At 36.5% G+C, this 71,524-nt stretch overlaps 5 protein-coding genes and 2 long non-coding RNA genes across 10 annotated transcripts in view; 5 read left to right on the top strand and 2 right to left on the bottom strand.

The window, feature by feature from the left end:
* Positions 1–5,023, top strand: part of LOC132645052 (ABC transporter C family member 14-like) — a 7,233-nt gene extending 2,210 nt beyond the window's left edge. For both annotated transcript variants that reach the window (XM_060361804.1, XM_060361803.1), the window contains exons 2-11: positions 1–144; positions 362–682; positions 887–973; positions 1,205–1,840; positions 1,929–2,093; positions 2,551–2,845; positions 3,097–3,311; positions 3,636–3,941; positions 4,103–4,406; positions 4,638–5,023. The exon at positions 1–144 is cut by the window's left edge and continues 1,954 nt beyond it. In XM_060361804.1, coding sequence (XP_060217787.1) covers positions 1–144; positions 362–682; positions 887–973; positions 1,205–1,840; positions 1,929–2,093; positions 2,551–2,845; positions 3,097–3,311; positions 3,636–3,941; positions 4,103–4,406; positions 4,638–4,738 — 2,574 coding nt within the window. In that variant the 3' untranslated portion in view covers positions 4,739–5,023. The remainder of the gene's footprint in view (positions 145–361; positions 683–886; positions 974–1,204; positions 1,841–1,928; positions 2,094–2,550; positions 2,846–3,096; positions 3,312–3,635; positions 3,942–4,102; positions 4,407–4,637) is intronic.
* Positions 5,024–20,459: 15,436 nt separating this feature from the next.
* On the top strand, positions 20,460–27,443 carry LOC132645051 (ABC transporter C family member 14-like). 2 transcript variants are annotated; one of them, XM_060361801.1, is made up of 11 exons: positions 20,460–20,568; positions 20,696–22,796; positions 23,015–23,335; positions 23,542–23,628; positions 23,859–24,494; positions 24,583–24,747; positions 25,227–25,521; positions 25,774–25,988; positions 26,197–26,502; positions 26,672–26,975; positions 27,209–27,443. In XM_060361801.1, the coding sequence occupies exons 2-11, from the start codon at positions 20,712–20,714 to the stop codon at positions 27,307–27,309; spliced, it is 4,515 nt and encodes a 1,504-aa protein (XP_060217784.1). In that variant the 5' UTR covers positions 20,460–20,568; positions 20,696–20,711; the 3' UTR covers positions 27,310–27,443. The 2 variants fall into 2 exon arrangements, with proteins under 2 accessions (XP_060217784.1, XP_060217783.1); XM_060361800.1 differs by lacking the exon at positions 20,460–20,568 and having other exon boundaries at positions 20,575–22,796.
* Positions 27,444–30,693: 3,250 nt separating this feature from the next.
* LOC132599870 (uncharacterized) lies at positions 30,694–33,389 on the bottom strand. Its single transcript, XR_009567052.1, has 3 exons — positions 33,097–33,389; positions 32,543–32,659; positions 30,694–32,471 (listed from the first exon to the last, which is right to left on the bottom strand). It is a non-coding gene; the product is annotated as an uncharacterized LOC132599870 (long non-coding RNA).
* A 1,787-nt stretch (positions 33,390–35,176) lies between these two features.
* On the top strand, positions 35,177–38,523 carry LOC132599869 (serine/threonine-protein phosphatase 7 long form homolog). 2 transcript variants are annotated; one of them, XM_060313042.1, is made up of 3 exons: positions 35,177–35,447; positions 36,835–37,019; positions 37,102–38,523. In XM_060313042.1, exons 2-3 carry the CDS (start codon positions 36,843–36,845, stop codon positions 37,618–37,620), a joined length of 696 nt encoding a protein of 231 aa, XP_060169025.1. In that variant the 5' UTR covers positions 35,177–35,447; positions 36,835–36,842; the 3' UTR covers positions 37,621–38,523. The 2 variants fall into 2 exon arrangements, with proteins under 2 accessions (XP_060169025.1, XP_060169026.1); XM_060313043.1 differs by lacking the exon at positions 35,177–35,447 and having other exon boundaries at positions 36,830–37,019.
* A 3,878-nt stretch (positions 38,524–42,401) lies between these two features.
* LOC132599868 (uncharacterized) lies at positions 42,402–43,642 on the top strand. Its single transcript, XR_009567051.1, has 2 exons — positions 42,402–43,272; positions 43,363–43,642. It is a non-coding gene; the product is annotated as an uncharacterized LOC132599868 (long non-coding RNA).
* A 3,633-nt stretch (positions 43,643–47,275) lies between these two features.
* On the top strand, positions 47,276–54,606 carry LOC132645050 (ABC transporter C family member 14-like). Its single transcript, XM_060361799.1, has 11 exons — positions 47,276–47,583; positions 47,702–49,818; positions 49,971–50,291; positions 50,546–50,632; positions 51,121–51,747; positions 51,827–51,991; positions 52,437–52,731; positions 52,995–53,209; positions 53,415–53,720; positions 53,821–54,124; positions 54,272–54,606. The coding sequence occupies exons 1-11, from the start codon at positions 47,574–47,576 to the stop codon at positions 54,370–54,372; spliced, it is 4,548 nt and encodes a 1,515-aa protein (XP_060217782.1). The 5' UTR covers positions 47,276–47,573; the 3' UTR covers positions 54,373–54,606.
* A 4,977-nt stretch (positions 54,607–59,583) lies between these two features.
* LOC132645049 (serine/arginine-rich SC35-like splicing factor SCL28) lies at positions 59,584–65,262 on the bottom strand. The gene is made up of 7 exons (XM_060361798.1): positions 65,033–65,262; positions 63,716–63,793; positions 62,895–63,059; positions 62,708–62,775; positions 62,451–62,493; positions 60,357–60,650; positions 59,584–59,915 (listed from the first exon to the last, which is right to left on the bottom strand). The coding sequence occupies exons 1-7, from the start codon at positions 65,155–65,157 to the stop codon at positions 59,906–59,908; spliced, it is 783 nt and encodes a 260-aa protein (XP_060217781.1). The 5' UTR covers positions 65,158–65,262; the 3' UTR covers positions 59,584–59,905.
* Between the last annotated feature and the right edge of the window lie 6,262 nt (positions 65,263–71,524).

Below are 71,524 nucleotides of genomic sequence, written 5' to 3'. Positions count from 1 at the left end.
GATGATGGTGATCAAATTGTTCTAAAAGACATAAATGTTGAAATTCAAAAGGGAGAACTAGCTGCAATTGTGGGAATGGTTGGATCAGGAAAGTCTTCTTTGTTGGCATCAATTCTTGGTGAACTTCATAAGTTATCGGGAGAGGTAAAATCACCTATTTGCTACTTAACATGTTGAATATTGGTGATCTGTGAGAATTTGGTTGTGCTTTTGTAATTCTTTCAAGCAACTCCCATTTTGTTTATTTCTCTCTTTTGCACTGGTAACTTCACAGTGATTCTGCAGCAAGCAAACAAATTGAGCTTGGGCATATTAAGACTGGATAGTCTATTGTAGTTTCTTACACTGTCCTTCCATACAGGTCAGAGTCTGTGGAAGCACTGCTTATGTTGCCCAAACCTCATGGATACAGAACGCTACAATTCAAGAAAACATCTTGTTTGGTTCACCAATGCACAACAAAAGATACAAAGATGTACTACGGGTTTGTTCCTTGGATAAAGACTTGGAAATTCTGGAACATGGAGACCAAACTGAGATAGGAGAGCGAGGAATCAACCTTAGTGGAGGTCAGAAGCAGAGGATACAACTTGCAAGAGCAGTATATCAGGACTGCGACATCTATCTTCTTGATGATATATTTAGCGCTGTTGATGCTCAAACTGGATCAGAAATATTTAAGGTCACTCTAATTGATATATCATTTATTCTAACGCTTTTTTTCTGGATAAGTTGCTACAAGAAATCTGCCTGTGCTACAGCTTTTGAGGGTTAGTCATGTATCTGAGAAAAAAGAATAGGAAAATTATTTCTATTGCATAGTTACTAAAATAAAATCTATGAATGAGGAAAAACTATGCTATGTAACTGATATCGGTCTGTGCAGGAATGTGTAAGGGGAGCTTTGAAGGATAAGACTATTGTTCTTGTCACTCACCAAGTTGACTTCCTGCACAATGCAGATCATATTCTGGTAAGCACCACATTTACTTACTTTGCATAGCAATTCGATCAAGTACTCCCTTAATAAAGTAAGAAAATGAAGGCAAATTAGTGATTGATTGAAGAATTTCTCAATTATATGTAATAATCTTGAGGACAAATTATTACTACTAAAATTTGAAGATTTCTATTTTACAAAGGATGATAAGTAGTGATTTCTACTTTTCTAACGATGAAGTTGCATTATTTTCTGTATCAACAGGTCATGAGAGATGGTAAGATCGTGCAGTCTGGGAAATATGATGGGCTTGTCGAATTGGGTCTGGATTTTGGTGATCTTGTCGCTGCACATGAGAACTCAATGGATCTTGTGGAAAATAGCCCAAGTGCTTCTGGTGAGAATCTCCCACAAACGCCAAGATCACCTCATCAACTAACGCCGAAGTCACCCCAGAAATCTCAAGAGGAAGCCAATGGTGAAAGCAGTTCTTTAGACCAAAAACCAAAGGGTAGTTCCAAGCTAATTGAAGATGAGGAAAGAGAGACCGGTCATGTCAGTTTTGATGTCTACAAGCAGTACTTCACCGAGGCATTTGGATGGTGGGGAGTAGCAGCGGTAGTAATCATTTCTGTATTTTGGCAAGGGTCCTCTATGTTGAGTGACTATTGGCTAGCATATGAGACTTCAAAGGACCATATATTCAATCCTTCTCTCTTTATAGAGGTTTACTCGTTTATAGCTGGCATTTGTTGCATTTGTGTGGTCGTCAGATCATTTCTTGTCGCGTTTGTGGGTCTCAAAACAGCTCAACGTTTCTTTGATCAAATTCTTGATAGCATACTGCATGCTCCAATGTCATTCTTTGACACTACTCCATCAGGAAGAATATTAAGTCGAGTATAGTATCTTCCTTCACCAGATTCTGATTCATTACAAGTATAGAATCTTCCTTCACTGATCTAATGGATGGTATTTTTTTTTTCAGGCATCAACTGATCAGGCATATGTTGATTTTCTGATTCCACTGTTTCTAAGTATAGTGCTTCTGATGTACTTTGCATTAATTGGCATGCTGTTCATAACATGCCAGAGTGCTTGGCCAACTATCTTCCTCATAATCCCCCTAGTTTGGCTTAACATCTGGTACCGGGTAAGAGAGCTTCTGATTGGGTAGTCATTCTCTCTATTGCAACTAGATCAATCCATCATGCTCAGTCTCTCCCATGAGAGTTAATCTGATCTCTATTTCTGCGATTCTTCACGGTTCAATCTATACTTAAATTTGTACTAGCAGAATTTTGCACATAGTTTGCATTGAATGTCTTAGCTAGTTTCTTTTAACTGCCACCAGGATATGCTGCATCAGCTATAGCATTATATGTTTATGCTAGATGTAGTTGAAATGCACATGATATAGTCTACAGCTAAAAGATTACACTAGTACGTCAAGCTACAATAATCACTGGAAGGCCAATCCTACATGAAATTAAACTGTTTCGTCATTTAAAGAATAATGAGGTCATTAGACCTAATTGTAGTTGGGGGAGTCATTTCCTACTATTACATACAGTATTAATTTCCATTTTCATTTTTCATCTGACACACAGAGATACTACATTGCATCCTCACGCGAATTAACCAGACTTGGTTCAATCACCAAAGCTCCAATCCTTCATCACTTCTCTGAAACCATATCAGGCATCATGACTGTACGCTGCTTCAGGAAGGAAGATAAGTTCTTTCAAGGAAATATTGAGAGAGTCAATGCTAATCTCAGGATGGATTTCCACAGCAATGCATCAAATGAATGGCTAGGTCTTCGCCTAGAGTTTATTGGTAGTATTTTGATCTGCATTGCCACCATTTTCATGGTCTTGCTGCCAAGCTTTGTTATCCCACCAGGTGAAATTCTTAGAGCAGCATGACTTGTTGGTTTTGTTCCCGTATAGTATGGCTTGACTTCATTGAAAAATAAATAATATGGACACCCTTTTTGATAATTAAGCTCTCCATGTGCTGGTACTGATATACATGAGTTTCGGAAGTAGGGAATAAGTTCAGGGAATAGATTTGATAAACTGCTGAGAATTTCTAGTGCATTGATCCTAGAAGTTTCTGTTGCTAATTGATTGATTCATTTTATCTGTCACTAGAATACGTTGGCTTGGCACTATCCTATGGACTGCCTCTAAATGGTGTGCTCTTTTGGACGGTATCCATGAGCTGTATGGTTGAGAACAGAATGGTTTCAGTTGAAAGGATAAAGCAGTTCATAAGAATACCATCAGAAGCTTCGTGGCGGATAGCAAATTGCCTTCCATCTTCAGATTGGCCACATCGTGGTGATATTGAGATCAATAACTTGAAGGTGGTACTAGTATGACTACCTAATTCTATCAGATCATGAATCATTTTTCGAGCTCCTTTATCTTGTCACAAAGTTAGCAGATTGAAACTTTTATGATTGCTTCTAACATTTGTTAGATGATATACATCATCATAGGCCCCTATTCACCCTTTAGTCTCTCCTGTCTGAATGCTTTATCTTGTCACAAAGTTAGCAGATTGAAACTTTTATGATTGCTTCTAACATTTGTTAGATGATATACATCATTATAGGCCCCTATTCACCCTTCAGTCTCTCCTGCCTCTGAATGCTTTGAAAAGAAAACTATATGTATCTTCTTTGCAGGTTCGATACAGGTCTAATACACCGCTCGTTCTGAAAGGTATCTCTCTTAGAATCAATGGAGGAGAAAAAATTGGTATTGTTGGCCGAACTGGAAGTGGGAAGTCCACTCTGATACAAGTTTTCTTTAGGCTGGTGGAACCTTCAGCTGGAACTATCATAATTGATGGTGTTGACATTTGCAAGCTAGGACTTCATGATCTTAGATCACGTTTCGGTATCATTCCTCAGGAACCAGTTTTATTTCAAGGGACAGTTAGAAGCAATATTGATCCGCTAGAACAGTATTCAGATGACGAAATATGGAAGGTACTTGAATAACTTTCATCTAATGATATCATATTTTTAGCATTTCTGTCTGATCATATCAGTCTCTTTTCTTGCAAGGCTAGTAATTTGCAAGATTACTTAAGCCTTGATAATATGCAATCTCATAGAGGCTTTTCTTTAACTTCTTTTTGTATCCGTAGAGTCTTGAACGGTGCCAACTAAAAGACGTGGTAGCAGCAAAGCCTGAGAAACTTGATGCCACAGTGGTAGAAAGTGGAGACAACTGGAGTGTTGGACAAAGGCAGCTCCTTTGCTTAGGGAGAGTGATGCTCAAGAATAGTAAGATTCTGTTCATGGATGAGGCAACAGCTTCTGTTGATTCTCAAACCGATGCAGTCATTCAGGGGATCATCCGCGAGGACTTTGCAGCCTGCACTATTATCACCATTGCTCACCGAATACCAACCGTGATAGACTGTGACCGCGTTCTCGTCATAGATGATGGTAAGTTTTTCAAAGGACTGAACAGACCGGAATTTATACAGAGGATTCATTTAGCTGACGTCAACTTATTTGGAAGTGATGCATACTTATTTGTTGATCGACTCTTTGTTACACTTGACACTTCTAGAACAACTTATCAGTTTTCAGTAAATAAATTGTAGAACAATCTTTTAGAGTCACAAGCAGACTGATCTTCCCATTTTCAAGATTTTGATGTTGTGGTTTTGACAGGATGGGCAAAGGAGTTTGAGAGACCAGCTAACTTGCTTGAAAGGCCATCATTGTTTGCATCATTAGTTCAAGAGTATTCCAACAGATCAACAGGTGTATGAATACAAGTACTGAACCTTGGATGTTTGAGTCAATTAGCGAAAAGTGACATGATATTTTCTTGTATCTGTGTCAAAATTCCCTTTTTAGAATTACAGTTCTCATATCCAAATTTTATAAAATAGCTTTTAGATGAGTGATGATGTAACATGATATTTTTCTCAACTAATGTGTTATTTGGTACTCTCTCTGTCTGGTCAGCCAAACGCACACGCACGTATACGTGGTCGCCAAGTAGTAAGTGACCATGTAACATGACATTTTCTCAACTATTGTGTTATTTGGTACACTCTCTCTCTCTCTCACGAGGACTTGTGATTAACTATTCACTAGATCAAACTAGTACGACTTATCTATTCAAGCAATTATCCAAGAAGTGATTATAATCAACTAAACTACTATGACACTCCAAAAGACTCAAGTAAAGAAAACAAGGAGTTAAGGAGATACGAGGTCCTAAGGTTATGGTAGTTAATAATCATATTGAGCTATCCATGAGAGTTAACTAATTACTTTATCTAGTTTATGGTTGCAGGGCCAGTTTCGTCAATAAGAATCTTCCGAGTTCTTAATTGCCTATTCAAGTTAATCTAATGCTATATTCCTATAGATATACTAATTAACAAGAACGCATTTGTATTTCCTGGAAAATAATCAAGCAAGGTGATTAGGTCTATTTCTATCCTAAACGCGAATCCATTCCCTGAGGCTCAAGTTCAAAAACCTACTTTATTTAATCCTATATGCAATATATTTTTTTTTCTCAACTTCAACTCTAGATTCGTAGATCACAACAACAATTGCTAGTCAAGGATAAAAGAACGAAGGAAGCAAAACAAGTAAATGAATGCAACTGGTAAATCCCAAGTAGGCAATTAACTTGGAACGACCCAAATTAAAATTCTATTACAAGATATAATCCAGGGATGAAAGATATGAATTCATACCAAAATAACTTTATCCAAAGAAATCCAAGAGAGCTCATTTTGTGCTGTCGCACGTGTTTATTGTATGTATTGGTAAATAATCATTTTTAAATTTTTGTAAGGGTTATAGACCTAATACGAGTAATATTGGGCGATCATCTCAATTTAGTGGAGCAACTCATTATTATCAGAACTCTCAGTTTGGTGGAGCTGATTATTATAATAATTCTCAGTTCAGTGGAGTTGATTATTATAATAATTCTCAATTCGGTGCAGCTGATTATTATCAAAACTCGCCAGTGGTACCAACTGTGGATGAAAGACAGTCCTCTCAGTTTGGTGGAGTTGATCATTCTCCACACCATGCTCATTATCAATATATAGAGGTTCATCACCTTAATGTTAAATAATATATATATATATATATATATATATATATATTTGAATTTGGAATTTAACATTTGCTTTTTATCGTGTAGGAGTAGGCCTTTCTTAGATGACGCTAATTGTCCAAGTTATGTGGATACATCAGAGAGTGATGGCGATGAACCAACTAATAATGCAGAGGTAACCGATGATGAAGATAGTGAAGGGGATGAAGAAGATACGCATTTTAGTCCCCAGAGGCAACCAGAACCAACTCACCACCACGCACCACCTCCGATGGCGGAAAACCCAATTCCTGACAGCCCAATGCAGTGGCATTCTGACTATATTCCATATCTTGACAGTCTCCAAGGTCGTGAGGATGCATTTGTCTTCACAAGAGATGATGATCAAAGTCGCCAAAAAACGTGGATTGAACTAAAAAATCCCATGACTGATGAATGCGTCCTTGCAAAGGGAATGCAGTTCACATAAAAAAGGATGTTGCAATGGGCTGTCAGAATGTATTGTATAAAGGATATGAGGGAGTTTAAGATTAATGACTCAAACATATCGGTATGGAGGCTGGTTTGTAAGCGACATACTAAAAGCTGTCGGTGGTTGCTTCGGGGAATTGCTAAGCCTGATGGTCTATGGGAAATCACAAAATTCCACCCTAAGCACACTTGTGATATGGGACAAAGTCGAGCAGATCATTTTAATCTAGATATAAACATGATTGCTCATGTGTTACTTAAACACATTGAGGAAACTTTAAGGTAACTTATCTGACCGTTTACATTATATATCTTATAGCAATTAAAATATCATTGCTAAATGTTGTTTGTTTAAACTTATGCAGGATGCCTATCAAAACTTGTATTAGCATGGTCCACTCAAAATATGGTAAAATCATAAGCAAGAGAAAAGGATTTCTCGGGCGTAGACGTGCTTTTGAGACCAGCTTTGGAACTTGGGAATCCTCTTTTCAGGCGTTGCCGGGTATATGGCGGCTCTAAAACATGCTAATCCTGGAACTATTGTACAGTGGCGGCTTTTAGAGGGCAGAATTTTCGACTTCGTCTTTTGGGCATTCAAACCAAGTATTGATGGTTTTGCTCACTGCCGGAATGTGATATCGATAGATGGGACGCATGTATATGGCCGATATGACATTAAGCTCCTAATTGTAGTAGGTATGGATGCCAATGGATCAATATTCCCTCTTGCTTTCGCAATTGCCGCCAACAAGAGCAACGAGACATGGGGGATGTTCTTGACTCATCTACAGACTCATGTTATTAAGGGTCTGTAACATCCTGTAAATTCGAGTTAGGTGTGAATGTCTAAAAATTTAGTGTTAAGATGATATTATACCTATATGAATCCATTCTTGACGAATTCGGGTGGAAGATGGTCGTTTTGAAGCGAAACCAACAATTGAAGTTCTTAAGGGCTCTTAAATTCGCCTAAGTTTTGGTACGAATGTCTTCTGGGCGATTTTCATGAAAATACGTTGCGAATTTGGAAAAACTTCCTTGATGAAAGTTGTATCTATTTGAAATAGATTTCCAATGGTAGGTTGCCCAGCCCTAGCAAAGTTATGTACAAAAATTTATGATCGTTTTACTGAGGGAAGGTCAATTGTCGGGAAAAAAAAATGTGTTGGGCCCGCGTCACGGACCCAGCGTGGAAAAATCAGTTGCAGACCAAAATAAAAACGTGATCAGGTGCTGAACCCGCGACGCGGACTCAGCACGGATCGGGAGTTATTTTCTTATTTCGAATTTCCTTTAAGTCCTAATTCATTGTGTTATTTCCCACTTCGTTTCAAATCAATAATTCTGAGGAAAAGAACCCTAGAAAAGTCTCTCTAACCCTAAGGTGAGTTCTCACTTAATATTGATCATTCCCACACCATACCCATCCCCTCTTGATAGCAAATCATCTCTCTAAAACCCTAAGTTCTTGTATTTTCAAGAAGAAGAAGATAGGGGCGTGTGGAATTCGTTTGTGATTGTTAAACCTTTGAAATTCAATTTAGTAGCTTTTTAGCGGGATTAAGGTATGTCTCTTTAAAAATAAAATCCTTTTTGAATATAAAGGTAATTCATATGTCTCTTTTACAAACTCTCTTGAAAGATTGATTCTTTATAAGAGCATGTTTTGAATGATATGATGAATTGGTTTTACATTCTTGAAATCCATTACATGCTTTGATTAATGGTTAATGTGCGTGAGGGGACGAGCCCACATTAAACCTAGATTGTAACAAACCCTATATATGTATAAGGTATTATGAATGTTTTCCTCTATGAGAGATACTTAGTGATGATGGGTAATTGTTGGTGTTGATGGTTTTACAAAGGAACTATGACAAAGTAATCTTGTTCAAAGAAGTGGAAACGTTTTCATGATTATCTATGAAATTATGGATTTTCGTAATGGCATAATGAGCTTTAATGCTATTTGATGGTGTGACTACTTTGAGACAAATTGTGAATCGGCTTCTATGCTATGAACTTTGTTGTTGTATTTGTCCTAGCTACTCGGGAGGAAGGGTAGCCACTATGGATCCTAGTGTGTCATTGCCTAGCCATTCGAGAGGAAGAGTGGCCACCGTTGGGTTCGCTACCCGGGGTGTGATTTATGCCTAGCTATTCGGGAGGAAAGATATCCACCGCGTACTCATAGTCCGGTGTGATTTATGCCTAGCTATTCGGGAGGAAGGATAGCCACCGAGAATTATATGTTCCAGTATGGTGCGCTATGCGCGATATGCTTGATTCTTGGGCCTGTATTGGCATGTGTGACATTCTTATTCTCTTATGGAATTGTTGATGACTATCTTAATTGATTTAAAAGGCATGTTTAAAGTTGTAACTTGACAAGAGGCTTTATAAATAGGTTTTGATACTTATCATTGAGATACATAAACTGAATAATTGTTCTTACATCGCTCTCACATGACTGGCAAGACTAATTTCTTTATGTATTATGTACTCTATTTTCTTATTACTTATTGTCCCTGAGGCACTCACTGAGTACGAAGTACTTAGGCATACCATTTGCTATTTTTGATGGTATGTTAGGTAACGGAGAAGAGCAGGTTCTTGATACTCCAGGCGTTTAGGAAGGACTTGTTATTGCTGCTGATTTGGTGAGCCCAGACATTCATTCGTGGGACACTCTATTTATTTAATTCCATTTATTTATTTTAGTTTCCGGGCTGCGTCCCGATGGGTTAGACATTTACTCCTTATTCTTAGAAGCTCCTTGGTAGACATTCGAATGTGGGTAGAAGAAGAGTTGTCGTTTAACTCTTTCGGGCACACTATCATGTTTTGGGTGAATTATTTAAATTATAAAGACTTCCGCTGATTTAATTCATATATTCATGATTTGTCACATTTATTTTATAATCTGTTGGAGGCGAATGTTGAACCTGGCGGGTTCAAGTATTAATATTATGTTGTTTAGGTACTTCCGATGTTGTTCATGACGTCGGATGCCGGTCACGTCTAGGGTGGGTTTTGGGGCGTGACAAGCTTGGTATCAGAGCCTAGGTTTAAATACGTCCTAGGATTGTGGTCAGTATCTGTGGAGCTGTGTCTAGTGGAGTTTTCCTTGTGCAGCCTCATCACCTCCATGACCGAGAAACTCCCAAGACATTTATAGGTGTTTCCCATTCTTCTTGATTCTAGATTGTGTTGTAGAGCTTAAAGTCCTTTTTAGGATCGTTCTAATTCGCTCGTTAATTCGTGTCTTGTAGAAATGACTCTGATGGGATCCAAAAATGGTAAACGAGGACGTCCCGCGAAAGTTAACCGAAATCTTAGGGGCGCGAATACTGGTAATGGAAATGATGCTGGAAATCCAGCACCACCTGCTCTTGCTGTTCCTGTTGCGGGTGTACCTGAGATTGGCACTATGCAAACGGCTATTCAAATGTTGACTGCATTGGTTGCTGCTCAGCAGCAGCGTGTAGGTGTGGGACGTCATGGTAGAGGCAGACTTAAGCAATTCCTCGACTTGAAGTCACCAGAGTTCTTTGGGTCACGAGAGATGGATGACCCCCAACACTTTTTAGATTAGACCTTCAAGGCATTGAGGGCAATGGATGCCCGGGATTCCGAAGCTGTAAGGCTTGCTTCTTATCAGTTGAAGGATATTGCTCACGTATGGTTTGAGATGTGGGAATCTGAGTGGGGTGACGCTGCTTTAGCTCCGACATGGGCTGAATTGGAAGAGGCGTTCATGGAAAGGTTCTTGTCTGATGAGGAAAGAATTGCTATGGCTACAAAGTTTGAAAAGCTAGAGCAGGGTAACAAGTCAGTTCATGAGTATAGTTTGGAATTCACCCATCTGTCAAAGTATGCTTTATACATGATTCCGACTGAAAAACATAAGTTGACTCGCTTTGTGAAAGGCTTGGTACCACGTATCAAGTCTGCATGTGCTGCTGTTGCTATGTCTCCTACTTGTACTTTCTCATCCTTGGTTGGGTTTGTTGAGCAACAAGAGAGTTGGAAAAATGAGGAGAGGGTGGATCGAGATCAGAACAAGAAGGCCCGTTCGGCAGGTGGTTTCAGTGGTAATAATTATAAGGGAGGGCAAAGTAAAGGGTATTCTGCACCTGCTCATTCTGGCGCTTATTCCCATGCTAGTGTGCCTTTTGGTAGGCAAGGCCAGAAAAATAATAATAATAATAATAATAATAATAATAATAATAATAATAATAATAATAATAATAATAGTAAGTTTTCGCAGGGAAATAGTCGTCCGCCAGTGTGGGAAGAGCGTATCTGCCATCATTGTGGGATTAGAGGCCACATCAAGAGAGAATGCAGAAAGTGGCTACGTGAGATGGCCGCTATGAATAACCAAAAGAATGATTCGCCTGCTTCTGCATCTACTAAAAATCAACCTGCTGGTAATGCTAACAATTATAATCAGAATGCTCGTAACAACGGCAAGGGAAAGGAAGTTGCTAATACTTTTGGCGGAGGGACAACTCGACTTTATGGGCTGACTCGTAGAGAGGCAGCTGAGGCTTCTGATGCTGTGGTTACAGGTATCCTTACCATCTGTTCTCATGATGCTTATTCATTGATTGATCCGGGTTCAAATTTATCCTATGTGATCCCTTATTTTGCTCTTGATTTGGGCATGTAACCCGAACCTTTGTGTCAACCTTTTGCTGTTGATACGCCTTCTGGTGTTCCTGTTATTGCTTCTAGAGTGTATAGAAATTGGGTTGTTATGATCAAGGGACGCGAGACCATGGCCGATTTGTATGAACTTGAGATGGTGGATTTTGATGTAATTATGGGGATGGACTGATTCTCCGTATGTTATGCTAATGTGGATTGTCGCCATAAGTTAGTTCGTTTCGCCTTTCCCGAGGAGCCTGTTATCGTGTGGGAGGGTGAAATTGCTAAGCCAAGGGGTAGATTTATTTCCTATCTTAAGGCTCATAAGATGATTACGAAGGGGTGCATTTACCATTTGGTTGTTGTTAATGATACAAAAGCCGTAGCACCTGAATTTGCATCTATTCCCATAGTTAGTGATTATCCCAAAGTGTTTCCCGAAGGTCTCCCTGGTATTCCTCCGGATAGGGTTATTTATTTTGGGATTGATGTTATTCCTGACACCCAACCTATTTCTATCCCACCTTATCGTATGGCTCCAGCGGAGCTAAGGGAGTTAAAGGATCAGTTGAAGGACTTGTTGGATAAAGGTTTTATCCGACCAAGTTCCTCACCTTGGGGTGCTCCAGTCTTGTTTGTTAGGAAGAAAGATGGTTTCCTTAGGATGTGCGTTGATTACCGTCAACTTAATAAAGTGACCATTAAGAATAAATATCCTTTGCCTAGGATAGATAATCTATTTGACCAACTTCAGGATGCTAATTATTTTTCAAAGATTGACTTGAGGTTTGGGTATCACCAATTGAATATTAAGGAAAAGGATATCCCGAAAACTGCTTTTCGTACTCGTTATGTGCACTTTGAGTTTCTAGTCATGTCATTTGGGTTGACTAATGCACCTGCTGCATTTATGGATTTGATGAATCGTGTGTTTAAGCCTTATCTAGACCGTTTCATTATTGTGTTTATTGATGATATTTTGGTGTATTCTAAAAGTCGTGAGGATCATGCAAATCATTTGAGGATAACTTTGACAACACTTGAGGAGAACGAGCTTTATGCAAAATTCTCTAAGTGTGAATTTTGGCTTGAGTCTGTGGCTTTCTTGGGTCATGTGGTGACTGGTGACGGCATTAAAGTAGACCCTCAGAAAATTTTGGCGGTGAAGGATTGGCCTAGACCCACTAGTGTGACTGAAATTCGTAGTTTCTTGGGTTTGGCAAATTATTACAGAAAGTTTGTGGAAGGTTTTTCGTCCATAGCCTCGCCATTGACTAAATTGATACAGAAGACTGCTAAGTTTCAGTGGTCCGAAGCTTGTGAAAAGAGTTTCCAAGAGCTTAAGACAAGGTTAACTTCGGCTCCTATTTTGACTTTACCTTCTAGGTCTGGTGGATATGTGGTGTATTGTGATGCTTCTAGAATTGGCTTGGGTTGTGTATTGATGCAGAACGGTAAGGTGATTGCTTATGCTTCGCGTCAGTTGAAGAAGCATGAGAAGAATTATCCAACTCATGACTTGGAGTTGGCTGCCGTTGTATTTGCCTTAAAAATTTGGCGTTATTATTTGTATGGTAAGCACTGTGATGTTTTTACCGACCATAAAAGCTTGCAATACATTTTCAAACAGCGAGAGTTGAATCTCAGACAGAGGAGGTGGTTGGAGTTGTTAAAAGATTACGACTTGAATATCTTGTATCATCCTGGTAAGGCTAATATGGTTGTTGATGCTTTGAGTAGAAAATCTATAGGCACATTGGCTTATTTGCGTGCTCATGACATACCCATGGGGAAAGAGATTCGAAGGCTTGCTAGTCTTGGGGTTAGACTTGATGAAATTGAAAATGGAAAGTTAGTGGGAATCACTCCATCACGGTCTGACATTGTAGAAAGGATTAAATCCAAGCAATATGATGATGAACTTTTGGCAAAGCTGAGAGATAGAGTGGAAAGAGGTGAGTACACTTCCTTTACTGTGGGTACTGGTGATAGTGTTCCGCGGTTGCAAGGACGATTGTGTGTTCCTGATATTGAGGGTCTTCGACAAGAATTAATGATGGAAACTCATAGTTCCAAGTATTCGGTTCATCCGGGATCCACCAAAATGTATAAGGATTTGAAACAACACTACTGGTGGAAAAGCATGAAGGTTGATATTGCTAACTTTGTGGCTAAGTGTTTGAACTGTCAACAGGTGAAGGCTGAACATCAAAGGCTTGGAGGCCTGGCTCAGAATATTGAGATTCTGCAGTGGAAGTGGGAGGAGATCAACATGGATTTCGTTGTGGGGTTACCTCGCACAAAGGCCAAGTTTGACTCGATTTGGGTTGTCATGGATAGACGCACAAAGTCTGCCCATTTTCTCCCTGTGAAGATGTCATATACAGCGGCGGACTATGCCAAGTTATATCTAAAAGAGATAGTTAGGTTGCATGGTGTTCCTACATCGATTATATCTGACAGAGGTACGCAATTTACTGCTTATTTTTGGACATCCTTTCAAGAAGGGTTGGGAACTAGAGTGAAATTGAGCACTGCCTTTCATCCCTAAACTGACGGGCAGGCGGAGAGAACTATTCAGACTTTAGAAGATATGCTACGAGCCTGTGCAATCGATTTTGGAGGTAGTTGGGATGAACATCTACCTTTGGTGGAATTCGCTTACAAAAATAGCTATCAATGGAGTATTCAGATGGCGCTTTATGAGGCTCTTTATGGGAGGCGTTGTCGGTCTCCAATTGGTTGGTTTAAACCAACAGAAGTAGAGTTGTTGGGCCCTGATTCAGTTCATGAGGCGATCGAGAAAGTAAATCTTATTGTGCAGTGACTGAAGGCTGCACAGAGTAGACAAAAGTCTTATACGGACATGAGACGTAGGGAATTGGAATTTGCTGTGGGTGACAAGGTTTTCTTGAAAGTGTCACCTATGATGGGGGTAATGCGTTTTGGCAGAAAGGACAAGCTTAGTCCTCGCTATATTGGTCCTTACGAGATTACAAAAAGGGTTGGGAAGGTAGCTTACGAGTTGAGATTACCGGCTGAGATGTCCATGGTTCATCCGATGTTTCACATTTCGATGTTGAGATTGTACAAACCCGATCCTTCCCATGTGTTGAATCATGAACAAAGTGAAATTAATGAGGCATTGTCTTATGAAGAAGAGTCAGTTCAGATTTTAGATCATCAAGTTAGAAGGTTAAGAACAAAGGATGTAGCGTCGGTTAAAGTGTCATGGCGAAACCATAACACTGAGGAAGCTATTTGGGAAGCAGAGGAGGACATGAAGAAAAGATATCCTCACTTGTTCCCTACTACAGGTATGTGTTGAACCTTTTGGATGTATTTTCTTGTGAAAGTTTAGAGTGAAGTATAAATCTCGCAATTGTGTTTAGGCTTGAATGACACGTTCATTATATGTTTAGTCGTATGTTATCTCTGAGGATGTTTTCCCTTGCTAGAGGAACTCTTGAAATTCTGAAATTTGAGGTTTAGTAAAGAATCCTAGGCCATGACTTTCATTCGGGGACGAATGATCTTAAGGGGGGGATAATGTAACATCCCGTAAATTCGAGTTAGGTGTAAATGTCTAAAAATTTAGTGTTAAGATGACATTATACCTATATGAATCCATTCTTGATGAATTCGGGTGGAAGATGGTCGTTTTGAAGCGAAACCAACAATTGAAGTTCTTAAGGGCTTTTAAATTCGCCTAAGTTTTGGTAGGTCTGTCTTCTGGGCTATTTTCATGAAAATACATTGTGAATTTGGAAAAACTTCCTTGATGAAAGTTGTATCTCTTTGAAATAGCTTTCCAATGGTAGGTCGCCCAGCTCTAGCAGAGTTATGTACAAAAAGTTATGATCGTTTTACTGAGGGAAGGTCAATTGTCAAAAAAGAAAAAAGAATGTGCTGGGCCCGCGTCGCGGACCCAGCGCGGAAAAATTAGCTACAGACCAAAATAAAAATGTGATCAGGTGCTGAACCCGCGACGCGGACTCAGCACGGATCGGGAGTTATTTTCTGATTTCAAATTTCCTTTAATTCCTAATTCATTGTGTTATTTCCCACTTCGTTTCAAATCAATATTTCTGAGAAAAAGAACCCTCGAAAAGTCTCTCTAACCCTAAGGTGAGTTCTCACTCAATATTGATCATTCCCACACCATACCCATCCCCTCTTGATAGCAAATCATCTCTCTAAAACCCTAAGTTCTTGTATTTTCAAGAAGAAGAAGATAGGGGCGTGTGGAATTCGTTTGTGATTGTTGAACCTTGAAAATTCAATTTAGTAGCTTTTTAGCGGGATTAAGGTATGTCTCTTTAAAAATAAAATCCTTTTTGAATATAAAGGTAATTCATATGCCTCTTTTACAAACTCTTTTGAAAGATTGATTCTTTATAAAAGCATGTTTTGAATGATATGATGAATTGATTTTACATTCTTGAAATCTATTACATGCTTTGATTAATGGTTAATGTGCGTGAGGGGACGAGCCCACATTAAACCTAGATTGTAACAAACCCTATATATGTATAAGGTATTATGAATGTTTTCCTCTATGACAGATGCTTAGTGATGATGGTTAATTGTTGGTATTGATGATTTTACAAAGGAACTATGACAAAGTAATCTTGTTTAAAGAAGTGGAAACGTTTTCATGATTATCTATGAAATTATGGATTTTCGTAATGGCATAATGAGCTTTAATGTTATTTGATGGTGTGACTACTTTGAGATAAATTGTGAATCAGCTTCTATGCTATGAACTTTGTTGTTGTGTTTGGCCTAACTACTCGGGAGGAAGGGTAGCCACTATGGATTCTAGTGTGTCATTGTCTAGCCATTCGAGAGGAAGAGTGGCCACCGCTGGGTTCGCTACTCGGGAAGGATAACCACTGAGAATTATATGTTCCGGTGTGGTGCGCTTGATTCTTGGGCCTGTATTGGCATGTGTGACATTCTTATTCTCTTATGGAATTGTTGATGACTATCTTAATTGATTTAAAAGGCATATTTGAAGTTGTAACTTGACAAGAGGCTTTATAAATGGGTTTTGATACTTATCATTGAGATACAAAAACTGAATAACTGTTCTTACATTGCTCTCACATGACTGGAAAGACTAATTTCTCTATGTATTATGTACTCTATTTTCTTATTACTTATTGTCCCCGAGGCACTCACTGAGTACGAAGTACTCAGGCATACCATTGTTGTTTTTTATGGTATGTTAGGTAACGGAGAAGAGCAGGTTCTTGATACTCCAGGCGTTTAGGAAGGACTTGCTGTTGTTGCTGATTTGGTGAGCCCACACATTCAATCGTGGGACACTCTATTTATTTAATTCCATTTATTTATTTTAGTTTCCGGGCTGCGTCCCGATGGGTTAGACATTTGCTCCTTATTCTTAGAAGCTCTTTAGTATACATTCGAATGTGGATAGAAGAAGAGTTGTCGTTTAACTCTTTCGGGCACACTATCATGTTTTGGGTGAATTATTTAAATTATAAAGACTTCCGCTGATTTAATTCATATATTCATGATTTGTCACATTTATTTTATAATCTGTTGGAGGCGAATGTTGAACCTGGCGGGTTCAAGTATTATTATTGTGTTGTTTAGGTACTTCCGATGTTGTTCATGACGTCGGATGTCGGTCACGTCTAGGGTGGGTTTTGGGGCGTGACAGGGTCGTCAGGGCATATGTGTCCTATCGGATCGTCATAAAGGCACATTGCACAATATGCGTACTCTGGAAGGGTGCAGCCTTCACATGCTTACCATCAATACTGTTTAAGGCACTTAAAGGCTAATTTGCAAATAAAGTTTGGAAATGGCACTGTAAACAAATTGATGTGGGGGGCTGCGATGCAGCATCAACAAAGAAAATGGGTTGCAAAAATGGAGTTGCTAAGGGCAGTAAGTGAAGAGGCATATGTTTGGTTGATGAAATTAGAAGTTGAAAAATGGACGCTTTATGCTGATGGAGGAAGGAGATGGGGCATGCTCACACCGAACAGCTCGGAGTCTTTCAATGGACTCCTCAAATCTACTCGAGGATTACCTGTCACCACAATGGTAAGACTAACTTTCAGACAGGTCGTGGAGCGATTTGCGGATAGGACAAGGCAAGCCAGAGCTATATTAGCTGAGGACGGAACATGGATGCCAAACCCTACAAAAAGATGGCGCACCATAGAAGAAAGGTAGAGGGTCACCAAATGACCGAGTATGATGTCGCTCAACGAGTGTATGAAGTTAGAACGGGTTATTGCGACGACTAAGGAGGAAACAAACATATCGTTACTGAGCGTACAAAATCATGCACTTGTGGTAAGTGGCAAACGTACCACATGCCATGTTCTCATGTAGTCAAGTGCTTTGAGAGAATGACCAAAAATGTAACTGATTATAAATATTTTATATAAAACTTAATATTTTGAGTTTGATTTTCAAAGAATAAAGGTTGGGGTGGGGGTTTAGGGACGGGTTTCTCTGTGCGTGAAAGGGCCAAAATGTAAATGTACACTTTGGCCTTTTCCTGTGCGTGAAGCCTAGTTTTATTCTTTTTTTTTTTAATTGGGTTAGTTTGGTTCCAAAATATTTTTTTTGGGTTACAAAAGTGCCGGATCCGACATACTACAATATGTTACCAACGGACCAGAGGTAGTACTATTGTTAGTAGCATATTTCTATCTCCGTTCTATGGAATTAAATCATGTGAGACTTTGATTTTAGCGACTCAACCCAAATCCATGAGGGATTATTTTAAGAAGTCTATTTAAATTACTGGAATGTTTCTACTGGTATCTTTTAGTCTTAAAAGACTGCTGCTTTTGGATTCAGTCTCTTTACTCATCAGTCAAACTTAAATTTTCAGCAGACCATAATAGTATCAAAATTATTGCGTTTTAATCCAGAATACTTGGGAAGTGTGACAAGGTCCATGGATTTAATATTCCTACAATTTATAATAGGAAAACACATAACACTTAAAAATGCTTATCGACACTTAATATTTATCAACTACTTTAAATCAGCTAATTCAAATATGCTCATAATTTAAATGGTTCAATAAGCATAGTAGTACCGTAGCATTAGTATAATTTTAATTTTGATCCGACATCTTGTACATTTTCTTACCAAACCATTTTTTATATTACAATGAATGAAAATAATGAAAGCAAGTAATATTATTCTTCTATAGTTGGTTAAAATAGTGGAGAAGGTATTGCTTGGTACAGTTCTATGGCATGTTTGTATTGAACAACATTTTTATTGTCCCTTCCTGTCAACCTCCCACATTAACCTTTTCTTCTGTCGATCCCCTTATTAAAATAACGGTACTCTTAAAATAATATTGCAAACAATCTAAAAATATCCATTTTATTATATAATCATATACAATAATCGCTTTCCAATGCACTTAAAATAGTATTTACATCATTGGTATTAGGGGTGTACAAAGTAAACCGAAAAACAACATCAAATCAATAAATTGAGTCAAAACCGAGAAAAAAATCCAATAGCGGCTTGGTTTGGTGTTAAAAAAAAAACAGCCCGACCATAATTGGTTTGGTTTGATTTTAGCTAAAAAAAGTCAAACCGAACCGAACCAAACCAACCCGACATTACATGTATTCAATTTTTAAAATATTTTATACATAAAAATATTTATTTATAATGTAATTTATAAATATTTCTTAATATTTTTCCGTAGTTTTTTTTTATCTATTATCATATTATTCAAGCTTGAACTTAGAATTTTGAATGTGAATAAGTTTTATATGCTATGATGTTAGTAACTCAAATAAAGTCCAAACCAAAACCAACTCAACACTAATGCTAACAAAAGAAATCCAATTTACCACTAAGAATGACAATAATGTTGGATATCTATTCTTTAGTTTTGCATAATTGGTTTAGAGAGTGAAAATAAATAACATAAGTTTTTTTTCTTTGTCATGTAACTAATACTTATTAGCCGTACTTATTTTAGCATGACTTAGTATTTTTAGATTATGGTCATTTTCTTTATGACTTATTAATTAATAATATTTATTTTAACCGAGTTTATTATCTTTTGTTAAATATTTTAATACAATGTCATCACTCTACTCACATTTTGTGTTATTTTCTTAAGAAATACCTTAATTATATAGTTGTATCTTCTTAGGACTAAAGAAATATTTGAAATAAAAGTGTATATATTTTGTATCAAGACTATTCCGGAAAAAAAAACTCTAAAAAATTCGAGAAAATCGAATAACCCGAGAAAACCCAAAGTTGAAAAACCCGAATTTTATTAGTTTGATTTGGTGTATAAATTTTAAAACCTGACGCAATTAATTTGATTTGATATGTAAAAAATTCGAATCAACCCGATGCATATACACCCCTAATTGGTACCACTGCAGACTAATTAATGCTCCCTGAATTTATGGTGACTTTTAGTAAAGTAGTATAACAAACGTCTTCTTCGTTTCTGTAGTCTACCTTGGTTTGTCTGTTTCTACAATTATTTCTTTGCTTTTAGCAGTAGGCCCTGACAGAATCTCCGACACCAAAAAGATGCTATTTCTCAACCAGTTTCTAAAGCCAAAACTTTGTGATTCCATGAGATGTACTTTTATTTTTGGGTTTTTCATATCCGGTGTTTGATCTCGGTATTGGGATCTGACTAAGTTCTGCTTCGTGTCGGGAAGTTCGACAGTGGGAGTGAAACGCTCTCTATTAGAGGCTACTCCATAGCCGCAGGGCTAAAACCCAAAATCTCTTATCAGAGCTTACCATTCCACTACAGTTCTTGTTACTCATAACAAATACCTTACTTACTAAAGTATAAAGTATGATTACAAAGGTGAATTTGAAATTTAAAATTAAAGATTCAGATATGTGATATTATACATTTACATTTTAATATTTTATATAAGTCAGTCGAGCCAAAAGTAATCCGCTTTTACTATATTAACTACTCCCTCTGTCCCAATTTAAATGGCTATTCTTTTTCGGTCGATTCCAAAAAGAGTGTCTCTTTCTATATTTAGTAAGTTGACAATTTGTAAGTTAACAATTTAAACCTCCTAAATGACAAGTTTAAAACCATAAGACTCAAAGGATTTTTTGCTACTTTATACGTATTTAATTTAAAATCATAAAATTTAATAGTCTTCCTTTCTTTTTTAAAGTTTGTGTCAAATCAAACTAAGACACTTAAAACGGGACGAAGAAAATACTTATTTTAATAAAAAAGAAGTCATATAACTAAAATAACATTTGTGAGAGACTACAAAATCCGATCTCGCTGTTAATGAACACAAATAATGATATAATATAAATATGAAGAAGCCAAACCGAATTGTTTTAGTATAACTTTCATGAAAAAGGGTAACTTGTCTCTCTTTATGCCAAGTTCATGTGTGAATGAGAAATTAGCTATATCTTGTTCTGTTACATAGTTTGTAAGTATAAGTTTTCTTGGTTTTCTTGACATTCTTGCCTCTTCCTTTTGCAGGAAATTAGTTGTAGTCATGGAAGCTGATTCATGGCTCACATCTCTTGATTGTTCAGTTTCTTCCATCCAATCCTCAGATAATCCTTCTTTTGTCTTAGTTGCAATCAGATGGCTTAAATTCATTTTCCTTTCACCATGTCCTCAGAGGATTGTGTTATCATCAGTTGACCTGCTTTTCTTGTTGATCCTACTAATACTAGCAGTTAAAAAGCTAAGTTCAAGATTTCTAAAGAATGGAAGTTCCACCTCTTCCCTTAATCAACCTCTCCTAGGAGATGAAAGGCCTCAATTTAGGATCACCTTTTGGTTCTATGGTTCTTTAGTTGTGACAGCTCTTTTAGCCATAACTTATAGTGTTCTTTGCATATTAGCCTTCTTCAGTCAGGGTGTTCAATCAAGATGGGAAATGGCAGAGGCTTTTTCCAGACTAATTCATGCTGTAACTTATCTTGCCATTTTTGTTCTAATTGTACACCAGAAGAAATTTGCTGCTGTTTCGCATCCCATAACACTTCGAATCTACTGGGCGATGAGCTATGTTATCGTGCTACTCTTTGCGATTACTGCAATTATTCGTCTATTCTTTACTGGATACAACGTGGATGTGAGTATGAGAATGGATGATATAGTTGTCTTGGTTAGCTTTCCTTTGTATTTGTATCTTCTTATTGTTGCCATAAGAGGATCATCTGGAATTTTTCCTACTAGCCAACATGAAGCAGCTGAGTCGACTTTGATAGATTCTAATGTGAGTGGATATGGCACAGCTTCGCTATTCTCTAGAGCAGTGTGGAACTGGATGAATCCATTGCTTAGTAAAGGATATCAATCCCCTTTAAAGTTAGATGACGTACCTTCGCTCCCACCTGATTTTCGAGCTGAAAGAATGGCAGAGTTTTTCGGAAAGAATTGGCCTAACCCAGATGAAAATGTGAAGTATCCTGTACTAATGACATTAATCCGATGTTTCTGGAGAGACATTGTTATAATAAGTTTCCTTGCAATAGTACAGTTGGCTGTTATGTATGTTGGTCCAGTTCTAATCCAAAGTTTCATTAGTTTTACTTCTGGGGATAGAACAAACCCTTCTGAGGGCTATTATCTAGTCTTGATTCTATTGGTTTCCAAAGTAATTGAAGTTCTTACTTCACATCACTTCAGTTTCCAATCTGAGATTCTTGGGATGAAGATTCGGTCATCCCTTATCACTACTTTATACAAGAAAGGACTCAGATTAACTTGTTCCTCCAGACAGGCTCATGGTGTAGGACAGATAGTGAATTACATGGCTGTTGATTCCCAACAGCTTTCTGACATGATGCTACAGCTTCATTCTCTCTGGATGATGCCATTGCAAGTTGGAGCTTCATTACTTCTCTTGTACTATTACATGGGTGTTTCTATGTTCGCTGCATTTGTTTTAATCGTTGGAACTATGATCAGTACACTGTTGATGACGCGCAAAAACAATGAGTTCCAATTCCAATTGATGATGATGCGCGATTCAAGGATGAAGGCTATAAATGAACTGTTAGGCAACATGCGTGTCATCAAGTTTCAGGCATGGGAAGAACACTTCAAAGAAAAAATTCAATCTTTACGTAATGAGGAATTCAATTGGCTTAGTAAGTTCATGTACTTACTTTCTTGCAACTTGTCAGTGCTGTGGAGTATGTCACAGGTCATAGCAGCTTGTACATTTGGAGTTGCAATCCTTTGCAAAATACCTTTAGATGCTGCCACAGTATTCACAGCAACAACAGTTTTCAGAATTTTAGAGGATCCTATCAGAACCTTTCCCGAGTCCCTTATGTCAGTTTCACAAGCCATGGTATCTCTAGGTAGGTTAGATGGATATATGACAAGCCGTGAATTGGATCATAAAGTTGTCGAAAGAGAAGTAGGCTGTAGTGGTAGGATTGCAGTGGAGGTGAAAGATGGGACTTTTTCATGGGACGATGATGGTGATCAAATTGTTCTAAAAGACATAAATGTTGAAATTCGAAAGGGAGAACTTGCTGCAATTGTGGGAATGGTTGGATCAGGAAAGTCTTCTTTGTTGGCATCAATTCTTGGTGAACTTCATAAATTATCGGGAGAGGTAATATCACCTCTTTGCTACTTAACATGTTGAATATTGGTGATCTGTTAGAATTTGGTTGTGCTTTTGTAATTCTTTCAAGCAACTCCCATTTTGTTTATTTCTCTCTTTTGCACTGGTAACTTCACAGTGATTCTGCAGCAAGCAAACCAAGTGAGTTTGGGCATGTTAAAACTGGGTAGTCTATTGTAGTTTCTTACACTTGTCCTTCCATACAGGTCAGAGTCTGTGGAAGCACTGCTTATGTTGCCCAAACCTCATGGATACAGAACGCTACAATCCAAGAAAACATCTTGTTTGGTTCACCAATGAACGACAAAAGATACAAAGATGTACTACGGGTTTGTTCCTTGGAGAAAGACTTGGAAATTCTAGAACATAGAGACCAAACTGAGATAGGAGAACGAGGAATCAACCTTAGTGGAGGTCAGAAGCAGAGGATACAACTTGCAAGAGCAGTATATCAGGACTGCGACATCTATCTTCTTGATGATATATTTAGCGCTGTTGATGCTCAAACTGGATCAGAAATATTTAAGGTCACTCCAATTGATATAATCATTTATTCTAACGCTTTTTTTCCTCATAAGTTGCTACAAGAAATCTGCCTGTGCTACAGCTTTTGAGGGTAAAGTCATGTATCTGAGAAAAAAGAATAGGAAAATGATTTCTCTTGCATAGTTACTAAAATGAAATCTATGAATGAGGAAGAACTATGCTATGTAACTGATATCAGTCTGTGCAGGAATGTGTAAGGGGAGCTTTGAAGGATAAGACTATTGTTCTTGTCACTCACCAAGTTGACTTCCTGCACAATGCAGATCATATATTGGTAAGCACCACATTTACTTACTTTGCATAGCAATTCGATCAAGTACTCCCTTAATAAAGTAAGAAAATGAAAGACAAATTAGTGATTGTTTGAAGAACTTCTCAATTATATGAAATAATCTTAAGGACAAATTATTACTACTAAAATTTGAAGATTTCTATTACAAAAGATGATAAGTAGTAATTTCTATTTTTCTAACGAAGAAGTTGTATTATTTTCTGTATCAATAGGTCATGAGAGATGGTAAGATCGTGCAGTCTGGGAAATATGATGAGCTTCTCGAATTGGGTCTGGATTTTGGCGATCTTGTCGCTGCACATGAGAACTCAATGGATCTCGTGGAAAATAGCCCTAGTGCTTCTGGTGAGAATCTCCCACAAACGCCAAGATCACCTCATCAACTAATGCCGAAGTCACCCCAGAAATCTCAAGAGGAAGCCAATGGTGAAAGCAGTTCTTTAGACCAAAAACCAAAGGGTAGTTCCAAGCTTATTGAAGATGAGGAAAGAGAGACCGGTCATGTCAGTTTTGATGTCTACAAGCAGTACTTCACTGAGGCATTTGGATGGTGGGGAGTAGCAGCTGTAGTAATCATTTCTATATTTTGGCAAGGGTCCTCTATGTTGAGTGACTATTGGCTAGCATATGAGACTTCAAAGGACCATATATTCAATCCTTCTCTCTTCATAGAGGTTTACTCGTTTATAGCTGGCATTTGTTGCATTTGTGTGGTTGTCAGATCATTTCTTGTCGCGTTTGTGGGTCTCAAAACAGCTCAACGTTTCTTCGATCAAATTCTTGATAGCATACTGCATGCTCCAATGTCATTCTTTGACACTACTCCATCAGGAAGGATATTAAGTCGAGTATAGTATCTTCCTTCACCAGATTCTGATTCATTACAAGTATAGAATTCTTCCTTCACTTATCTAATGGATGGTATTTGTTTTTCAGGCATCCACTGATCAGGCATATGTTGATTTTCTGATTCCACTGTTTCTAAGTATAGTGCTTCTGATGTACTTTGAAGTAATTGGCATGCTGTTCATAACATGCCAGAGTGCTTGGCCAACTATCTTCCTCATAATCCCCCTAGTTTGGCTTAACATCTGGTACCGGGTAAGAGAGCTTCTGATTGGGGAGTCATTGTCACTATTGCAATCAGATCAATCCATCATCCTCAGTCTCTCCCATGAGAGTTAATATAGTCTCTATTTCTGCGATTCTTCATGGTTCAATCTATACTTTAAATTTGTACTAGCAGAATTTTGCACATAGTTTGCATTGAATGTCTTAGCTAGTTTCTTTTAACTGCCACCAGGATATGCTGCATCACCTATAGCATTATATCTTTATGCTAGATGTAGTTGAAATGCACATGATATAGTCCACAGCTAAAAGATTACACCAGTACGTCAAGCTACAATAATCACTGGAAGGCCAATCCTACTATAACACATGAAACATACTGATGAAATTAAACTGTTTCATCATTTAAAGAATATCTAGGTCATTAGACCTAATTGCCGTTAGGGGAGTCATTTCCTACTATTACATGGAGTATTAATTTCCTTTTCCATTTTTCATCTGACATACAGAGATACTACATTGCATCCTCACGCGAATTAACCAGACTTGGTTCAATCACCGAAGCTCCAATCCTTCATCACTTCTCTGAAACCATATCAGGCATCATGACTGTACGCTGTTTCAGGAAGGAAGACAAGTTCTTTCAAGGAAATGTTGAGAGAGTCGATGCTAATTTGAGGATGGATTTCCACAGCAATGCATCAAATGAATGGCTAGGTCTTCGCCTAGAGTTTATTGGTAGTATGTTGATCTGCATTGCCACCATTTTCATGGTCTTGCTGCCAAGCTTTGTTATCCCACCAGGTGAAATTTTTAGAGCAGCATGACTTCTTGGTTTCGTTCCCGTATAGTATGGTTTACTTCATTGACAAAGAAATAATATGGACACCCTTTTTGATAATTAAGCTCTTCATATTCTGGTACTGATGTAAATGAGTTTCAGAAGTTGGGAAAATAAGTTCAGTAAATAGATTAAGATAAGCTGCTGAGAATTTCTAGTGCATTGATCCTAATTTTGCTGTTGCTAATTAATTGATTCATTTTATCTGTCACTAGAATACGTTGGCTTGGCACTATCCTATGGACTGCCTCTAAATGGTGTGCTCTTTTGGATGGTATCCATGAGCTGTATGGTTGAGAACAGAATGGTTTCAGTTGAAAGGATAAAGCAGTTCATAAGAATACCATCAGAAGCTTCGTGGAGGATAGCAAATTGCCTTCCATCTTTAGATTGGCCATATCGTGGTGATATTGAGATCAATAACTTGAAGGTGGTACTAGTATGACTACCTAATTTTATCAGATCATGAATCATTTTTCGAGCTCCTTATCTTGTCACAAAGTTAGCAGATTGAAACTTTTATGATTGCTTCTAACATTAGTTAGATGATATACGTCATCATAGGCCCCTATTTACCCTTTAGGTCTCTCCTGCCTCTGAATGCTTTGAAAAGAAAACTATATGTATCTTCTTTGCAGGTTCGATACAGGTCTAATACACCGCTCGTTCTGAAAGGTATCTCTCTTAGAATCAATGGAGGAGAAAAAATTGGTATTGTTGGCCGAACTGGAAGTGGGAAGTCCACTCTGATACAAGTTTTCTTTAGGCTGGTGGAACCTTCAGCTGGAACTATCATAATTGATGGTGTTGACATTTGCAAGCTAGGACTTCATGATCTTAGATCACGCTTCGGTATCATTCCTCAAGAACCAGTTTTATTTCAAGGGACAGTTAGAAGCAATATTGATCCCCTAGAACAGTATTCAGATGACGAAATATGGAAGGTACTTAAAGAACTTTCATCTAATTATATCATATCATTAGCATTTCTGTCTGATCATATCAGTCTCTTTTCTTGCAAGGCTAGTAATTTGTAAGATTATTTAAGCCTGGATAATATGCAATCTCATAGAGGCTTTTCTTTAACTTTTTTTTTTTTTTTTGTATCCGTAGAGTCTTGAACGTTGCCAATTAAAAGATGTGGTAGCAGCAAAGCCTGAGAAACTTGATGCCACAGTGGTAGAAAGTGGAGACAACTGGAGTGTTGGACAAAGGCAGCTCCTTTGCTTAGGGAGAGTGATGCTCAAGAATAGTAAGATTCTGTTCATGGATGAGGCAACAGCTTCTGTTGATTCTCAAACCGATGCAGTCATTCAGGGGATCATCCGTGAGGACTTTGCAGCCTGCACTATTATCACCATTGCTCACCGAATACCAACTGTGATAGACTGTGACCGCGTTCTCGTCATAGATGATGGTAAGTTTTTCGAAGGACTGAACAGACCGGAATTTATACAGAGGATTCATTTAGTTGACGTCAACTTATTTGGGAGTGATGCATACTTATTTGTTGATTGACTCTTTGTTACACTTGACACTTCTAGAACAACTTATCAGTTTTCAGTAAATAAATTGTAGAACAATCTTTAGAGTAACAAGCAGACTGATCTTCCCATTTTCAAGATTTTGATGATGTTGTGGTTTTGACAGGATGGGCAAAGGAGTTTGAGAGACCAGCTAACTTGCTTGAAAGGCCGTCATTGTTTGCATCATTAGTTCAAGAGTATTCCAACAGATCAACAGGTGTATGAATACAAGTACTGAACCTTGGATGTTTGAGTCAATTAGCGAAAAGTGACATGATATTTTCTTGTATCTGTGTCAAAATTCCCTTTTTAGAATTACAGTTCTCATATCCAAATTTTATAAAATAGTTTTTAGATGAGTGATGATGCAACATGATATTATTCTCAACTAATGTGTTATTTGGTACTCTCTTTGTCTGGTCGGCCAAACGCACACGCACGTATACGTGGTCGCCAAGTAATAAGTGACCATGTAACATGACATTTTTCTCAACTATTGTGTTATTTGGTACTCTCTCTGGTCGACCAAACGAATACGCAAGTATACGTGGCCGACACATAATAAAATGATAAGTAAAGTATAATTCCCACGAGGACTTGTGATTAACTATTCACTAGATCAAACTATTGCAGACTTATTTATTCAAGCGATTATCCAAGAAGTGATTATAATCAACTAAACTACTATGACACTACAAACGACTCAAGTAAAGAAAACAAGGAGTTAAGGAGATGCGAGGTCCTAAGGTTATGGTAGTTAATAGTCATATTGAGCTATCCACGAGAATTAACTAATTACTTTATCTAGTCTATGGTTGTTGGACTAGTTTCATCAATAAGAATCTTCCGAGTTCTTACTTGCCTATTCAAGTTAATCTAATGCTATATTCCTATAGAATTATAATAATTAACAAGAACACATTTGTATTTCCTGGAAAATAATCAAGCAAGGTGATTAAGTCTATCCCTATCCTAAACGCGAATTCATTTCCTGAGGCCCAAGTTCAAAAACTTACTTTATTTAATCCTATAGGCAATCTAGAATTTTCTTTCTCAAGTTCAACTCTAGATTCGTAGATCACAACAACAATTACTAGTCAGGGATAAAAGAACGAATGAGGCAAAACAAGCACATGAATGCAACTAGTAAACCCCAAGTAAGCAATTAACTTGAAACAAACCAAATTAAAATTCAATTACAAGATATGAATTCATACCACACTTACTTTATCCAAGGAAATCCAAGACAGGTCATTGTAAGAGAACTAGGAAATTCCTAAGCTCACAAATTAAATGCATTCATCAACTCATCATTTAAAGACTAACTAATGAAATAAATCCTAAATGTTACTATTTATGGTAACTATTAACTAATTATAAAAATAATTAAAATTGCCCTGGACTAACTTGCATCTTTAATTGGACTATTAAGCTTGACCTTTATGACTTTAAAGCACTCTATTGACTTGGTATCAACTTGTAACTTTCCCAATATAAGCAAAATAATAGCCTTAAATACCATTATCGGGGAGATTTTCATTTAATTATCTAACGTAGCAATATTTGCTAATGGCATACAAAGTAAGACATTAGGCTCCATTCTCCCTAATAATGGTAATTAGGATTATAATTTTGCATAATATAAGTAAAAATTCCTCTTCCTAATTGACTTTCATTAAAATACAAAACAACCCTGGTTAGTTAACATCCAAGACAACTGAAAGCATCTGAAGTCTCCGTATTACGTAAAGGTAAATTCTTAAACTTATTGTAGCAACCCGGAATAGTTTTTTAAAAAGGTCATTAAAAAGTTTAACGTGTGCTAAGTAGCTACATTAATTGCGTGTGAACAAGGGCAAATGATATGAAAGATATCACATGGACTTAATTATAAGTGTACAATCTATTATTGAAGGCGATTTAAGGTTAAAGGAATGCTCTAGGGCCAAACGAAATTGAAAAGTACACTACGTACTAAATTAGAGTTTCGAATAAGTGCACAATAGGCATAACTTTAAACGAACATAAATCTATGTGTTAAGATTTTTATTCAGCACTCAACATATATAGGCTCATGACTTAGCTTAGTGAATACTAGTCAGCTTTTCAACTACAGATTTAGCACCTAGTTATGTTCTAGTATTGTTAATTACATATGATGGTATTTCTATTTAATTCAAATAGTCTATCGATTAGTTAGACACATGGTTCGATCAACTGACAGTTAAAGGGGGGTGCCAGTCATGTCCCCTCCCTTTGAGGTGGGACATTCACTCATCTTCACAAAGGAGTCCTATGAAATCAAAGTTTTATGTTCGATGTTAAGGATGTTAAAATAATGAATTGACATCAATTATAAATAATCCCTAATCTTCGATTTGTGTTCATAATGTGGATCCAATTCCCGCTATTTATTCTTAACATTGAAATTTATTCACCAAATCAGATTTAATTTATTAATTAGTGTTAGTACATAATTGAATATATACAATTTCAAGAATTCTTTCATAGTCGATTCTTTCAGTTCTTTTCTTGAAACAACTAGAAAGTACGGAAGTTCAAATATATGATGACTAATGTTTGTGACTGAAAATAATACTCTCTCTGTTCAATTTACGTGAACCTATTTACTTATTAGTCTGTGTCAAAAAGAATGACCTCTTTTTATAATTGAAAACAATTTACCTTTATGAAATGATTTATAGCTACACAAACCATATGTGACTCATTTAACACCACAAGTTTAAAAAATTTCTCCTATTTTTTTAAACTTCGTGCCCAGTCAAATGGGTTCACATAAATTGAAACGGAGGGAGTATTAGACAAGAAATTATTAGATCATTTGTAACAAAATTCTATGTTTCTTTTCTTTTCCCTTTTATTTAACAAGGCCTCATTTTAAAAAGTAATAAAAAAAAAAAGGAACAGCAAGATCCAAAATAAACATCATGATGACTTTTAAAAAGGGAATGGCATTTCTGAAGGGGAAAATTAATGATTCGTTTTCTCATGCAAAAGTTTATCCATAACCCATCACCGTCATCTATTGATTTGTTTTGAAGAAAACTGATATGGACTATAAATTTACACACTTGCATCCAAACTCTTAGAATGGCCAGACTAACTTTATTGTTCGGATAAGTTGACATTGAGAATACAAAAACGTCTAGAATTCACTGACATGAACATAATGATCCTCGTATATAAAATCTAAATAACAGCCAGTAAAAACAGTTACTTCCAACTTCCAAGTCCCAAGATATGAACAATGATACTGAACCAAAGTTGGGTGTTCTTTGTATGTTCTTCAATGGAGATCTACTCCGATACTTACCGAAGATAGGCACCGTCAGAAAAATAGGAAGATATAATTGAAAAAAGAAATGGTTTTGAGGCGTGGATAAATCGATTTTCCTTAAATTAAAGAGAGTATTGCCCATATACAGATTGGGAAAATACAAGCAATTCCCTTCGAGATACAAGAAAGTTCGTATTAAATCTGCAGATTTTTTATATGTCACTTCAAGAGTATCCTTATATTTATAGAATTTGGGAGACGACTTTTTAAAATAGTCATTATTTATAGAATTTGAGAGACGACGTTTTACAATAGTCATGCCCTTTCACGAACACATCTGTTTGTCCAACTTAAGACTTCTATATATTACAAACTATCTAACCGACCCGTTGGGTCCGTGATTCGCACGACACTACCCCCATTTAATACATCAAATATATGCACATGCACGTTGCAATATATTTGTTAGGATACAACAACAACAACAACCCAGTGAAATCCCACCACGTGGGGTCTGGGGAGGATAGAGTGTACGCAGACCTTACTCCTACCAAGGTAGGACGGTTGTTTCCGAAAGACCCTCGGCTCAATAAAAAACATAAAAAGAGGTCAGATAAGGCTAAGAGATTCAAAGCGATATGGAAATGAAGTAACGCAAGCGACACAGATAACATAGAATAATCAAAGCACAGGAAATAACAGATAATAGCATAAATCAGAGCACAAGAAATTATACTACGATAATGCGACTACTAATAGGACAGGATAATGAGACTATCTACTAGCCTTCTACCCTAATGTGGGTCTTCCAAACCCTCCTATCTAAGGTCATGTCCTCGGTAAGCTGTAACTGCGCCATGTCGTGTCTAATTACCTCTCCCCAATACTTCTTTGGCCTATCCCTACCTCTTCTGAAACCATTCATGGCCAACCTCTCACACCTCCGCACTGGGGCATCCGTGTCTCTCCTCTTCACATACCCAAACCATCTCAATCTCGCTTCTCGCATCTTGTCTTCCACCGAGGTCACTCCCACCTTGTCCCGAATATCCTCATTCCTAATCCTGTCACTCTTGGTGTGACCACACATCCATCTCAACATTCTCATCTCAGCATAGGATGATCTGTCTATATATGGGAATTAATTAGTATAGTATCCGTGCCTACGGAAAATTTTAGGGGTAAATCATTAAAAAAAAGTTAATTTACACACTTGCACCAAACTCTTAGAAGGGTCAGGCGTCAACTTTATTGCTCGGAGGAGAGAGAATAAGTTGTCATTGTCAATACAAATCAGTATTCATTTAAAATGTCTATCATTTACATGTAAGGTCCAATGACATGAACTGATGATACAGATATACTTGGGGCTGGGCGTTCGGTATTCGGTTCGGTATTTTTAAAGTTCGGGTTCGGTAATTCGGTATTCGGTAATTAAAAGTATATACCAAATACCGAACTTTCAAACTTCGGTTCGGTAATTCGGGAATCGGTAAATCAAATTTCGGTTCGGTACAGTATTCGGTAATACCATTTTTTTGCTCATCAATACTCAAGATTTTTCTCTCTTTTATAAGTATGCATATCGATTATAGGATGAAAGAATTACCCTTTCAGTAATAAACCACAAACATTATAACATATACGTTTAGTTACATCAAACAATCCAACACTACTTCCATAATTTCATAGTGTACAGCTGACCAAGTAAGCAATGGTTGCCCTTTTTAATGCTGCATAACTGCGATATCATAGCACTGCACAATGGGGTATAACTGTGTACGTGCCCAGTGCCCTGGCAAACTAAGTATTGTATAGTACACTACTAGGAAAAAAATGAATGTGAATTTTACCTTACTTTTAAACTTAGGTATGCAACTTTACATTTATTAGAATGTGCAAAGAAAGAGACTAGTTCCAACCTTCCAACCTTGTATGCAGTAGATCAGGATATTTAGTTTGGAATCAGGAGGTACCTGGTAAAGATGATCACGCTTGAAAGCTACATCAGAGAAACCCCATCCTAAGATATCAACTGCCCATGTCTCTAATCCAGCCTCCTCAAGCATCGGAAATGTGTACCTTCACTCTAAACATGAGCTAAACAATGAGGGATAATGAAAAACACAGAGCACACCAAGAGAAAGTAGTGAGGCATACCTATCAAAACCATGGAGAAGCACAACTGGATTGGCCTCCGTCTGTTCTTTTGGCTTCACACAACTACTCATGACTCAACCGTTCAATAAATTTACCTAAAATGAACCAGCAATGAAGCTGGACCATCAAACAAAGGAAGTAACCAGAACTTAATAAAGAAAGAGAATGATTAATCCAGAAGCAATACAGTAAACAAGAAACAAAATACTCCCTCTATTTCAATTTATGTGGCTTGATTCGGAGTATGAAGGTCAAATTAACTAATGTTAAATCAAATGAAGTTCACAGATCTTTACAATTTCAAGTCCAGTAATCAAATCTAACAATCATCATATACACAAAAAAAAAATCTTCAACCCATTTAATTTCCCAGAAACGAAAGAGACAAATTTAACAAATATCTTTCTTTCTCTCCTAAATACTACTGCTATGGATACTATCCATTCATATATTTCTCTCCCAAAAACAACAACAACGAAGCATTGGAAGTGTAAAACAAAACCAAAAAATACAATACGGAAGCTATTAAAGAAGCTTAAATTAGTGAATCTCACCATTGTTTTCTCCTTGAGGAAGGAGTGAGAAAAACCTAATGTGAGAAAAGAGACTTCGCACTTCGCAGTTGGAGCTGAGGTGATACCGTGATTAGTGATTATCAGATTTGGGGAGATTTTGTGTGAAGCACTGAAGGAGTGAAGGTGAAGGCGTGAAGCTGTGAAGTGAAGTAGTGAACTGATCATTAGGGATTTACAGTTTTAACAATGGGACTTTTATTGGATTTGGGCTGGACTACTGCACTTGAATGTTTTTACAATGGGCCATTATTTAGGATTTGGGCTGGACTACTGGACTTATTAATTTCGGTATTCGGTATTTATCGAATTACCGAACGGTATAATTGTAAATACCGAATACCGATCCCGAAATACTAAATTTTATAGTTCAGTACCGAATAACGAACCGAATTCCCGAATTTCCGAATACCGAAATAGCCGGTTCGGTTCGGTAATTCGGTTTTCGGTATTTAATGCCCAGCCCTAGATATACTCATATAAAAATATAAAATACAACCAGTAAAAATAATATACTTACAAGATATGAACAATGGCACTCAGGGTCACATTAACCCACTACTAGTTTTGAAACTCCAAATATATGCACACATCTGAAAATGTGGATATTTCGTTACTAACGAGGCATGTTTCCTCTTGATTATCTAAAATTATTTTTTTTAAAAGGTCAAACTCATGTATAGACACTTGTGGTCGTCCGGTTCTTTCACTTGAATACCTCAATTAAATTTTGTTTCATTTAAACACCTGAGGTAGGGTCCGACTGTGCCATTTAGACATTTTTTGCTGAATCAGCCAAATTTACAAAGTGTGTGCACTGTGCAATACACTCGTTGCTGACGTGACAAATGACAAATAAAAGGAGGACATGTGTCTTTTTTAATTAAAAAACACTATTTTAAAATTTTTATTAACAAATTAAAAGTAATACTCTGGAAAAAAAAAAACTTGATATACACTCAATCAGAAAAGGACACATTATTAACAAAAAGAAAAAGAAAAAAGGACAAATTGAAAATTCCGAAATGAATAGTTGTTCTTGGTGTTTTTCACCATCTTCATATTATTCTTGTTACAATCACGATTTTAATCCAAATTTTCAAGAGAAACTCCTCCAAATTTGTTATAACTTGAGCTAAAGATTCCCCACGAAGACCCAAAGACAATCCAAAATTAATTTCTCAAAATTTTCATCAAATCAATTAACCCATTTTAAACCTTCAAGCTTTCTAAAGACTCCAATAATGACAAATTTTTTTTAATCTTTTTGGGAATTTTGTTTTTCTTTTGTTTATTAAATATATTTATCTAAAGAAAAATCATCTTTCTTGTCCGTAAACGCTTAGGGAGAGAGAGGGTGGTGGAGGTCTTGATTTTTTCCGGTGAACAAGATAGCAATGGTGGAAGGTTTGTTAATGGTGGAAGGTTTATTAAATGGAGAAGAAAGAGAAGAACAATAAAGAAGAAGAAGGAAATAAAAAGAATTTAAAAAATAAAATGTTTTTGGGCTCTTCACATGCCAGTTTGGTGTGGAAATCACGCAAGTTGCCAAGTCAGCAAAAAATGTCTAAATGGCACAGTCGGACCCTACCTCATGTGTCTAAATGAAACAAGATTTAGTTGAGGTGTTCAAGTGAAAGAACCAGACGACCACAGTTGTCTATCGATGGGTTTGGCCTTTTAAAAAAAGCATAATTTTACGTTTGAATTTCCTTAGAATCTGTTATTTGATCTAATGGTACAGTTGTTGTGCATAATTTTTTTATTTTGTTATCGAATTTTTGACCAAAGTGAACTATTATTAACCCAATTCATCAAAATAATATATTTTTTTTACAGAACTAGCATAAACGTATTCCTGAGTAACGTATTAGGTGTTACTTTATTCAAAACTTTAACAGAAAAAAAAAAGCTAACAGTTGAATAGCGTTAAAAAGAAAGTCGTTGCTGTCAGTATCGTTTTATGCCTATTACATAGCCCAAGCCCACGTTTATTAATTGTCTCCTCATTTAAAATAACGACGGCGTTCTGCTTTTGAACAGATATTAAATACTCCTTGAACAAAAAATCCTCTTCAGCCTAATCAAAAACCCCTTTTCGGCCTAATCAAAAACCGTGGCCTCACTATCACTAGGCGAGTAACAGATTATACTCGATCCATATAGTATTTTATCTATCTCTGAAACTTGCTTTTGTTCCGACGATGTAGATTGCCGACGTTTTATCGAATTTTTGCCCCAAATTTAACTGTGAAACTTTCAAAGCTCAGTATTTTTTGCGATTTGCTTGCAAAAATCGTTCAGAAAGCTTGGAACAGAGTACTGTGATTAAGGTATCTGTTTTTTCACACACTAGTATTGTAGAAGAATCCTTTGAATTATGTTTCAAATTTTCAGTTTCTGGATTAGAAGATAATGGTATGGCGAATTTCCTCCTTTGTCTTAAAAAAAATGTAGCATTTTTTATTCTGTTATTTCACTTTGGAAGATATGGAATTTTTTCTCTGTTTTTTCACTTTCTTAAGAAGATGTGTTGTTCACTTTTTTTAGGCAAAACAAGCATAGAAGTTTCATAGAAAATATTCACTTGTGTAGGTATTTCCTTTTATGGCTGCTAATAATGCATATCAGATGCATCCGGGTCCACTCGACTTGTCTGTATTAAATCAACAACTCACCCATAGGTCACGGGATATATGGGATGGAAGGGTTAATATGATTTTGAATACGAGGAGATGTGATGGAAAGTTTTGGGACCTCGTAAAGGAACATCCAATCCATACACGAGTCTTGGAAGTGATTAGACTATCTGGATTGTATGGTTTATAGATCTCATCGACTACTATTGATCGTAGTTTGATCACTTCATTAGTTGAAAGATGGCGTCCTGAAACTCCTATGTTCCACTTTAGGGCGGGAGAGGCGAAAATCACCTTGCAAGACATAGAGGTGTTGTATGGCTTACCCGTGAATGGTGATCCAGTTCTTGGGAATGAGTTGCCGAGGAGCACATAGGATTGGAAAGACATTTGTCTAAGATTATTAGGTTTTAGTCCACTGCCTGAAGACATCAAATATAATAGCCTCAAGGTATCTGTGCTCAATCAACACATGCTACGTCATCCAAAGTTGCTTGACACGACAACACAAGATATGGTCAATCAGAAGGCTAGATGTTATATGTTTTGGATGATTGTTGATACGATGATGGCAGATACATCTAGACGTTATTTGAAGCTTATGTACTTGTTTATGCTCGAGGACCGCAATAGGGTCTTACAGTTGGGGTAGTGCGACCCTAGCGTACTTGTATCACTTTCTTTGTAAGGCCTCACAGAGTAACCAACATGAGATTGCAGGATTCCTACCACTACTATAGGTATACCTAATAATTACACAATTGTGTTACTTCTAGATTTTCTATATATATACACACACACTTCAATTCTTCCAAAATATTTGTAGAAGTATTAACTGTATTTATACAAAAAATGGTTCAATTTCCTAAACGTACAGTTCTCTTTTTTCTAATTCGATTTTTCTAACCTTCTTATGTGGAATGCTCCTCCCAGAGTATACATACAGTTCTCTTTATTTTCTTTCTAGCTAAACGATAAGATTTTTTATTTCCTTTTTGCTATAATGAAAAATGATGTTGATTGTTTTAGTTTACTGCAGCATTTGCATTAAATCATGTTGAAATTAGTGTCTTTTCTTCAGGTTTGGGCATGGGAGAGAGAATTACTGTCCTCAGGCCCCAGATAGTAGCACAAAGGGACACAAATGTTGGTTTACCTAGGGGTCCACGAGCTACTAAATGGTTTGAACATTTTAGTTGGACGAACACTACCAAACATGTGTTGAAAGTTTTTAGGGATGCACTTGATTCCATGACAGAGGATCAGGTACAATGTTGATATTAGTTTTGTTTTAATTTTCATGTATATCGTAATTGTAAGGACTCATTCGATTAATTTTTTCATGTAGTTTATTTGGGAACCATATTCTGATCAATTAATTGAGAGCCTTCCCGATTATTGTCCTGTTGGACGAAATATATGGCGTGCTAGAGTCACAATCTTTTGTTGGGATGTGGTCGAGGTTCACTTGCCTGATCGAGTTATGAGGCAATTTGGAATGATACGGGAGATACCATCTCCGTTTCCATTTGATCCCACACATTTTAACCACAATCGTCGGGGTAGGCCGAATACAAATTGGGAATTGGAGCATGCACAATGGTTGCCATTTTGGCACCAACGACTTCAATATGTTTTTAATGCGCCTGTCAATCATGAACCACTTCGGTACAATGACCCCTACTTTGTTTGGTTCAGACGCATTACTCGTCTTGTTATTGGTAATCCTACTTCGCGTCCTCAGCGGCAACAAGGTTATGTGCCTAATGCAACAGCATATGAAGCAATGATAAGCGGTGCATGTTTATTTTGGTTCAATAGTCCCACATGTTTCTTGTATATGCAATGTGAAAACTATATCAGATAATCAGTTCTACACTAGTTGCAGAATATTAATCACTTCCTTTGTCTTTGTTGTTTCGGATAAAACCTCTCATTTATAACGTGGCGGTCCTTTTAGAATCTACCAAATTAACTGATATAAATTAATTTAGTGGTTCTTAACTTTAGTTTCAGATGTACAATCCGATAGATGGTACATTACAACTTAGTTACAGGTTCTTTCCATATCATAAATGATTTCTAGATCAGAGTCTAAAATTCTTCTCCATTTTTTTATATTTTACTCTTAACATGTTATCAGCTCTTATTTATTTTTTAGAGCATGTGTTTACTGCCTTTGTTTGCATTCTTAAGATTTTTTTTTTTTTTTTTTGGCACTCTTAATATGGTTTGGTTTCAAAGACTCTACATAATTCAAATATACAATATTCTGCATAATTCAAATATACAAGCGGCTTCAGGTAGATTAATCTAACTTCTTCATCTATTATTTCTTGTTCCCCCTAGAAACCATAGCTATGCCAATTGCTATTTCCTATATGCATGCAACTGCTACTCCCCCTACCTAATTTATAGTTATGGAGCTTAAGAATAAAATGTTCAAATTGATTCTTATGTTGAGATTTGTGCAGGGGAATTTTCATGAGGTATTGATATGCTTCAACATTTTCTTCCTTAATTTCCCACATCATGGCTTCGAACTTTCTCACTTAATGGGCTATAGTAGCCCTCCACATCAGATTACTGAGGTCCTTGTTTGGAAATTGAGATTGAAAGTTGCTCTTAAGATGTCTTAGGCAAAATCGATGGAAGGACCGAGGCTCTTGAAATCACCGCAACTCCGACAAACTAGTCAAGATTCCTTTTTCCTATCAGAGATCACACATATATCTTCTCTATCCTTTATCACATGTGCGCACAGATTCCTAAAAACCATTTCCATGCTTTTTTTGACTCCCTGTCAACAATAGCAAATGCTAGAGGAAGAATGTTTTCATTCCCGTCAATTCCAACAGCAATTAATAATTTGATGTCATATTTGTCATACACATGAGTTCCATCTATTGAAATAACAGGGCATACGTTTGGAATCCATCAATACATGGCTTGAAAGCGCAAAATACAAACTTGAAAGTTTTTACCTCTAGTGAACTCATAGACTATTCGTGTTTCCATTCCACAACTGTTCGATGATTAAAGTGCTGAAAAGCTGCAAAAAATTTAGGAAGCTCACCAAATGATTTTTAAAAGTCGCCATACACCAATTCAAATGAGCGTTGACGTCCAAGCCACGCTTTTCTGTATGCCACTTGATGACCAAATTTCTCGTGAACCTTAGTCATGATCTACTACAACAACTTGGGATTTTCTCGAATTTGTTTTAGAAACAAGGATGCAATCAAATTGGTATCTAGGTTAGCATGACCTGTCGTAAGCCCTTCAGTCTCACATCTATGATTATCAACATATTTTCCTATTTTCTAAAGGTTATTTCCAACCTTGTGGCCTCGAAGAAACCACAGACAACCCAATAAATCATAAATCCTGCATCTCACAACCCATAGACTCTTGTTTGACGTTACCACCTCGAACGCTTTATTTTTGCGCAAACTCCAAATCGTCACAGCCCGTTTCAACTTTGCGTTGCTGCTAAATAACATATTTTTTTCCAAGTCTTTTTTGGCATCCTCAGACCAAACTGAACAAGATCCCATCTCAAATTCTCGTGTATAGATGAAAATATCTTCCTCGTTCTCCAATGTCGTAAAGTAGGGTATACCATGATATGGAATTTTGGACACACCATGACCAAATTGCTTATGAGGATTTACACCAATATTATTTTGAAGTAAATCTCCAATATCACTGATATCTTCATCAGGTTCACTTTCTATGGTTCATCTTCTGAAGGTTCGTCATCCTCTGAACTTTCAGAGCTAATTTCAGCATTTGCATCATTATACATGTCAACGCTGGCCTTATCTTCTCTGTGGAGAAAAGAAAAGGAAATATCTTATGGGAGTACATATAATTTGACTAATTTATTTGTAGAAAATATATAAACCCAAGCTATCGGAAAAATATAATTTGTTGCTTTATCTGGCCTCATATTCTCTGTGGCTACTACTAATATGTTTTTGATTACTTGAGCTTTCATCAAATGATCGATGACCACGCCTGCTAGGGCCTGTACCAAATGATTGATAGAAACCAGGTGTTGCACTATATGATGACACATTGGTGTGAGATTGATTGTAGAAATTTGGATCATCGCGCATCAGCAATTGCTGGAATGAAGGTTGAATAATCGGTTCTGCAAAATGAGGCTAACCGACCGTGGCAAATCCATAATTTTTAGCCAACAAATTCATGTGAAAACCTTGCTGACCACTCATTTGAAATATATTATTTTGATTTGTTGGTTTGGTGTTTACATAAATCTCCAAAATATTTATGTCAATCTTATCCTCAAATTTTTGAGGTATGGTAAAAATTTGTAGCAAAGATAGGTCATTCTCAATTTTAAACTCAATGAACCTTGTAGTGTTACCTTGAAATGAGCATGGATATTTTCCAGAAATATCGATTTGATTATTTTCACTATTTGTCCCCATTTTTTCAAGCAATAATCCAACCAATTCAGCATAGTTTGTTGAAATAGACAGGCTAACAACCATTTTGGCACCTTCAGTATACCTGAATTTCGCCACCCCAATACAAGGCAACCATCACATTATATTTAAAATTGACCATCTTTGCTCCTACACTCGAAAATAAGACACTTATTATAATTAATATAACAGAAAAATAAATTAAAACTATAGTTTTATTTTAACATATTATGACATATTTGACTTAATTAACTCATACCTGTTGAATTCTTGTGAATGTTGTTCCAACAATAGAGAGGAAAAGTAGAAGCTTTGCTGAAATTTGTTGGAATGTGTTGAATATTCATTTCTTACATTATATTTTATAATGAATATGGTCAGTCCGAAAAGCATGAGGAAGAGAAAATTTAGCAGTGTCCAGTTACTTTGCGTCACGTTTTACAGTTAAAACGTAATTACTGGTAACGTTTTAGAGGTAAATAAATCAGAAGGATTCCCAATTTGCAGGATTCTCTACAAGATTTGATTTCGCATGCCTGGTTTCAGAAGAAACGTCACCGCTGATTACGTTTTATACTTAAGTCGTAACTCAAAGTTACGACTTTAAGATTAATCAATGTCAGACTGCTGCTCGTACCTGGATTCTTTAAAGACGTTACTTGTTACGTCCCGTATTTTTATACATTGGGACAACCCGGATTAACTATGATAATTTGAGGCCAAGACTATTCCGGGATTTGAAGTCGGGACTTTTGACCATTCGATTTTATTTTGAGACATAAGTTGAATATGAAATTGATGGCATTGAACACTTAGGAAAAATTGGGACCACAATTCATAAAATTGGAATTAAAAATCTTGCCCAAAAATGGTCTTGTAGCCGTGTGGTCCACAAAAAGGTCCCACACATTGTGTGGCCAATTTTAATTGGTCCAACACATGTGTGGGCCATAAACTAGTAGAGATATTTTGTGGACTTAAAAAGATGACTTCAAGTCATCTTTCTATCATTTTACACTTAGACAAAAATAACAAAAGTTGAAGAGCTCCAACAAGGAGGCTCACGGCTAAAGCCGTGGAAAATCAAGTCCCATTTTTGCCTCTCTAAAAATTATTTCTTTGGTATAAACCCACTATTTGGAGGTCCCTTAGTGGCGTGGAAGTATCGTTTGGGTCATCCAACCATCCTTTGTGTCAAATAGCAAACCCTAGCCATTTGTGGAATTGAAGAAGGAAAGGTAAGTTTTGCTCTTGTTTATGTGTTATGGACGTTTAATTCATGTTATGGTATGTTAATATGGATGAAAATCATGAAATATAGTATGTTGGAAGTGGGGTGTGTGATGGGTGTGTTAGCCGTGTGTATGGGTGTGGTTATGTAAATGGGTGTTGTGACAAAATTGATGAATTAAATTCCTTGTAGCATGTTTGATTGTCGTAGAGCGAAGAAATAAATTAGAACCATCTATATGTATATATGTGGGTGTGGCCGTGCATGGTCCCAAATGTTTGGCAAAAATCGCATTAATATCGCTTAGTGTTTTAGTTGTCGTCGTTATGAATTCTAGTTGGAATTGAGCATTTAATGACTCAAGAATGATGTTGAGATTTTGTGGGCTGATTTGGGTCCTATTATGCGTTTGATGTAAGTCGTATATTTGTGAAAATGACATCGATATATTGTGGTTTGTGATACAAAACATGACTTGAAAATGAGGAAAGAAAATAGGGGGCTGCTCTCGGCTAAGGGGACTGTTTTCGGCCACTTGGAGAAAAATTATTGGCTTGTTGGAAAAATTATGTGAATTGTTTAGAGTGTTCTTGAATGTTGTTAGTATGGATTTGGGTTAATAATCGAATGTACGAACGATATTGTGGCTTGAAAGTAAGCCATTGAATTCAATAATTGGAAAGTTGTCGAATGATGAAAAAGAGAGCTATTAATGTTATTTTGCATTCCGAATTTATTATTGATGTTTCTAGGTTGGTTATTGTGGTTGTTGTTGTTGATTTTGAGCGAGTTAAATTCTCAGGATGGCCTATTTACAGGGGAAATGCTGCCGAATTTTCTGTAGAATTTAATGATTAGTTGGAATGAATGGCTTAAGTGCCCTTAGCTAACGTTTGGTATTCGTTGGCCTATTTGTAGACCTTGGGGAGCCCGAGGCGTAGATTGGAATTTACTTTAGATCGGCTAGCTTGGAGTGCGTACGAGGTATGTAAAGCTTAGCCCTTCTTTCGTTTGGCATGCTTTAGTTGTAAATAGGCTAGACTACTAGCCTTAAGGAAATCCTAAATTCGAAATCCGAGTTCGCTATGATCTTTACATATATTCTTTGGCATTCCTATGTATGATATGATGAAATATGAACTATTATGCCTTTGAAGAAATTGATTTCCAAACTTTGCACAATAAGTTGTTTTAAAGAATTCCGAGCTATAAACGCCATATCTTCCTCCGAAAGTTTCGGATTACTTTAATATTTTGGTAAGAGTTTATATAGCATATGATGAATATATTTTCTATAGGCGGGCCCGACTCGGGTCAATACCCGTCCGTGGGTCCCGCGACTTTCCTTTATGTAATTCTGAAAATTTTTGAAAGAATTTGTTATGATTATTATTTCGAATTTCAAGTATGATCATTTTGCTTATGTTTGAGCCTATGAAAATGATTTTTTTTGCATATGACTACTCACGACTCTATTCGTGCATTCTGTTATCCCTTTTCGCCGAGTCCCGGGCCGGTTCTGTTATCGTGCGCACTTTGATATACTCCGGAGTTATGCTGTGTTTATGGTTCACCGAGCTACTCGCAAAAGAGGGTCGGGTTCCACTTATATTTGGTGTTATGTTGGGTATGGCGTTATGCTGTGATGTGATATGTGACGGAGATACGGAGATTTGAGACTTTCCGGTGTTATGCTGTGTTATGGCGCCATCGACGGGCGGGCGACCATATTCTTCTGTACCCTATGCATGACTTGTATTTTTTCTAAACTAAACATTTGGATATGATTGGGTTTGTACTTATGTTCGGCACTTCTGTTTCGTCTATGCCTCAGGTTTGTTTTCTGTATATTCTGCTTTGCATACTCAGTACATATTTCGTACTGACCCCCCTTTCTTCGGGGGGCTGCGTTTCATGCCCGCAGGTACAGACGCACAGTTTGGTGATCTACCCATTTAGGACACCCTCTTCTGCTGTTTGGAGTGCTCTTCTCATTTCAGAGCGCACATTTTGGTATATATATTTGTTCGCTATGTATATATGTATTTGTTCAGGGGTACGGCGGGGCCCTGTCCCGCCATATGATTCGGTTTGTCTGTTTAGAGGTCTGTAGACGTATTGTGGGTGTGTGTGCCTACTTCTGTACAGGTGTGTTTGTATGATCTCATTTGTTTTGGCAGCCTCGTCGGCGTGCATTTTGTGTATGTTTATGGCAGCCTTGTCGACGTGCATCCTGTATGTATTTTGGGCCGTTGTGCCATTTGACAGCCTTGTCAGCTTTTGATACATTTGACAGCCTTGCCGGCTTTTTGATATATGTGCATATGTTCGGCGATGTATATTCCGCCGCCTCTTCTGATTCTGATATGATGTTTTGTACGCGCAAGATAATATTCGTTCTTAACTCTGTTTTAAAAATGATGAATATGAAATCCGTGTTAAGCTTTGCTATGATGATTTAGTTTGTATGTCCGTTTGGGTGCCCAAGTAGGGCACCAGTCGCGACCCACGGGGCTAGGTCGTGACATTACTGCCAGTTACGTAATAGGTATAATACGTTACTCTCAGTAACAACGTCAAGATCAATCAATGTCAGACTGGTGCCCTTACCTGGGTTCTTTAAAGTCGTTACTGTCAGTTACGTAATAGGCATCGAACGTTACTGTCAGTAACGACTTTGTTTTTAACACCGTCCAACTGTTAGCTTTTTTGTCCTGTTAGAATTTTTGAATAAATTAATATCTAATACGTTACTCAGGAATATGTTTATGCTAGTTCTGTAAAAAAAAAATATTATTTTGGTGAATAGACTTAAATAATAGCTTATTTCGGTCAAAAATTCTATGTTATCAGAGTATACTTTAATTGATTGTGATAAATCATTATTATTTTTAGATTATTATCAACGTGCGTACACTATAAAAGTCACATATCCATAAAAGTACCTGTAATTAATGTAAAATCTTATAAAACTTGAGCCTTGATATCCCCTATCGGGGTTTGATTAGTTAAGAACATCAACATGTGCATAACGTTTCATTATTTTAGTCTTACTGAGATCCTGGCATATCCATTTGTTTCACTATTTTTTAAGAAAAAAAAAAGAATCTTCAATAAATAAATTCCCTCCGTTGTCAGCTCACAATCACATGATGCTGAAAATCTTGTGTCATATCCATTTTGTTTACCCATTTTAGCTACTCCGATCCATCTTCAACAAATTATAAAACTAAATGGAAAACATCGAGGACACAACTACTCACACTGTTTTATTATTTATAAAGGTGATTGTTCCCGATAATTTTGCTAGCAGAAAATAAATAACTGTAACTTTGCCTCTAGTCAAGATGCTATGCAACTTTCTAAGATTTCAAGATGTCTTCAAAAGGGGATGAATGACCCCTTTATATAGGTGTGAGCTAGAGCTTGGAGGTATTTTGATCTCCAAGAAATTCTAGCGGACCTTGGGCTAGAAAGACGTGGATTGGGCTCGTCTTGTAGAGGCCCAATTTAATGAATTAACCCTAATGTAATTTGGATTTCATTCTTGTCATGTAATTTTGACTTAAATAATTAATCCGACTTTATTAACCAAAATTTGACTTGGCCAACATGTCAATAATTTAGAATTTAATCCGAATTTCGTATGGATTAATTCAATTAAAATTTCGATGTCTACAGTGATGTGCGGATCAAATTCAATATGCACTAAATTTGACTATTTTATGCTATAAGTATAGCTGTATTGGATAGCTCTGCATGTTAAATATGTTGTCTTTGCTATTTTTTTACTAATAGGCCGAATACATATGTGGCCCCTTAAACTTATCCAGTTTTCTCATTTAGACACTTGACTTATCTATTGAACCCCTAAACCCAAACTATATTGTGTCTATTGGGCACACTAAGCTGACATGATACAGCATGTGGAGTACGTGTAAGATCCTAATTTTTTTTTATATATATAATTTTTTCACTTCTCTCTCCTTCAACCACTATCTCCATCTCTTCCACCACCGTCGTCGCCACCTTCAAAAAGAAAATATTTTTCCCTTAAAGTGTTTTCCGCTCTCGATTGACCGCATATATTTTATTTTATTAAGTGAATTAGCGGAATCAGTGTATTGCCATTAAAAAATTGCCACCAAAAGGTCTTTTTGTTGTAGTGAGCTTCCAATAGATACCCTCTAAAGATCATATTTACTCTTCAGAGAGGGTAAAGAATTTTTTTTTAATAAAAATAGATTAACAGTTTATTTACCTTGAAATCCATTATATTCCATGTAAAAATTGGTATGATGAAAAATATTTTTCAGTTAACAACACAACATCACAACGCTGGTATAACTAAAGGAAAAGCATGTGAATCTTTGATATAAACTTACTAAGACGCTATAGTTCAGCTATTTAATTATTATAACCATAAAGTTGATCTGTTATATATGTATCCAATCATCTAGATGATCAAGATACTATTGTAGAATACTTTTCCCAAGCCCGCCAGATACTTTTCCCAAGACATCAGAAGGTGATAATTATATAAAAGAATAAACCATTAATGAGGTCTGTTGGAAAGAAAGAAAAAAACCATTAATGAGGTCAATAATGAGATGAGCCCATGAAGGTCAATAATTAGGAGACGTTGTCCAGTTGCTAGGAAGGAGCAAATCCACAAATGGACATTTATGGCGTGTAATACTAAGGAAAATGTTTTGCACGAAAATGCAATATAAATGGTTTTCTTAATTAGGTTTACGTAAGTAAGCGAAAAATATTATCTCAAAAGTACTATTTCATTTAATATTTGGACAAACACCATAGAGATACGTAGGGTAGGGGCTAAGAGTAGAGGATGGTAAAGATGTTACTTATGAAACTTGTTTTCCTACTTTATTTTTTTCATTTTTAAGAAACTTATTTTTCTAGAGAAAAATATTTTTTTAAAATTTTAATCAACCAAACATGAAAAGATTGAGAAAACTTCATGTAGAGTGTCTTTGGTCACGGAGGAAAGAAAATGTTTTTCTAGAACAACAAATCCTTAAAAATGAAGAAAAGTGGCTTCCCTATTGTTAAAAGGGGGGAAACAAGTTCAACAAATTGCATTTAAAATTGTCTCCTCCCACCTCTTCAATACACTTCACCCACTAGTCCCCATCCCAAACACCCCCATACCTTACGCCCAACTCAAACTCTCATAGTGTTTGTCAGGATTATACACGACCACTCTTGGGATAGTATTTTTTACTTACCAAATACTCTCTCTGTCTCAATTCATGTGATACATTTTTTTTATATCCCAAAAGAATGATATATTTATATATTTTTGAAATAATTTAATATAAAACTTTCTCTTTTATCCTTAATGAAATGATTAACAGTCACATAAATATCTATGACCTTGTTTTAGATCATAAGTTTCAAAAGTCTTCCTTACTTTCTTAAATTTCGTGTCTAGCCAAACTCTATCACATAAATTGGGATAAGAAAATCACTTATTTTCCAAAAAAAAAAAAATACTCCATTTTTCACGAAAATATTTTCTTTCCTATCAAACCACTCTTAAAACGAAGAGACACTCTCTCCAATTTCATGGAAAGTCTCTCTCACGACTATAATAGCATTGGACGCACATTTTGATCTTCAACCACTCGAATATTTTAACGTGCTAACTAGCTAGGTTGGCTAAAAACATTGCTTGCTACTGTTCCAGATGATCTCATGTTTGTCTTAAAGTACAACATTTTCGTTGTCTCTACTTGCCAACATCCTATATAAACTTTTTCTTCTGTCACAGTTCAGATGTCTGTTTGATTCCCTTATTATAAAAAATAAAATAATGCAGTCAGAAACCATCCATTTTATTGATATGATAATCTCTTTCCAATGCACTTAAATATACTACTTCATCGTTTACTACGACTTAAATCTGACTTACTTACTTTGTGTGTTTCAAATTGTTGTCTCTTACAGTCTTGCTCCGTTTCTAGCAAAAAAGATACTATTTCTCAATCAAACTCTCTAAAGTCAAAACTTGGTGATGCAATAAGAAGTACTTTTACTTGCTAGTACTTGTTAATACGACCAGATAATTTTATCATGAAGATGCCAAATCGACAATAAATTATAAATTTCATGAACATGGGTAATTTGTCTCTGCATGCAAGTTGCTGTTTGAATGAGAATAAGTAATCTTGGTTCAGTTGCATAGTGGGTGTGTGTTTTCTTGGTTTTCTTGACTTGTTTGTTTCTTCCTTTTACAGGTCCAATCATGTCAGCTGATTCATGGCTCACATCTCTTGATTGTTCAGTTTCTTCCATCCAATCCTCAGATAATCCTTCTTTTGTCTTAGTAGCAATAAGATGGCTCAAATTCATTTGCCTTTCACCGTGTCCTCAGAGGATTGTGTTATCATCAGTTGACCTGCTTTTCTTGTTGATCCTACTAATACTATCAGTTAAAAAGCTAAGTTCAAGATTTCTAAAGAATGGAAGTTCCACCTCTTCCCTTAATCAACCTCTCCTAGGAGATGAAAGGCCTCAATTTAGGATCACCTTTTGGTTCTATGGATCTTTAGTTGTGACAGCTCTTTTAGCCATAACTTATAGTGTTCTTTGCATATTAGCCTTCTTCAGTCAGGGTGTTCAATCAAGATGGGAAATGGCAGAGGCTTTTTCCAGACTAATTCATGCTGTAACTTATCTTGCCATTTTTGTTCTAATTGTACACCAGAAGAAATTTGCTGCTGTTTCGCATCCCATAACACTTCGAGTCTACTGGGCGATGAGCTACGTTATCGTGCTACTCTTTGCGATTACTGCAACTATTCGTCTATTCTTTACTGGATACAACGTGGATGTGAGTATGAGAATGGATGATATAGTTGTCTTGGTTAGCTTTCCTTTGTATTTGTATCTTCTTATTGTTGCCATAAGAGGATCAACAGGAATTTGTAGTACTGGCCAACATGAAGTTGCTGGAAACTCTAGGCTAGATACGGATGAGCTGATTCTGATGGATCCTAATGTGAGTGGATATGGCACAGCTTCACTATTCTCCAGAGCAGTTTGGAATTGGATGAATCCATTGCTTAGTAAAGGATACCAATCCCCTTTAAAGTTGGATGAAGTGCCTTCGCTCCCGCCTGATTTTCGAGCTGAAAGAATGGCGGAGTTTTTCAAAAAGAATTGGCCTAAGTCAGGTGAAAATGTGAAGTATCCTGTACTAATGACACTAATCCAATGTTTCTGGAAAGACGTAGTTATAATTAGTTCCCTTGCAATAGTGCAGTTGTCTGTTATGTATGTCGGTCCAGTTCTAATCCAAAGTTTCATCAGTTTTGCTTCTGGGGATAGAACAAACCCCTATGAGGGCTATTATCTAGTCTTGATTCTGTTTGTTTCAAAAGTAACTGAAGCTCTTAGTTCACATCACTTTAATTTCCAATCTGGGATACTCGGTATGAAGATTCGGTCATCCCTTATCACTACTTTGTACAAGAAAGGGCTCAGATTAACTTGTTCCTCCAGACAGACTCATGGTGTAGGACAAATAGTGAATTACATGGCTGTTGATTCCCAACAGCTTTCTGACATGATGATACAGCTGCATTCATTATGGATGATGCCATTACAAGTTGGAGCTTCATTACTCCTCTTGTACTATTACATGGGTGTTTCTGTGTTGGCTGCATTTGTTTTAATCATTGGAGTTGTGATACTTACAGTGTCAATGACACGGAAGAACAATCAGTTCCAATTCCAATTGATGATGAAGCGTGATTTAAGGATGAAGGCTATAAATGAACTGTTAGGCAACATGCGTGTCATCAAGTTTCAGGCATGGGAAGAACACTTCAAAGAAAAAATTCAATCCTTACGTAATGAGGAATTCAGCTGGCTTAGCAAGTTCATGCACGTGCTTTCTTGGAACTTGTCAGTCCTGTTGAGTTTGCCACCGGTCTTAGCAGCTCTTACATTTGGAGCTGCAATCATTTGCAAAGTCCCTCTAGATGCTGGCACAGTATTCACAGCAACAACAGTTCTCAGAATTATACGGGATCCTATAAGAAACTTCCCGCAGTCCCTTATGTCACTTTCACAAGCCATGGTATCACTAGGTAGGTTAGACGGATATCTGACAAGCAGTGAATTGGATCATACAGTTGGCGAAAGAGAAGAAGGTTATAGTGGTAGGATTGCTGTGGAGGTTAAAGATGGGATTTTTTCATGGGAGGATGATGGTGATCAAATTGTTCTGAAAGACATAAATATTGAAATTCGAAAGGGGGAACTTGCAGCAATTGTTGGAATGGTTGGGTCAGGGAAGTCTACTTTACTAGCATCAATTCTTGGTGAACTTCATAAGTTATCGGGAGAGGTATAATCGCTTTTTCTCTTCAGTTTTGTTTAATACATCAATTTCTTCACTGTAAACTTTCTTTATATGTCTCCATCTATTCAAAGAAATCCCAGCTCTGAATTGTTACTTCTAGACTATTGCAGTTTCTTACACTTGTCCTTCCATTACAGGTCAGAGTCTGTGGAAGTACTGCTTATGTTGCCCAAACCTCATGGATACAGAATGCTAGTATCCAAGAAAACATCTTGTTTGGTTCACCAATGAACAGTAAAAGATACAAAGATGTACTACAGGTTTGTTCCTTGGAGAAAGACTTGAAAATTCTGCAACATGGAGACCAAACTGAGATAGGAGAACGAGGAATCAACCTCAGCGGAGGTCAGAAGCAGAGGATACAACTTGCAAGAGCAGTATATCAGGACTGCGACATCTATCTTCTTGATGATATATTTAGCGCTGTTGATGCTCAAACTGGATCAGAAATATTTAAGGTCACTCTGTGTGATATATCACTTCTTCTAAGAAACTCTATTATGTTTTTCTTTCCTCTTTTCCTTTATCCTCTTTCATTTTGGCTACAAGAATCTTCTCGTGCTACAGTTTGAGGAGGGTATAGTCATTTATCCGAGAAAAAAAATAGGAAAATAGTTGTAGCAGCAAGAAGTTGTTTCTCTTACATTATTACTCCAGTAAAATATTTGAATAAGGAAAAGTATGGTACCATAACCGATATAAGTCTTTGCAGGAATGTGTAAGGGGTGCTTTGAAGGATAAGACTGTGGTTCTTGTCACTCACCAAGTTGACTTCCTGCACAATGCAGATCATATATTGGTAAGCACCACATCTACTTACTTTGTGTAGCAACTCGATCAAGTATATCGAAGGCTTTAGTATTCCCTGTATATAGTAAGAGAATGAAGAACAAATTAGTGAATGATTTGAAAATCTTCCCAATTATTTGTAATTACCTTGAGGACAAATTATTGTTACAATCAAAAGATTTCTATATTTCATAATGCAGATCTTATATTGGTAAGCACCACATTGACTTACCTAGCAACTTGATCGAGTATATCGATGACATCAGACGTGCATCTCTAAATATTTATACTATGTAAGAATATATTAAAGCAGTTTATCGAAGACAAACTTATTATTACTACAAATGAATGATTTCTACTATTCATATGCATCTTTTACGCACGCACAAAAAAAAAAGAGATAAATATAACATTTCTATTTTTATGAAAAAGAAGTTACGCAAAGAATTCAGAAATGTCACTGAAAAGTTCCAACCCCATTAATTGCTATATTGACAGGTCATGAGAGATGGTAAGATTGTGCAGTCTGGGAAATATGAAGAGCTTCTAGAATTGGGATCAGATTTTGGTGATCTTGTTGCTGCACATGGGAACTCCATGGAGCTTGTGGAAAATAGTACTGGTGCTTCTGGTGAGAATCTCCCACAAACACCTCATCAACTAACCCCAAAGTCGCCCCAGAAATCTCAAGACGAAGCCAATGGTGAAAGCGGTTCTATAGACCAACAACCAAAGGGTAGTTCCAAGCTTATCGATGATGAGGAAAGAGAGACTGGTCATATAAATTTTGATGTCTACAAGCAGTACTGCACTGAGGCTTTTGGATGGTGGGGAGTAGCAGCTGTAGTAATCATTTCTATATTTTGGCAAGGGTCCACTATGTTGAGTGACTATTGGCTCGCATATGAGACTTCAACGGACCATATATTCAATCCTTCTCTGTTTATAGATGTTTACTCATCCATAGCTGGCATTTGTTGCATTTTTGTAGTTGCCAGATCTTTTCTTGTCACATTTTTGGGTCTCAAAACAGCTCAATGTTTCTTCGATCAAATTCTTGATAGCATACTGCACGCTCCAATGTCTTTCTTTGACACTACTCCGTCAGGAAGAATATTAAGTCGAGTGAGTGCTGCTCCAAATTCTGATTTATGATATTGTAGTATCTTCCTTCACTGATCTAATGGATGATTTTGGCTTTCAGGCATCAACTGATCAGTCATATGTTGATTTTATGATTCCACAGTTTCTAAGTATAGCGCTTATGATGTACTTTACAGTAGCTGGCATGCTGTTCATAACATGCCAGAGTGCTTGGCCAACTATCTTCCTCATAATCCCCCTAGTTTGGCTTAACATCTGGTACCGGGTAAGAGAACTTCTGACTGTATTTGTCTCTATTACTGTTCGATCATTCCATCTTCTCAACCTCTGCAGTGAGAGTTCGTCTGATCTCTATTTTTTCAGTTCTTCACCATTCATTTTATACTTAGCAAAATTTTTGCAGAGTTTGCAGTCATTGTCTTAGCTAGTTTCTTTTAACTGCAACCAGGATATGTCGCATCACCGATAGGGCTATAGCATTATATGTTTATGCTAGATATAGTTGGAAAATCTATGATGTACCTGAAGGCCTAGCAGACATCAAATTCTGATTTCCAGGTGGTGTAACACATAAAACATTTTTGTGAAATCAAATAGTTCTTCATTTAAACAATTACAAAGTCATACAGATCTAATTGCAGGTGAGGCAGTTGTTTCCTGCTATTGCATACGTATTTACTTTCCTTTCCCTTTTTTCATCTGGCATACAGAGATACTACATTGCATCCTCTCGCGAATTAACCAGACTTAGTTCAATCACCAAAGCTCCAATCCTCCATCATTTCTCTGAAACCATATCAGGCATCATGACTGTACGCTGCTTCAGGAAGGAAGATAAGTTCTTTCAAGGAAATGTTGAGAGAGTCAATGCTAATCTGCGGATGGATTTCCACAGCAATGCATCAAATGAGTGGATTGGTTTTCGCCTAGAATTTCTTGGTAGTATTTTGATCTGCATTGCCACCATTTTCATGGTCTTGCTGCCAAGCTTTGTTATCCCACCAGGTGAAATTCTTATTTCAAGGTGACATATGGTTATCCTGTATAGTTTTTGTTTTCTTTCATTAATGATGAAATAAATATGGGCAGAGTTTTAACTTGTAAACGTTATGTTAATCTGTCCATGTTGTGCTGGTAATGACATGAACCTGTTTCAGCAAGGAAATTACAGTTTGACTAAAAGTTTAAGATAAACTGTGGAGAATTTATAGTGCTTTGACCTAAATTTCATTTTTGCTAATTGATTAGTTCATTTGATCTGTAATTAGAGTACGTTGGCTTGGCACTGTCCTATGCACTGCCTCTAAATGGTGCCCTCTTTTGGATGGTATCCTTGAGCTGTATGGTTGAGAACAAAATGGTTTCAGTTGAAAGGATAAAACAGTTCACAAGAATACCATCAGAAGCTTCATGGAGGATAGTAAATTGTCTTCCATCTTCAGATTGGCCCTATCGTGGTGACATTGAGATCAAGAACTTGAAGGTAATACTAGAATAACCATCTAAGCTTATGAGTTCATTTATCACTTTTCTAGCTTCTTTTTCTTGTCACAAAATCGAATCTTTTTAGATTGCATATAACCTTAATTAGTTTATATGACATTATTGCGGACAATTTATCACCTTCGTGGCGTCTCTCCAGTATCTAAATGCTTTCAAAACAAAATAACACGTGTATCTTTGTGCAGTTTCGATACAGGTCTAATACACCGCTTGTTCTGAAAGGAATCTCTCTTAGAATCAATGGAGGAGAAAAGATTGGCGTTGTTGGCCGAACTGGAAGTGGGAAGTCCACTCTGATACAAGTTTTCTTTAGGCTGGTGGAACCTTCAGCTGGAACCATCATAATTGATGGTGTTGACATTTGCAAGCTAGGACTTCATGATCTTAGATCACGCTTCGGTATCATTCCTCAGGAACCAGTTCTATTTCAAGGGACGGTTAGAAGCAATATTGATCCGCTAGAACAGTATTCAGATGATGAAATCTGGAAGGTATGGATACCATTTCCATATAATCATATCATCTCATCTAGAAATTTAAGTTATATGCAATCTCATAAGGCTCTTCTTTAACTTTCTTTTGTATCTGTAGAGTCTTGAACGCTGCCAATTAAAAGATGTGGTAGCAGCAAAGCCTGAGAAACTTGATTCCTCAGTGGTAGATAGTGGAGACAATTGGAGTGTTGGACAAAGGCAACTCCTTTGCTTAGGGAGAGTCATGCTCAAGAATAGTAAAATTCTGTTCATGGATGAAGCAACTGCTTCTGTTGATTCTCAAACTGATGCTGTCATCCAGAGGATTATCCGCGAGGACTTTGCAGCCTGCACTATTATCACCATTGCTCACAGAATACCAACTGTGATAGACTGTGACAGCGTTCTCGTTATAGATGACGGTAAGTTTTTAAAGGACTGAATATAGTTTAATGAATAGATTATTGATTGATTGATTTGACACTGCTACACAACCTATCAGATTTCACAGTCACAAGCAAAGTGATCCTGCCATTTTCAAGATTTTGCTGATGTTGTGGTTTTGACAGGATGGGCAAAGGAATTTGACAGACCAGCTACTTTGCTTGAAAGCCCATCATTGTTTGCATCATTGGTTCAAGAGTATTCCAACAGATCAACTGGTTTATGAGCAGAGTACCTAAGTTTGGAAATCAGCAAAATGTGACCTGATTTTTCCTTTGTCTTTCTCTTTGTCCAAATCCCCTTGTCGGAATTGCTGTTGTCATTTCCAACTTTTGTAGTCAAATTGCTTTTAGATGAATATTCATGTAACATGATATTTATCTCAACAAATGTGTGATTTGATACTTCCTACATCCCAATAAGAATGACACTGCTACTACTTCAAAGCGAAAGCGACTACAACAACAACTACGCCTCAATCCCAAACAAGTTGGGAGGCTATCATTTCAAAAAATCTTGACATTTTTTAACTATAATATTTACTGTTTAATGTACTTTTTGATGCAGTATAAACATGTAAATCTTATTCTTAAAAGTCCAATAAATTGATGTGTGATGCACTTTGAACACCACCATTCCTTTAGTCCGAGATAGAACTCTTTCTAAATTTCAGATTGATTGTATTTCACGAAAGGAAAGAAACACACCTTAAGTCCAATGCTCCTAATGTGTACCTTAATAGAAATGGTTCTTAGCGTATACAAAAAATTGAAAGGTTTTGGTCATGAACATGAATGTGAAAAGTTCAGTTACGCTAACCTGACATGGCTTTGGTAGCCTTTGAACCTTTCTCTGCAGTAACTAGAATTGCAGGAGATCCTACAATGCAGCCATATATTCAAAGCCTCGAACTATACTTGGTGTTTTATTTAGATTTCATTAAACTATACTTGGTCCTAATAATCTCTGTACTTGGTTTTTCTATCGTTGTTAACTCCTCAAACAATAATTGCCCATAATTACCCCTGTACTTGGTTTTCTATAATCTTTATCCCCTCATAAAGAAAATGGAAAAAGAAGGGAAAATTAGTAATTGTGTTTTAATGGAGGAATAGAGAAGATAAATAGAAGGAGATAAGGAAATAATCGTTGGAATGACTAAATATAAAAGTAAATGGTAATATAGTATGTTAGATTTTCTATTGGTATGTTGTGGTTATTATTTTACACTCTCACGCGTCAAAGCATTTAATATCACTTTGGATTATAGAAAAACCAAATGCGGAGGTAAATAGGACCAAATACTATTGAGGGGGTAACAATTATTAAAAAAAAAAAAGTCAAATACAGGAGGTAATTAGGATCAAGTAAAGTTAAAGGCTTTTTGTATAAAACATGCCAAGTTTAGGGGGTCTTAGGTATACTCAGAGGCGGACCCACATGGAAGGATGGGAGTGCACGTGCACTCGTTAGCTTCGGAAAAAATTATGTATATATATGTGTATATATCTTGAGAAATTAGTATATATTTAATTGTGCACTCTATCAAACATAAGTGTCTTTGGAGCACGTTGGTTGCAACTACGGCTTTCCTTACATGTCACCAAGGATCGAACCCGAATGTCACTTTTATTTATTTTTTTGAGTCTATTTTACGAAAACAATAAGCATTAAATGAGCTAGCCCAGATTCGAACCTGCACGGTTATCACATGTTGCACAGCCTTAGCCATTGCTCTTTCATTTGCTTCACTATGTAAAATTTTATTTATTACTAAAAAATCATATTTGACCTATATACTTGTTTTTTGCTACTGCTATGCTAATAGTGAGCGGTCTGACACGGTATTATCCCTCAATCGTCATTAAAAAATTTGTTGGTGTTTATGTTAAGATAATGGTGCCCCCTCTGTCTTAAAATTCTGGGTCCGCCTCTGGGTATATTGCCTTAGTTTTAAGGTTTAGGACCAATGGTGCCCCCGCTATCTTAAAATTTTGGATCCGTCTCTGATATACTGCCTTAGTTTTAAGGTTTAGGACCAAACCTATCAACTTTTTCTATACATTAAAGACCAAAATAGTTGAAACCCTATACATTAAGACTATTTTGATCATTTTCTCTGCATTTTGTATCCACTGTTGTGAAATTAAATTCAGGGATTTGAAATTATTTAAGAAAAGAGATTGAATTGAAAGTTTGGTAAGGTGTATGGGATAGTAGGTGGAGATACTAATGGAGTTAATAACAAATAGAAACTAAAAGTAATACTTTGAGTTCCTTGATAATGCTTTAGTGTTAGAAAATGCTTCTACATATTGTGAGTAGCTGCACCAGTGTCATGTCTCTGTCAAAGCCAAATTTAACGATAACTTTTTTTTTTCCTTCTTTATTTATGGTTTCGATCTAATTGACATTTTAAACAACGATTTCCTCTTTTAACTTAAAAAAAAAAAGATCAAGTGTGAAGCTAATTGTCAACTAAATATAATACTTTTCTTATCAAAGAAAAAAACCTACCCCAAATTGAGTCTTCCTACTAATTAGAACAAAACAACTAGTTGCTCTATTAAGCAGTTAGATCCAAGTTACCTCGATAATTTTAAATTTTATTTGCATCATCAGTATACTTTAACACGTAAACTAGAGAGCAAAACTCCGACAAGTGAGGGATGGCTCAGTGGTTAAGCACCTCCACCCACGACCGGTAGGTCCTGGGTTCGAGTCACACTGGAGGGAAAGTGTGAAAACACTATAAATTCTCCTAAAATGGGAGGGGAAAAAAAAAAAAAAAAAAAAAAAAAAAACTCCGCCATTTCCCTCGAATCTTGTATAAAGGGGTTTGAGGTGTGTGCGTGTTTGTTGGGGCGTGGGGGTGGGGGGGATTCTTAACATAAATACAGGATCTCGATCGAAATTACTGAGCTTTAACGAACCAATAACTTACCTTTTGCATCCACTCTGCAAGTGTAACGTTCTTGTAATTTGTATTTTTTTTTCTTGTTAGTTTCTTTACACCACTGTTCATTACAATCTCACAAGTTTTGCAACTTACTTTCTTAGATCAGTTCTTACTACTAAGATTTTAACAGCTTTCGTCCTGTATTTTGCTGCCTTACATCATAATTTACTACAGGGTATATGTTTGCGCTGCTTGTTATTCCTGAATTTTTACATGTTATCTTACTTTTTTCTCTCATTTACCAAGTCACACCGTATTAAATTGAGTTTAATTGATATGCATCTTTAGTGTTAAACAAATTTTATAAATTAGATTATTGTTTTACTTGAAGCAGGTAATATATCTTATTTTTCAAATTTCAAGTCACGACTTTAAGATAGCTTACTTATAGATATCTTTTAGATAACTTAATGATGTTTACTAAAGAGCCGTTTGGAAAGGGTTTGAAACCACGATTTGAAATCATGTTTGAACATGCAATTTGGATATCTTAAGTTGTATCTTCTCTTATAAACATAAAAACCCCACAACTTGTGAAAACTATCAAAACATTCTCAATTCTTATATAATTTTACCAAATGAGCAAGTCATAGTTCATAACAAAATTAATACCCTAATAAAAGGCCTTTCTGAAAAATATAACATCAATTGATCAAACTTTAGTTCAATAAAAACGAAAATTTAACATGAATAGTAACGAGGTTGGTAGACATAAAATAAAGGTTGGTAGACATAAATAAAGGTTGGTGGATGTTAATTAGGTTGGTAAATGATTGGTAGGAGTAATTGTTAAAAATATCTACCAACTTATGGGTCTCTTTTTACAAAATATAAACTTATGGGTCAAATTTTATATTTAAAATTTTTGAAACCATGGTTTGAAACCCCAAATCATGCCTTTTTGGATGATTTGGGGTTTGAAACCATGAGATGAAATGCAAGTCCAAACGCTAGTTTCATCTCATGATTTCAAACCATGGTTTCAAACCGCATGTCCAAACGCCCACTAAAAACTCTATGGAAAAGGGTCAAATATACCCCTCTACTTTAGTTTATTGGTTAAATATACCCTCTGTTAGCCAAAGTAGTCGAATATACCCCTCTGTTAGCCAAAGTACACAAATATGCCCCTGAATGGATGAAAAATCTCAAATCAGCCCAAATTACCCGTTTAACAAAAATTACCCATGCCCCATCACCTAGACTCGACCCGACCCACAAAATAACAACAACAACAACAACAACAACAACAACAACAACAACAATAATAATAATAATAATAATAATAATAATAATAATAATAAACATTTGAAGCAAAAATAAGAAAATAAAATATCAAATACTTTTGAAAATATTTTAATTACTAAATCTTGTACTAATATATGCTGTTATAATATTTTTGAGATCACCATTTCTTTTTCTCTCATTTGCAAAACCCATTTTGAGAACCCAATAATATGAATCAATTCAGATTTGGTATTATAATTTATTCATTTTTCTAAGTTATCTTTTTCATCATATTTTTTGGGTGTCTGCTATTTTTTTGTCCCAATTAACCAGTTTTTTCAAATCATAATGTTGATGCAGAAATTATCCAAATGGTGAGATTAGAAAGAAAATGGGGTTTGTGATGACAAGATTAATATCTACCGTGGGAGTTATTGCATCCTTTGGTGCTGGAATATGCTGTAACAAAGGACCATCCACTAACCAGATTTGGTCGCATAGAGGGGTATATTAGGATGGGGGGAAATAATTTTGTGGGTTGGATCGAGTCTAAGTGATGGGCATGGATAATTTTTGTTAAATGAGTAATTTGAGATGATTTGAAATTTTCCATCCATTCAAGAGTATATTTGTAGACTTTGGCTAACAGAGGGGTATATTCGACTACTTTGACTAACGGAAGATATATTTGACCAATAAACTAAAATAGAGGGGGTATATTTGACCCTTTTCCCGAAACTCTATTAAGTTACATATCCACAACGTTACCTAATGAAGTAAAACTCCTTGTGACATTTAAGCCTTCGCTCCTTTATTGGTGTTTGAACTACCAAAATTGTCTTTCCAACTCATTTTAATAAAACAATTAGTTACCCTAACACATTCTTACAAGTTATGGGATTAAACTGAATTATAATGACAGTTGCAAATTACATATTTTATAGTATCACTATACTTCGACCAATTATAACAAATTACTATAAAAAAAATAAAAAAAATCAGCTAATCAATGCACACCATAAAAAGTTACATACCCGCAAAAATAACGTAATAGCACAGAACTCCATCAAAACGTAAGCCTTGCATCTCTTACTGGGGCTTGATTAATTAAGAACTTCCACCTGTAAATAACGTTCAATATTTCAGTCGTCAAGACTGAAAGGTGCAGGATGTTTAACACCGTTGAAATTCAAATCTTGTCACCATTTGTCATCTCAGACATAGCAGAGATGGAGGACATGGCTCATACTATCACCAGAACACGGGGATAGTTACATAAGGAAAGAGAACGAGGAACAACGTAGCTACAAGTCCATTGTAACTTTAAATTTAGAGAACTAGCAGGACAGAAACAGAAAATAACCATTGTTGACCCACGACTACGCTATATTACAGAAGCCCATCAGTTAAGAGTGACATTACAAAAAGAAACAAAACACAAACATAACAGACGTAATTATAGGTTGTAATCTGTCATAGTTTGCATGTGTCCAGTCTAGACCATGATATAGCATATGCTTTTCCCAAGAACTCCAAAAAAGATCAGCAGATGGTGATGACAACGAGCAAACCATCAACGAGGGCTGCAAAGGGAAGGAGCAATTTAGTCAAATAAGGGGAAAAAGAGCAATTTAGTCAAATTATATAAGGGGAAGCATATTTGCAGAAGGAAATCGGTCAAAATACAATTCAAAAGCTTTCACCCTGGTCAGTGGTCACCTACTACTATCGTGACCAGCAACGATATGCAACTCCCAATCAAATCTAAGGGAACATAAATGGATCAAGAAACTAAATGTCAAGTCAAGGCAATAGCTCAAACACCAAAAGGGTGCTGATACGGCTGCTGCATCATGGTGTTTCCACAATGGTCCTTCAGATCCACAAAAAGGATAGCTGTATGTGCACGTACATGAAGGAACAAATGCATATTGAGTACCAAAATATCAAAAGGACATGGCTTCAATCTACACGGCATAGCTATTTCTATTCAATGTTTCACAAAAGCGGATATCTTCACAAACCTGTCGGACCTAGAGCGTGATCTTGCTGAGCTGTCTGCATTTCTTCCAGGACTCTCAAGTCTGCTTGGGGAAAAGTCCACATCATGAGCAATCTGACTATTATCTCTTGGACTCCTGCTGAACCTACCCTTTTTCTGATTGTGTGGAGAATTTGACCTGGACATTGGTCTCGATTGCCTTGAAGATCTTCCTTTCAGCCTAGAATTTCTTCCATCCCTTGGAGAAATAGACCGAGACTTTGACCTGGATCTCCTTGGAGAGTAGTAATCATCATGCTTCTCATGATCCCTGTCCCTGTGAACCATAGTGTAATTAAGCCATTTAATAGTAAGTGCGATGTAGTTTTTGCAATAGCTCTCGCTGTTGAAAACAGTACAAACAAGTAAAAAAGGCTGGCTCTGGTTATCAAATGACTGCTATACCGCCAATTCACAATTTCACAAACTACTCGTATAATAAAACTGGCATTTAACAAAATCACGAAAGGTAGATTCCTTCAATATCTGATCTACTAAACCACAACCGTTACCTGTATCCTTATTTCATAGTCTGGGGAAAAACTACAGTTTGATCCAGACACTGTTTAAGCACACTAAATGGTACAGTTCTTCAGCATCTGATCACTTCAAAGCTCTCCTGCCCCAACTTTCAAAATCTTGAGATATCTTTCCTTGGGCATTTTCACCAAATGTCAATCAGTAAAAGCTTCGAAAATCTTTGCCTCATTGAAGATGATTTCTTTTGCCAACTATAAGTGCTAAATTATCTTCCTAACTGGACATCTTGCAACATTAAGAAATTAAACATGAATTTTAAGATAAGCAAATGAAGGTCTTTGTGATTGTAATATGTCCACACCACTTCAATTGGTTCTCCGCAGTACAGTAGAAGGCTCATCCTTAATAGAAAAAATCCACAAAAGGAAAATCACATGAACTTTGACGATGGTGATTTGAAACTTCCGGAGATACATCACATTTCATGAGCAAGTGTCTTTGACTTTATGGTCCCTTTTCTCAATTGTCTTTATTAGTCCAGAATTCTTTAAGTCTCTTTCTCAATTTAGCATCTGCATTAATAAAGCCACCAGCAGATGTCATTCAAAATTCTAAAGGATAGATGAATTATGCCTGCAAGACATTTCACGTAATCTCAAGATAATAGTGTATCTCAAAGGAGTATTTAACAAAATTAGAAAGCCAAAGTCTAAAGAGCCTAACAAGCTTCCAACTCAAGGGACTGAGAAAGCCTCAGCATTCCAGGACACGAGATAGCAGATAAATAACTTGAGAAAAGATCAATTCCTAAAATTCAAGTGGATAGAGTGATGCTACCACCACTTTAGCAGATAAAAATATCCAACTTTACTATCTTAAGTTCCTACCACCTAATAGAAAAAACCAAGCATAAAATAATCAGATACCAACTCCATAGCTTTTTGGAAATGGTACAAAACTGGGTAAGATCCACCGAAGTGTGTAGCCTTAACCGGATGTGTCTGGTAACAGGTAAAGCCTGAGGGTTGTTCCATCCCTGTCAGTAGAGATACCAACTCAGGAGAGATGCCTTGTATCAACCATCTCTCCTTTATACAAACACCCAACTTAGGAGCTTTTTATGCAAAAAGAAAGTTCAAATGTATAAAAGCAATTACCATTACAAAATAACAGCAAGAAAAAGAGATAAATAGCAACCAATTACAGAGCATCTTAATGATACAAGGCAAACAACTGCAACTTACCAAAAAAAAAAAAGTTTGACTAAGGACATGCACTGTAATACTGCACAGAATGCAAGCAGATCAATGCGCAAAGTCTCTCCTTAGTCTTTAGAGCAATATTTATCTCTAAATGTAGGAAAGACTAATTTTGTCTTGATAGTTGAACTTATGCAAGACTAATTTTGTCTTGATAGTTGAACTTATGCACAGCAGGCAACAAAGCTGTTGCTAATATGACTACAGGCTTCACTTTTTTTTATTCCAACGGATGTACTTTCTAGATTTTGTACCATTAGAATCAGTAGCAGTCCTTGCTTTTAAGACAAACAAACAATACAAGAACACAAGCAAAACTTCTGTTATGAAACACAGACCTTGAGTCACGTCTTCTTGCTGGGGAAGCCGAACGCGAGTAAGCTGCCACAGAAAATTCTAACCATTACTCTTAAAAGAAGACAACACAAATACTCTCGACTCTAACAGCACCAAGTGTCGTCTTCCATTTTTTTTCCTTCTTTGTTTTTGGTTTAACGAGGGGGGGCTCAATGTAATATCATATAAAAAAGCATCAGAAGTTAAATATTGTTAAGAACTAAACAATTATTTTAAAGTGAGTTGAAAGCCAACTGACAGTGATATCTGCGACTTGGGAACCTTGGTGGACTGTGTCTCCTGTTGCTGCCTCGAGCGCTAGGTCCACTAGTTAAACAGGAAAAGTAGTAGTCTTAGATTCACTGATGTAGGTGAATAATACTTTAGCTGGAAAAGAGAGTGATAATCAACATGGTTGCAACTTGAAGCAAACATATATGTTGCACCTTGTGCGTAAAACCCTGCGCATTTCTTGAGGGGTCTTCCGATTCTCCTCCGCAAAAACAATCCTAATTTCACGTCCACCCATAACTGTACAGTTCAAGTGAGCTTTTGCTTCAGCTGCATCTTCGGCATAACGGAACTTCACAAAGCCAAATCCTCGTGGTTCCCTACATATTATATAAGATTAGAAAATATTTAGGAAAAATAAATAGATATAATATCATAGTGAGCGCAAGTTGCTCGGGCCTAAATCGGCCAAAGGAGGGGGGTTACAATACGCTGACTGTTAACGTAAACTTGTCAACTTTATGAAAGTGAGGGAAAGCTGCTTGAGATGTTTTGGCTATATATCATCAGGCAGCAAGTGTGAAACCGTGATGGTTTAAGATGTTAAAAGAGAACGATGTAGACCTAAATAACATGAAATGAAATTGTCTCGAAAAGTTTACATTCTAGAGCACACAAAAAGAGAAAATTACAAATAGATGATGCTAACTTGTTGAGGTTAAGGCGTAAACTTGTTAATAAGCTCATTTAGTCAAATATTAGTCTTTTTAGTCGTGGTGGGAGATCAGTATGTAGATAGAAAATATAAAGAACCTTCAGTTATTCAATATTAGAATGAAACGTCTACATGAAGCGAAAAGGATAGTAGGATAGTTTAAATTCATACTGCCAACACTAACTAGCTTGGTATCGAGGCCTAGTTGTGTTGTTATTGATCACAGTGATATTAACAAATAGCGGGACAAACGGAAACAGACCCATTGATTGCTAAATATAATACAAAATGAGAATCCATATAATCAAGGCAAAGTCATACCCAGTATTGTAATTCTTGGGCAGATAAACATCTTTTAAGGGACCAAAACGTTCAAAGGAGACCCTAATATCTTCCGGCCTGCAGAACAAGTACAAAATGATTAACTTTGTCTACAAGTGTAGCAACATCTGCTTAGAGAGAGAGCGAGAGAGAGAGCGTGAGAGTGACAGAGCAAGCAGTTTACGAAATAGAAATGAGTACTCTACCCGAACATCCCAACCTGTAGAAAGATGGGGTGCGTCCTCTTTTATTAACCCACATTAACTGATAAGCAGAAACTACTGCACAAATTATGCAATTTTGTTTCTGTTTTCTTACTATGTTATTTCAAAAGGTTCTATAGACATCTGAAATATAAGTAACTTTATAGGCCATGTGTAGGGGTGGCAAAATGGTTAAAATTTTACGGTTATCCGCCCGACCAAACCCATTTTAAATGGGTTGGATATCTGATCATTTCAAAGTGGGTCAAATATGGATCAACCCATATTATCCTTCATAGAATATGGATAACCCATGGGTATCTATCTTGTTATTTTTCAAGAGTTTTTGCTTTCTGGGAGTCTTTATTTTTCTTAATTTTTTTTAAATTTTTAATTTTATTAATTTTATCATTTTTTTAAATATTTTTAATTTTTTAATTTTATTTTTGTTATTTTTTTGAGAATGTAAACTTATTTTGGCTTTTAGCTTCTGTTCTCAACTGACTATCCTTGAAACCATAGATAACATGGATATCCATATTATCCGTCAGATAACCCATTTTTCATCCGTGTAAAACATGGGCGGGTCGGGTAATTGATCCATTTTGGTTTGACCCATATTCGACACGACCCACCCGTTTGCCACCCCTAGCCATGTGTATCAATGTCTGGAGATAAGATAGCTTATTCCATAACATCACAATTCAACAACTTCTCTGTCCGAGGTAAGACATAATAATGTTCATCTCTAATGAAGAAGACTACCTTAGCTTCTGCCAGTGTTAAGGAGGAACTGGAATGTGTTGGAACATGTAAGAAACTTGTTGCTAGCATAAAATACAGGAAAAAAAAATATAATAAAAAGCTATATAGAACAGAGAACTCGAATAAGCGTTTACATAATCTTCTTTTGTCTGAAGCTTAATCAATCAACAGTTAATTATCTTTTGCAAATTCAAGTAAAAAAGATGAACTTATACAACTCATCGATCTGGTCTGAAAACCATGAGAACAAGAAAATAAAAAGTAATATACAATCTCCCTAATAAGCGCATTATTAAATTGAGACAAAGGCATGTTAAAAAAGATAGTATTTGAATGACAAGAGTGATACCTTGCGCTAAGACAGATGTTACGAACGAGAAGGCCAGTAGGTTGTCCTGGAGAATGACGGTCACGGCGGCGGTCACGTCTAACGGTGGGGCTGTAACTTCTGCTACGGCTTCGATACCTTCCCATTACCCTCTCTACAACCCTGTCCCTATGTTTGATTTGATTGAAAACCCTATCCCTAATTTTGGAGATACTACTAATAACTTCTCTGCTCCGATTGGAAGGTGGGTTATTGACGTGGAAAGACCCGAAATAATCCTTTTATCTATGGGCTTCACATGCAAAACGATCCCCTATTTTATTTTATTTTATTTTATTTTTTCATGTAAAGGTCGTTCGGTAGCTAGTTAGGAAGGCAGAGTTATTTATATATTAAATTTTGTATAAATAATATTTTCTTCGTTTTAATTGAAGTGTTTTTAGTTTGAGTGGTCAAGAATAAAAAAAGACTTTTGAATGTTATAATCTTAAATTAAAGACCTGTATAATGTATTAAAATGTCTTTGAATCTTGTGGTTTTAGACTTGACATGTAGGATGTTTGAATTGTCAACTTACTAAATATAAAAAAAGGCGATTTGGGACAAACCTAAAGGAAAATAAAGCACTTAAATTGAGACGGTGGGAGTACCATGTTTGGTAAGTAGTTAGGAGGTAAGTGAGGCGTTTTATTTAGATTACTTAGGCTAGCATTATTTTTTATCAACTATATTAAAAATAACATGCATTGCATATTTTGAACAGTACTGAATAGGATGTATAAGTATAAGAACAGTATTGGTATTGTTAATGTCATGGTATATTATGTATAAGAATAAAAGGTGTATAAGTAAGGGGTCGTTTGGTTTAAGGACTCATTAGTCCCGGGATTATAATCCCGGGACTAATTTATCCCATCTATTGGGATTATTTTATACCATCTATTGGGATTATTTTATTTTAAAAGATGGTATAAAATAATCTCAGTATAAGTGGGTTAAGAAGATATAAGCTGGGTTATCCCAGCACTAATTTTTATACCATGTTTGGTACAAGGTATAAATTTATCCCAGCACTAATTTATACCTTATACCAAACATGATATAAAAATTAGTGCTGGCATAACTCAGCTTATACCTTAAACCAAACGACCCCTAATAGTACTAGTATTAGTTGTACTAGGTTTAAATTTGCAACCAGACATTTGCAACACCTCGTACCTTCTAACTAAGCCTTATTCATGATTCAGAGACTTAGAGACCAAGATGGGGAGTGTTGGGATTGAAAATTTGCCTCAGATCGGTAAATTGACGTCTTACGTCATTTGTACGGGTCATACATTCATGTGCGGGCCGTACTTTGAGAACGTACCTCGCAAGGGAAGAATTTGAGATTTTTGGAATTTGACATTCCAGGCACGGTCAAGTTATACGGGTCGTACTTGTCACCGTACATTATTGTACAGGACATACTTCCAGCTCGTACCTCACTGGGTCTAAATCATGGTTATTGGAATTTGACATTCCAGGTACGGCCACATTGCGCGAGCCATACATTATTGTACGGGCCTTAAATGGTGTCCATACAAATCCCGACGCAACAAATAGTATAAATATGCGGGTTCAGTTTTTAATCCCATTTTTCATACTCTCAAGCCCTAGTACAAAGGTTCTCTCCAATCATCAATCCAATACACCAGGTAAGCCTATTACAAGCCTTTCAAGTGAATTCTAACATATATCCATGAATGATAAGTAGAAATTCACTGTTCACTGTTCCTAAATCTAGGATTTTCAAGAAAACTCATCACAAGGATTCAAGATTAAAGCTTTTGGATTTCTTCTCGAGTTCAGACCTTTTCCACAAGTTTTGGAGCGATTAAAGCATGCAAGGTTTCTATTCACGTGTGGGAACATCATGTTAGTATTAATAATTCATTATTGTGTTCTTAATATTCCATTTTTGGTTATTGGGAATCCGTCTATAATCCATGAACACCCATGCTTTGCATTCAATGAGTTCTTAAATGCAAAATATGAATTATTATGCTTATTTTCATGAAATTCTACATGCTTTTATGTTTTCATACAAGTTATACTATATATCTATATTCATGTTATATTACACTTATAAATCATGTTTGCAGTCATGTTTATGTAATTCATGAGCTTCTATGCCAATCATATCCATGTTCATGTTTTGGGAGTTACACGGATTACCGAAAAGGTTTAATACCTGAAAGTACGTATGCCAGTGTAGGATAAGGATCGTTCGGCCCGGTTAGGACAATTCCTTCATGTTACCTATTGTTGGTTATTGGATCCATTCATGTCATGTTTATGTCTTGTACCCCGGCAAAGTACAAAATGGCTTAGCTGATCGGGCAGAGGTCAGACACGACATGCTCACGTGGTGGTTACATGTCGGTTACACTAAGACTCTCATATATATATATATATATATATATATTTATGTCAGATGATGCTCATGTACTTACAATTATAGTTCTTATTATTTCATGTGTCATGTTTATTTCATTCGGTTGTTTTACATACCAGTACAATTCAAATGTACTGATGTCCCATTTTATTGCCCAAGGGCCAAATATCTCTTTAAGGAAAATCGTTCTCACACCTCAGTCTTCTTTGTTTTAGTTTTATTCTTATAGTTTTCTAACATATATGTCACACTCCAAACCTGATAGGGCATGATGGTCACCCGACCCTTACTTAGGGCCGAGCGAACCCGCTGGTTCTCGTTATACTCATAATCTCACAGGACTCTTAAGTCATGAAACGAAACGCATAATGGAAGCTTTTCGAACACATTCTTTTCGTCTTTCTCGAATCAAATAAAATCTGTAATCATATGAATCTGTAAAGTAATGCATAATGATACATCGACTTAAATAGCCGCTTACAAGACCGACATGCTATATACGTGACTCTGTCTGCAAAGTCTCTAACATAAATCAATATACAGTAACATAGATACTCTGACTCGGCAACACTCCGGAAAGAAATAGAGCTCGCCAATCCAGCTGGAACATCTTCTAGCAATATCCTCTACTCATCTGTATACACCTGCGTGGCATGAAACGCAGCGCCCACAAGAAGGGGCATCAGTACGAATAATGTACTGAGTATGTAAGGCATGAGTAACAACATAACATAGATATGAAAAGTAACAAGGAATAAGAGAGATAACTTGTACATCTGAATGCCTCGTAAGGCGGATGTCATGCATGCTTAGCCTTTAAAAAAAAAACATTTCTATACATATACATAGTACCATGCCCGGCCATTAAGGCTCGGTGTCATATATATATATAGTATCATGTCCGGCCATTAAGGCTCGGTGTTATCATCATTAGCCTGCGTCCAGGCCTCCCGCGTCCGGGGTAATATCATAACACGTCCACTGCAGTGGTGTGCACATCTACGTGCCATGCCCGGCCGACTATAGCGCGACGCGGTGTGAGAAAATACATACATATATATAAAGCATGCATGAGAGCCAAGTAAAAGCTATAAATACATCAGAGTGATGTAAGGTCGGTAACCTCCGATTGTGTTATGGAATAATCATCGTCGCTTTGTCTCACCTTGAAGGAACAATTATTATAAGGTCAGACTGTCAATGAAGAATAGCATTAAGAGAAAACATAGAATAAGATCATAAATCTCATAAGGCATCAATTTATATACTTTTGGAATCTTAAAAAAAATAGTCATCATCCATGAATAAAATTGAGACATCAAGAAATAGTTCAACATTCTTATATCGTCATTGAAATCATAAACTTGGAACCTTTACACATGAAATCATTCTCATCATAGTCATCATAGAAATATTCTCACTCTTGACATCATCGTCGTCATTGTAAAACATATCCATCGTTGTTGTCATAAAAGCTTACAGAGTCATAAACCTCTGGTTTAGGAAATACGAACATTTTGGAAACATTCATGAATTATTAGGAAAGGGGTTATGCCTTGTAATCATGAACATCTAACTTTTAGAAATACGGAGGCTATGAAAACATTTATGGAATTATAATCATAGGAATCATGCCTTTGAAAGAAAGGGACGAGCCTAACATACCTGGAAGATAATTTCTCGGCTTCCAACTTTCTTCATGTCTTGCAATTCACTTAAGATTATTCGTCGCCTCGTAATCTACATATATAACCATTCATACCATTGTTAGGCTCGTCATCATGCTCGTCTCAAAACTTTAATTAAAATCCTTCTAAATTCTGTCGAAATTCGGGCAGCATCTCCCCTGTTTATATGCCTAGCCCGAAATCATAATATCAACAACCAATCAACAACAACAATACCAACATCATCAATACCATTATCCATTCCAATATATCTCCTAAAACATCCCACACGATGTTTTCTAAATTTCTCAACTAACCAACTTGTGATGCAACTATTTAATAACTTTATTTCCGTAAAGAAGCTGAAATTAATACCAATAATAACAACAACAATACCCTCAACATTATACAAGATAATTATATATATTTTCATCCAAATTCTCTTCAAACTCAATCCATAAATCAACAACATCAACACAACAAACTATAACCTTTATTCTTGCAAATATTCCTTAATCAATGTTAATAAGGAAAGAAATTCAATGATTCATACCTTATGTTTACTAAAGTGGCAAGATCTCCAAGCTCACTCCAACACCAATTGAAATTATAATCGCGTCTACACGTCGCCCGAACTTCGATTAGCATTTCGTAGCTTGAATTTCACTCAAAATCCTCACTTTTATGTGAGATTTAAGACCCCTTTTGGCTGCTGAATTTTCTGGAAATTTTAAGAGGTTTTTGATGAAAAAAAAATGGGATTTTAATCCCTTTTATAGTGGCTAAGTCGGCATCACTGTAGCAGTACTGTGCAGCCCTGTTTCTGCGTTGACAGCTCAGTTTGTAACGCTCATAATTCTCTACTCCGATGTCCTATCAACGAGCGGTTTGTTGCATTATAAACTAGACTCGACGAACTTCATTTTAGGATTTTGTTTCACCTTAACACTCCTAATATACTAGGAGATATGCCCCTCCAAAGTTGACTAAAAAATCTGCCCGACATTTCTCAAATTTTCGTCAAACTTATTTTCTTCAATTTGTTTGATCTCGAAATCTTCCGAAACTCTCCGTACATGATATTTATCATTTATTATACATGATAATGGCCATGTTCTTGTGTTTCAAAATAGTCTTTCCCGATTACGACTTACGAGATCCTAATTCATCCTTTACTTCATTGTTACATACTTCCCATGGCTTGTACCTTCCAAAACATCATGGGACGTCTCCGATACTCCATTACGACGGTGATGTATGTGGCATGCTCATGCTCTGAAAATGCGGGGTGTAACAATATATTTGGCCCACAAGATATGATATGATATGACATTTTATTTAATCCACGTGGATTTTTTCTTTTCTATATTTTGTCAATCCACATGGCAATAAATCATGACCGACCCCACCCAAACCCATAATCCAAATTGCGACTTTGAAGATTGAATTATATTAAAGTAGTTCCAGTTTTGACTTAGAAGAAGCAGTGGCAGAGAGCCATGATTTTCACTAAGGGGTTCAAAATATGAAGAAGTTAACATGCGCAGAAGTCAAAGGGAGTACAACATCTACTATATTTACAAAAATGTTAACCATGTATAAACAGTGTATTTTTAACTGAAGGGAGGTTCATATGAGCCCCCTTGGCCCTACCTAGCTCTTCCCTTGAGCTGAAGGTAAAATCTAAATCTAATCTGTATCTTTTTTTAAAAAAAAAGATTCATTATGTTTGATTAACTATCATTTTGCTGAGAGTTTGATTCAACTAGCTTTGCTTTCTTCTTCGGCCTGAAGCATCTGAATAAAAAGAAAGTATCTTTTTGTAATTTCTTATTTTCTGTCACAGTCCCGTGTTTGATAATTCAAGCTTTTATTTTTTTCTTTGAAAAAATTGTATTGAATATTTATAATAGATTCTTAATTGTTTTGATTATAACATTGTAACGCATTTTGTATCCTATTTAAAAATGTATTTGGGCTTCACAAGTTGAGTTTTTTTTTTCTTAAACAGTTGAAAAGGTTGTATTCCTGCCCCATCTTTACAGGCAACTAAGCAAATTTGGTTTGGAAAAGGTTGTGCTACTAGTGTTGGAAATCTTACGGAAAATACTTGATCACGAACACTTGTAGGGAATTCTTCAAAGCTTGAGGTATGTCCGAAGACACTGTCCTTAAGGATATTTCACCCGATATTTGTGTATCCCTCAGGATTCAACAAGCTCTTCTAGTATCAAACTAGGAGCCAGAATTTAACAAAGATTTATATTGATATAAAACCTAGCAATTTGGAACATAGGAGGAAGAAGTATTTTTTATGTATTCTTTTGATCTCTGTCTCCCTGAAAGGAAAAGGTTTGAGACAATAAATAGGTGAAGCAAATGCTCAACAAATTGGCTCATAATCTAATA

This window comes from Lycium barbarum, chromosome 6 (genome assembly GCF_019175385.1).
Source record: "Lycium barbarum isolate Lr01 chromosome 6, ASM1917538v2, whole genome shotgun sequence".
Classification (NCBI taxonomy): domain Eukaryota; kingdom Viridiplantae; phylum Streptophyta; class Magnoliopsida; order Solanales; family Solanaceae; genus Lycium; species Lycium barbarum.
Note: the sequence above shows the minus strand (reverse complement) of the source record. Positions and strands in the feature narration are given on the sequence as shown.

Excerpts from the sequence above, each read along its gene's own strand:
- LOC132599869 (XM_060313042.1), top strand. The coding sequence starts at position 36,843 with ATGGGAGAGAGAATTACTGTCCTCAGGCCCCAGATAGTAGCACAAAGG. Across the intron at positions 37,020-37,101 it reads ATTCCATGACAGAGGATCAG|TTTATTTGGGAACCATATTC; the intron begins GTACAATGTTGA and ends TTTTTCATGTAG.
- LOC132645050 (XM_060361799.1), top strand. Across the intron at positions 51,748-51,826 it reads CAGGAAGAATATTAAGTCGA|GCATCAACTGATCAGTCATA; the intron begins GTGAGTGCTGCT and ends TTTGGCTTTCAG. Across the intron at positions 51,992-52,436 it reads GGCTTAACATCTGGTACCGG|AGATACTACATTGCATCCTC; the intron begins GTAAGAGAACTT and ends TCTGGCATACAG.
- LOC132645049 (XM_060361798.1), bottom strand. The coding sequence starts at position 65,157 with ATGGGAAGGTATCGAAGCCGTAGCAGAAGTTACAGCCCCACCGTTAGA. Across the intron at positions 62,776-62,894 it reads CGCAGGGTTTTACGCACAAG|TGGACCTAGCGCTCGAGGCA; the intron begins GTGCAACATATA and ends CTGTTTAACTAG. Across the intron at positions 60,651-62,450 it reads GCAAGAAGACGTGACTCAAG|GGACAGGGATCATGAGAAGC; the intron begins GTCTGTGTTTCA and ends TATGGTTCACAG.
- LOC132645051 (XM_060361801.1), top strand. The coding sequence starts at position 20,712 with ATGGAAGCTGATTCATGGCTCACATCTCTTGATTGTTCAGTTTCTTCC. Across the intron at positions 23,336-23,541 it reads CTGGATCAGAAATATTTAAG|GAATGTGTAAGGGGAGCTTT; the intron begins GTCACTCCAATT and ends CAGTCTGTGCAG. Across the intron at positions 23,629-23,858 it reads ACAATGCAGATCATATATTG|GTCATGAGAGATGGTAAGAT; the intron begins GTAAGCACCACA and ends CTGTATCAATAG.